This window comes from Hesperophylax consimilis, chromosome 17 (assembly GCF_061612785.1).
Source record: "Hesperophylax consimilis isolate HC1 chromosome 17, BYU_Hcon_1.0, whole genome shotgun sequence".
Lineage (NCBI taxonomy): Eukaryota > Metazoa > Arthropoda > Insecta > Trichoptera > Limnephilidae > Hesperophylax > Hesperophylax consimilis.
The window spans coordinates 34,808,564-34,880,652 of record NC_142852.1 but is presented as its reverse complement, the minus strand read 5'-3'; the positions used below and the strand labels follow the sequence as shown (position 1 = coordinate 34,880,652).

At 34.6% G+C, this 72,089-nt stretch overlaps 1 protein-coding gene across 1 annotated transcript; it reads left to right on the top strand.

Moving 5' to 3' along the window:
• Positions 1-25,535: 25,535 nt before the first annotated feature.
• LOC149416492 (uncharacterized) lies at positions 25,536-62,900 on the top strand. The gene is made up of 14 exons (XM_089642170.1): positions 25,536-25,725; positions 29,825-29,947; positions 35,232-35,315; positions 38,718-38,918; positions 46,434-46,721; positions 48,085-48,300; positions 49,506-49,628; positions 54,162-54,329; positions 56,932-57,060; positions 58,622-58,738; positions 59,600-59,722; positions 61,758-61,904; positions 62,017-62,145; positions 62,775-62,900. Exons 1-14 carry the CDS (start codon positions 25,659-25,661, stop codon positions 62,855-62,857), a joined length of 1,998 nt encoding a protein of 665 aa, XP_089498296.1. The 5' UTR covers positions 25,536-25,658; the 3' UTR covers positions 62,858-62,900.
• Positions 62,901-72,089: the final 9,189 nt, after the last annotated feature.

The window sequence follows — 72,089 nt, the reverse complement described above, 5'->3', positions numbered from 1 at the left end:
CGCCGTGGTTAAAGAGTGGTTATCTACCCAAAGACATGACAAAGACAATCATAATACCGATAGTAAAATCTAAACTGACAGACATAACTTTACAGGAAAATTACAGACCGATATCCATCGCCACAGCGACCGCCAGAATATTTGAACGAGTTCTCTTAGACCAAGTCGGACCCCAATTGAAAACGAAAGACAATCAGATGGGTTTCAAAACAGAATGCTCCACGGACTCAGCCATATTCTGCGTAAAACGGACGCTGGAATACTACAGGAAAAGAAAAACAACAACTTACGCATGCTTTTTGGATCTTAGTAAGGCATTCGACAGAGTTTCCCACCCCCTACTATGGAAAAAACTAAAGGAAAGAGGGATAACATGGAAAGTGGTAAAAATTCTCGAATCATGGCATCGTCAACAGGAAAACCTTGTAAAATGGAAAGATGGATTCTCAGAACCCTATTTCTTGAAAAGCGGGGTCAGACAGGGTGGATGTATGTCCCCAGTACTGTTCAACTTATACATGGACGAATTAACCCACAGGTTAAACAATGCTGGAGTGGGCTGCCACATCGGAGGTCTATGTGTTAACAATATGAGCTACGCAGATGATATGGTTCTGATGGCACCGTCAATACGGGGATTAAGAATTCTCCTGAAAATCTGTGAGGAATTTGCTCACGAAACCAACATGATCTATAATGCGAAAAAAACAGCACTGTTGGTCATAAAACACGAGGAAGGCCCAAAAAACATTCCCCCAGTCTTTTTGAATGGTGAGATTCTGAAAACAGTAGAAACCACAAAATATCTAGGACATATCATCAACAACAAGTTAACGGATGATGAAGATATTGACAGGCAGAGGCGTGTACTGAGTATAAAATGTAACATGCTCAGTAGAAGATTCCGGCTCTGTAGTCCACGAGTGAAAAGGACGCTCTTCTTAGCCTTTTGCACCACCCTGTACACATGCGAGCTCTGGGCTAATTTCAAGAAAAGAACAATGGAAAGGCTTCGGGTTCAATATAATAACGCTTACCGATTGATGTTCGGACTCCCCAGGCACTGCAGTGCCTCCTCGATGTTAACAGAAGGGCGAGTTCCAGGATTCACAGCTCTGTTAAGAACCAGGATTGCAGGACTGAGGGAAAGGATAAACCATTCCAGAAACACTATTATCATAGAATCCCGTCTGACTTCAGGATCGAGCATTGAAGACCATTGGAGAAAGATACTTGCTCCCACAATCTTGATCCGTTGGATTCCCGTGCTTCTCTGCTTTAACTTAATTTCATTTTTAATTTTTTAATCTCTTTTTATTTAGTTTATTTATGTTACTCTATGTAAATATTATTTGTACTTATCTCATCTATGGGATGTGTGGGATTGCACTAACCTCCCCACATCCTGCAATAAAGAATTTATTTATTTATTTATTTATTTATTATTATATGAAAATCTGATATATTTATGAGTGACACAATCTAATATTGTCATTTCTGAATATTCGAAAAAAATGACGTATAATAAACAATTAGGTCAGAGATCCCGTAAATAAGTTTTCAGAAATTTATTCCAGTTTATCAAAAAAAAATACGTTCAATTTGAAATAACAATCTCTCGGAATGTATGACGTTGTGGTATGCTTTTAGCCAAAACGAAATTGAAGAACGCAATGCCAAATTTATTTTGGTTAATTCCAATATGTCAGTAATGCCATGTTGTACGTCATTAAAGTGACTGCGTCACTACCATTGGTATGCGATGTACTAGAGAGTCCCTCAACAGTATGATAAATATATATTTTTCTAATTAATCAATGTATGCGCCCTACTGTCGATTTTGGCAGCCATCTCTTGTCCGGAGCCCCAAAATACCTGAAAAAGACTCTGTGCAAAAACGGGCGGTCCGTTTGACAGATTCCCCAATCTTAACAGACGGACTGCAATCTTTAGAGCACAGGCGTCAGATAGGTATGCTGTCCTTGTTCTATCGGTATTACAATGGAAGATGCTCTGAGGAACTAGCGTCATTGATCCCTTCGGCACCGGTGCGTAGTCGGGATACACGCCAAACGCGCGCCCAACATTTGTACATGGTTGATATTTGTCACATGAGAACGGGTCGCTTCTACGATTCGTGATTCTTAAGTTCAACAGCTCGGCTGTGGAACGAACTGGCGGCCTCTGTGTTTCCTCCCTCCTACAACATGGGACTCTTCAAGACCCATGTTCACTCCTTACTCTCCACAAAAAGACCCTCCACACAGCATCCCCAAAGATGACATAGGCCCTGGTGGAAATTATTTTCTTCAGGGCCTCCTGTGTGGAGTTAATATAAAAAAAAATGAGAGATTATCAGGAGAGATAGAAGAAGATGGCGATAGTGTAGTCGGCGGTCATTACATGACATGAAAGCTATGCGATACAGTTTAAAAGATATTGTTTTAATGAATTATTATTTAATGAGCGAGCTGAATTCTGTATACAACAAGTTTAGCAGTAATTAAGCTGTTGACTACGATTGTAAGTTAAAATAAAAATTAAAATATTATAAAAAGTTTTTGACTATAAAATTTGCGACAAGCATCAGATTTTATATTGCACTTTTCTAAACGATGAATTATTAACTTCCCGAAATACTCCTCTAGAAACATTTGAGATTTTAGTAATACGTTCATCAGAAATAATTAAAATAAAACCCACGGAAATAAAGATTTTCAAGGCCTGCTAGAACAAAGTCCACCTAAGGTTCGTTACGCCGGGACGCGCACCGAATATTATTTTTACACGAGTTTATCATTAATGTCGTTAAGAGGAAGCTAAAAGCCAAAAATGTTTATATTCTTGGTATACCTTATATTCTAGGTAATATGCATTCAAATCGCTTGACAAACGGAGTCTAGAAATGTTCGATTTCAAGCCAAAAACTGTTTTTTATTTATTTTGTAAGAAATCGTCTGAAACTGTCACAGATAATCTTAGCTATAATACTGTATTTTTAAAAAGTTGTTTCCTTAACGCGTTCATACATTTCTATTGAAAAAAATATTTTTTACTAGTTTACATTTATATTTTTATTGAGTAATTTCTTATATTATTTGTATTCTACTCTAGCGAAACGATAGGAAAACCTTCAATTTATCTAAAGCATATTTTTTTGTATTCATAATATACACCAGTTCGTTATAAAGATTAATCGAAATAGTGATTTAGCACTAAGCTTCGCCTGAATTATTATTATAGTATTGTAGAATTTGCATTTTTGACAATCTCAACGACATACGAATTTACGTTTGATGATGTAGTAACTCCTAGGTCTTGGTGTAACGTTTCTGCATTTAGAGGTATTTAAATATTGTAGTTTTAAAATCTATAATATTTTGGTAGGAGTGGCAAACAGTTATTTAAAAAAACTAGCCCTACCCCGCCACGCATAGCTGTGGCTCAGCCTGTGTGCGCTGATAGAGAAACAATTGCGCGTTTTGTTTTACGTCCAAAAAAAGCATGTTTGTCCAACGGTTAGCGCTATTTTTCAAAAAAATTCATGCTTTTATCTGTCTCAGGTGACTTACATATAACCTAAAAACACACGAGTATTCGAATGCAACGTTTGTGTCAAAATTTCAAAGCAATCGGTGAAGAACTTTTAAGGAGATTTAACATTTTGAACGTTGCATTCAAATACGGGTGTGTTTTTAAATTTTATAGATGTCACCTACGACAGGTAAAAACATGCTTTTTTTGAAAAGCAGCTCCATATGTTGGACGCATAGACATATGAATATTAGTAGACCTGCCCTAAGTGATTAAAAGCGTATTATCCCCACTCCCCATACCGGTTCCATTGGAACCGGCTGGGCTGGCGTATGGCCTCAAGTGAAATTTGAAAACGTGACGTCATCATTCTTGTGCGAACTATGGTCGAGGCATCATCGGTTCATTTTACGAAATAACACGGCAAAATGTTGACTTGTACTATGAAAACTTGTAAAAATAGATGTGAAAAAGAGAATAAACCCAATTGTCGTATTACATTCCATATATAAGCATTATTTTACTTTATTTTAAGCATATTCACATCGTATAATATAGATCAGTTTTAGAAACATATTATACTATCATATCGAGAAACGTCTGGACGCGAAACACAAAGCAGGTTGGTTGCTGGGAAGTAAATTATGAACATTTATAAAAGTGTCTTAACTAAATACTTAAACGAAATATTCGACTCTGAAAATACAACCGAATTTTTTTGCCGAATTTGGACTTCGCAAATTTGTTCATAACGTGGCGAGTAATTTGCGCTCCCATGTAAAAATGTCTATTCATTCCAAAGCAGATTTTACTTTTAAGAAGTAAATGGTGATATTATAATGCGAGATGCCTATTTACTGTCAGATTGATTTATTGACGAATCACAGTCAGCCTTACGCCCTTCGTTCTTCAACAGTTGATTTTACTCCTCGCCATTATCTTCTCGTCTATTAATTCCTATGTCTGTGGTTGGACGTAAAAACAACACGCTCTAACGTTTGTCTATCTGCACCGACAGCTAGTACACCTAGTTTACCTAAACTAACTGGGATCTCACATGCTGAGGATATCATTTACATGGTGATATTTATTAGTTTGCAAAATATATAGAAATTAAAAATATAATTTTCTTTAATTCAAAGCAATGCCGAGCTTGTCTCGTCATTGTGGCTGTGTGTGTCGTGGACTGGCTGGATGTGCGCCACAGTACCTACACAGTCGACTCGATATTTCGTAATCTATGGTTTAAGACATAGTAAAAATAATCTATGGGTTGTGATAAGGCAGATTGATGGGAATAATTTAAATAATTTGTAATTGCTATCGTGATTGTGATTAAGGAATTGACATAACAATTTATAACATTAAATGTCGTTTTTTTCATTACAGAGAAACTCAATTGTGTTTTAATTGACTGTCGTTCAAATCACAAGGAAAATATCATTATATATAATGAAATGTTTTTTGGTGCAATATAATGGTTTTGGTTCCAGTTTGTATTTGGTGTCAGATTATTTTCTATTTCTGATTTGATTTTTAAATATTATGTGATGCTGTTGTGATTTTTGAATGAGAGTGGGATTTTGCAGATTAGTACAGTTTAGTATCACAGTATAAGAAGCTGTTTTGTCAAAATTTTAAATAAATAGTTGCTTCTTGTAAATGTTTCTCTCCCTGAGATCTTATTTGTCTAATGTAGCTTGAGAGACGATGAATGTTCGGGACGTCCAAAAACTGCAACTTCTGACGATAACATTGCTAAACTTCACCAAATTGTGTTAGACGAGCGCCGAATTAAAATGAGAGAGATAGCAGACGTTATGAAAATGTCCAAAGAACGTGTCTGTCACATATTAAATCAAAGCTGTCCTCGCGTTGGGTGCCGAAAAACGTGTTCGAATGAACATTTCCAACGCTCTGTTGGCGCAGTTTAGGCGCAATAAATTCGAGTTTTGGGGCCGATTAATTACTGTAGATGAAACTTGGATAAACAATTATACGCCCAAAACAAAAATACAGTAAAAACAGTAGACTGCAAAGGGGGAACCGGCTCCAAAAAAAGCAAAAACTATTTTCTCGGCTGGGAAAGTGATGGTGCAGTCACCATAGTTTTTGGCATAGTCATGGAGTTATCTTAATTGGTTATCTTCAAAAGGGTAAAACTATTACAGGAGCATACTACGCATCATTACTTGACAAGCTGAAGGCAGAAAATGCGGAAAAACGGCCACATTTGCAGAAAAAGAAAATCCTGTTTCACCAAGACATCGCGCCGTCTCTCACCTCCAAAAATCCACGAATTACGGTTTGAACTACTTGACCATCCGCCTTACTCACCAGATCTAGTCCCAAGCGACTTATTTTTGTTTCGTAATCTAAAAACTGCGCTCGGAGGACAGAGATTTTCGTCAAATGAGGAGGCAATCACCTTTGTGAACAATTATTTTGCAGAGAAAAATAAATAAAAAACTTAAGAAAAAAACCTTGTTTCATTGTTAGGTCGGAAACATTTCAAACCACCCTCGTATGTGTAAGTTGATATTATTTATATTTGTATTCATCTCTCTCTGGTTTCAATCCTGGGATTAGTTTGCAGCAATTTCATCTAATCTCCTCTTCCATTCTTCCCTGTCTTGTGCGGCTCTTTTGACTTGTGCATATGATGAGCAGCGCACGTCCACCAGCAGGTCCTCCAGGTACTCTCGGCGTGGGCGTCCCCTAGAGTTGGTCCCCTCGGTCATACCCTCTATTATGACATGCAAGAGGCCTTCTTGTCGTATAACATGACCGATCCACCTTGCACGCCTTTCGGACAAGGTCCTGAGCAGGTGCCTTCCTCCTTCGATTCTTTGGAGAACCTCCTCATTTGTAACATGGTCTCTCCAGGAAATTCCTAACAGTCTTCTATAGGACCACATCTCAAAAGCCTCTAGTCTCCGTTTATCTCTTTCGGATAGGCACCATGTTTCGCAGCCGTACATCAAGATACTCCATACATAGGTCTTGATGAGGAGTATTCTCAGTTTTAGGTCTATATTATTCGATTCTATTATTTTCGACCTTTTATTGAATGCAAGCTTTTATTGTATTCATATTGCTATTGAAATATCGTTTTACTTGGTTCTTTTGGTTACCAGAATGAAACATGTAATAAAACAATATTAGCGATAATCAGTAAAAGATTCGGACCCATCTAGGTATTGAACCCAAGACCTCAGCCCTGCCGCTATTTGCTGTACCATTGAGCTAAAGATGAAAATGAAGATGACGTTGGTAGTTCTTAGTCGAAGTATGGTACAGTTTAATATGACATAAAGATATAAGGTCTGATTGGCTCAGTAGTAGATTAAATCCCCGGCAATTGGTTCAATTCCTACACGGAGTAAAATTGTAAGAAAATATTGTTGGGGGGCTCCAGGCCAGAGGTGGCTGCCAATTTCAAAATTGTACAGGGTTCAGCAATTGTGCACTACATGTAGAAAACTTACTTTTTTATATTAACTCCACACAGGAGGCCCTGAAGAAAATAATCCCTCAGGGCCTATGTCATCTTTGGGAATGCTGTGTGGAGGGTCTTTTTGTGGAGAGGATGGAGTGAACATGGGTCTTGGAAGAGTCCCAAGTTGTAGGAGGGAGGAAACACAGAGGCCGGCAGTTCGTTCCACAGCCGAGCTGTAGAACCTAAGAACGAATCGTAGAAGCGACCCGTTCTCATGTGACAAATGTCAACCGTGTACAAATGTTGGGCGCGCGTTTGGCGTGTATCCCGACTACGCACCGGTGCCGAAGGGATCAATGACGCTAGTTCCTCAGAGCATCTTCCATTGTAATACCGATAGAACAAGGACAGCATACCTACCTGACGCATGTGCTCTAAAGATTGCAGTCCGCTTGTTAAAATTGGGGAATCTATCAAACGGACCGCCCGTTTTTGCACAGAGTCAAGGGTTTTTTTCAGGTATTTTGGGGCTCCGGACCAGAGATGGCTGCCAAATTCGACAGTTTATTCGACTGATATGAAACACTGTGAATTTATTTAAATTCTGGTCAAATTATTCGTTTCCCTGTTGAAAAAGGGACTGCAGGTCTTTACGAATGAATTAATAGAGTTCATAAAAAGTATCAGTTAAAACAAATGTTTTATGAGTAAACAAATAATGATATTATCGCTTTACGTAATGATATTTATTTGGAAAAGAACGTGTTCACGTGTTCTAGATATATTCTGAATGACTAAAATTTAATGAGAAAATATTTTTTTTTGCAATTGAGATTCGCTAATATTGTTTTAGCAATTAAATATTACAATTAAAAAAATCTTCATATAAAAAAAAACAGCCTGCGTGTGTTTGCGCTCGCAAAACTCGAAAAGTAGTCAACCGATATCGCTGAAAATTTCAAAGTTTGTACTTATTAGTGCTAGGAATGTTTAGAGAGTAGTTTCAATGGTACAAGAAGTCGGGGACGCTCGAGGAACACTTAACGCATTATATCTGCACTGGAATAATAATAAAATAATAATAATACTTGGATGACTTGTATAGCGCCGTTTTTGTGCAAAAACACCTCAAGGGCGCTGTAATGAGATACACAGTCGAATTTAAGTCGATGAAATGCAGTTTCTATGTTGTAATCATCCAAATTATCTATTCGCTTTATATCAGGGGGAAGGATTATTGTTGAGTTTCGTCGCAAAATAAACGTGATTTCTTTGTTATTTTAGTAAATATTGAAATAGGTGTAAGTGACGCAATATATGTTGGGCCAAGGCAGCGCATTATTTATCTTCGTACCCCTTCTACCAACACACCGGGGAAACACCCTTAGTTTATCGCTAAATCGCAAGGGGGGTGAATTAGGGCTATTTATAAATTCCCAAGGAATTCGCCGGCACGGCATTGCGAACCGATTGCCGCGTGACGTCATATGAACTGACCGGACGTTAAAGCCAAGGGAGGTTCGTGAATAAACAAAAAAGCAAGAAAAATACGTGGATTAAATTATTATTTTTTAAAGAAAGACAAAAATTTCACACAGATAACCTGACAGTATTTGAAAATCTCCTACTAAAACCACACTGTATTATCCTTATCGCAGTAATTGATTTGATTATATATACAATTAGTGCCACCTGTGAAGTTTAGATCATATCAATTATGAAAGGTTCTCGCCTCTGCTAGTTACTTGCTTTCGCGTCAATCGCGTCGGTAAGAACAGTGTCCTGTATTGCTGCCGGTTGAATTTGACAAAATTTTTATGCGAAATCATCTCAAGGGCGTTGTACAAGTATATAATACACTTCTACAATGATGTATTATGTTATTACTAACTATTTATGGAGATAATATACAGTACAATACTTACCTGGTAGGTCACTTGAGATTAACACTTAATCAACATTAACTCATTGTTTATTAGCGAAATTTAGATACAGGATTTAGGACATAATTGGATATAACTGGACTTTCTCTCAGAAATGGTATATTTAATTTAAGGGTATATGGCAGCGTGAACGTCGGGATCACCAGTATGGCAGTGTAAAGTCGGGATCACCAGTATGGCAGGATAAATGTAATTTACGATGGCTGCCGGTATCGTAAATCTGTGTTCAAGGAATTCTGATGATTGAAAGATAAAGGTCTGCGATCTTTGTTGAATTTATTTGCGAGAATGAATTTACAAGTTGAGTGAACGCAGAGACGGTGGTAGTAGAGAGTGGTGGTTTGGTCGAAAGTTGAAACTAGAATGGCAGAGAGTTGCGTTCCCGTCCGCGCTTGGCTCTCCCGGGGCTTCAGACGGCGGAGTAATTATTTAGTGTTATCATATGTGGGACGAGTTAAAGTAGTCCCCATAGGTATGACAGCTTAAAAAGGTAAGTTTTTAGTTTATACCTGAATTTGGTTGGACTTGTTATGGATCTTAGTTTCTGAGGGAGTTTATTCCAAGCCTTTGGTCCAGATGCTCTGAAAGCGCGATCACCAAACTTAGTATTTGACTTGCACTTAGGTTCTATCAGTCTGCCTACAGCTGATGATGTTGCTGATCTAAGAGTTGACTGCCTCAGACCAGTGTTTTCCGGGACGCATAGTTCAGAGATGTAGGGTGGGGCCATTTCATTGATGGATTTAAACACCATCCAGCACAGTTTGTACTGGATTCTTTCAGGGCACTTGAGCCAGTGAAGGTTACGAAGGTGTTCTGAAATGTGTGAATATTTAGAAACCCCGGTTATGAGCCGTGCTGCTGCATTGAACACTGATTGAAGTTTGTCAATTTGATATTTTGTAAGGCTGGCATAAATGCCGTTGCAGTAATCGAGACGTGATACTACGTAAGAGTTAATAAGTAGTTTTGTTGCTTCGTAATGTATTAGTAAACACTTTTTCGTATAAAAGGATAGGTTTCCCTAAAAACTCTCTCTGGCTCCAAAACAATCAAATGTTTTACCTTTCCTAAGAAAGAACAGGAACCGGCCTGCATCTAGTGTTTTAAAACCCTGTAAAAAGTGTTTAAGTATCTTTTTCACGTTTGTACTGCAAAGGTGAAAACGCCTTGACAGTATACCTGCTCTAACGGATATCGCTCTTCTTTGCCTTTCCATATCCTCGATGTCTTTCAGGTCGTCTGTGATAATGTCCCAGGTATTTGACGCTACGAATAACATCCACTTTCCTTCCATCTAGCCATACTGAAGGTGTTGCATGTTTTCGTTTTTGCATTTGAAAACCACAACTTTTGATTTGGACACACACACACTAAGCGGAAAATGTTGCTTGTGTTGTGATTGAACACACTACACCGACCGGTGTTAATTATTACACTTCTATAAATTTGGGAGTTGGTTTTGATGCCACCGCCATTATTGGAGAACGAACACCCCAAGTGGTTCGCTACGTTTCATGATTTAGCAGGGGTGTCAAGGTTCATAAGATCAGGTGTGGTCAGGATGCGGCTGCCCACCACCTGCGTGGTCTGGAAGATGCTGGTTTGTGGAGACTCTTTGACATACCCATCCCTCATACCTTTTTCCTTCCTTGAAATTGCTCTCCTTAAAAATACCCTCCACACAGCATCCCCAAAGATGACATGAGAGAAATTATTTTCATCATGGCTTCCTGTGTGGGCTTCATAAAAAAATTAAAAATCGAAGATTAATAATCCTGTTAAAAAGTGAAAGCATGCTAACTTCCTGATAAAATATTAGTCATTCGGGATATATCAAGATCACGTGTTCTTTCCGAATATATATCGTGACGGAATGTTACGATATACGTATGTCAGTATCAATATCAGTATTTGTATGAACACGTGTTCCACCGTCTGCATAAAGCATATGCTTTTGACTGATACCTTGTTACGAACTATTTTAATTCATTGGTTACAGGCCTGCAGTCCCATTTTTAACAGAAAAACGTTTTAAGTTTTCTCCATGTAGTCCACAACAGCTGACCCTGTACAAATCGCATCTGCGCTCCACTGTTAAGTTTGGCAGCCACCTCAGGCCTAGAGCCCCACAAATATCTAAAAAAAATTAATCTATGCGGAAACGGGCGGTCCGTCTGATACATATCCCTATCCTAACAAGTGAATTGAAATCTTTAGAGTGTAGGCGTTAGGTAGGTATGATGTCCGCGTTCTACCGGTATTACAATAGAAGATGCTCCAAGAAACTAACATCATTGATCCCTTTAACCCTGGTGCATAGTAAGGAAACACGCCAAACGCGCTCGCATATATACGGTGACACAGAATCCTACAGCATACCCAAAGATGACATAGGTCCTGGTGGAAATAATTTTCCTCAGGGTCATTTGTGTGGAGTTAATGTTATTTTGTAACAAAACTATAAATCTAATATGTTTAACAAAGGGACTTTTTGATAAATTAAATATATAAAGTTGATGTTCTCTCTCCCTCTTCTGTTACCTGCAAATACATTGTAACTCTGTAATTAATTTTACCCCTCACGCTTCTGGCATATATTTTTTCAATATTATTATATGCGTATTTCCAATATTTGTAATAAATGTAATATTTATGAACGTCTCCGAAAACTCAAATATGTTATTGAAAATCAAATACGTTTTCAAATATTATTATTAGAAATAAACATAATTTTCGAAATATTAAATTTTTTTAAATCAAAATTAAAAAAGTTTTAAAATGATTCACTTTAAGAGGAAGCTGGTATACCTTATATTGTAGGTAATAGGCATTAAAATAGCTTGACAAACGGAGTCTCGAAACGTTCGATTACAAGCACAAAACTGGTTTTTATTTATATTGTAAATAATTTTATAAGAAAGCAAAAAAAAGTTAATCAAGTGAAACTGTCACAGATAATCTTAGCTATAATACTGTATTTTTTAAAAGTTGTTTCCTCTATGCGTTCATACATTTCTATTGAAAAAAAAATATTTTTTAGTAGTTTGCATTTATATTTTTTAATGAGTAATTTATTATTTTATTTGTATTCTACTCAAACAAAGTGATAGGAAAACTTTCAATTTATCTTAAGCATATATTTTGGTACTCATAATGTACACCAATTCGTTATAAAGATTAATCAAAATAGTGATTTGGCATTAAGTTTCGCCTTACGTTTTTTCGTCTAAACGCTTTACTAATATTACTGATAAAATTATTACATGCATTAATAGCTACGTCACATATTTTTTTCTAAAATTGCAGTCAAAATTATTGGTTTATTTAGATGTTTTTTTAAAAATTTTTTGGTAATCAGTGGGTACAGTGATGTTATATAAGTACATATCATTACAAAACATATTTATAATCGTAATCTCACCAATGAAGAAACTGGTTCTTGTGCTTGGTGAGCGAGTTACACTAATTATAAAGAAAATAGAATACCATTATGCTATAGGTAAGTATATATATAATATGAACAATTGAAACTTCTGGATTATCTATATGTGTAGTTGTACATATAGTATTCTGTTACATACTAATTATTGAGTAATTAGAAACATCTAAATACAGTGGAGATGATTATAGACTGATAATAAATATAAATAAATGGAAAAACAGGCAATTATTTACTTAAATATTTCTGAAAGTATAACTTCAGTTAAGTTTGTTTTTGTCAATAGAAAATCTATTTAGAAGGACTGAAAATATCTCTTGGGGAACTTGAAGAATTAGCCAGTCATATATCTATCTATCAGTCATATATAAGAATTAGCCAGTCATATAGTCATATATCGGTGTTAGACATCGCTAGTAATTTTGTAAAGTCGGAGATTAAAATGATTAATAAAGATTCCAATTAGCAAGCTTCTAGTTAGGTCGACTATCGAGTCACCATTATAATACGTGGAGTATTAATAAATGGCTTATTAATCTAAAAGAACCATTTAATTATAAACTCCTTCCAAGACGAGTTGGAGACCTGTTTGTACGAACACAACAATATCCTTTAATTTCTTTATTTCAATCGAAAGGCTGTTGAAATACTTTATTCCTAAATGTAGATACATTTTCATTCCGCTGTGGTCAACTTATAGATTTGAGTATAAAGCGTGGTGTTTTCTCTTTCTAACACCATTTAGAGTTTAGATCAACCATTACAGTAAGGGAGAAACAACGATTTTTTTTGATCAAATGAACTTTTACTGACCTAATACCTCTGATCATCCTAGACACGAGAGTCTGTAGATAGATCCAATTAATATTATTTATTTAAAAAATCAATAAATATTGATTTTTTTTTCATGCGTCGCCACTGGTAAACGAACACACGCACTGTGACGCAAGGCAATCTATGCCCGTTATTCAAATCAAGTCCAGGGCGCACTGTGGTAGAAAAAACGACACAAACGTGCCAAAAAAAATCTGATAATAAGTACACGGAGAAGACTTGCTGATGATACTACTATTTTTTTTAAAGCTATATGTATCTACCCGGCGTTGCTGCAAGTTATCCGTAGGAGACATATTACACAATCCCAGATATGTTCGGTTTTAAATGTGTTTTTGATATGAGTATTATATCGATGTTTGTGTTGTTTGCCAAAACGGGCAGTTCTTACCACACGATCTTACCACCTCAGAATTATCCATCAAGAGTGGTCGTGATAAGATCCATCAAGATGATGAGTTTCTATGTTTTTGATGTGCAGCGGGCAAGCTGGGATCTACGTCGTCCTCGGCAGGTGTCGGTTCAAGGACTCCAGCTGGACTGGAGTGACTGGAGGTCGGCCTGCTGGTGGCCGGGGCGACTTCTTGTCCAGCGTAGGTGATTCCAGCGTTTGCTTCTTCTCTTCGATAGCTACTAGCTTTTTAAAATAAAGGGTTTTCCAATAAGAGGTGTTATTTTGAATAGCCCGCTATTTCTGTAGATGTTACTTTTAAAGCTATCATTTTTTGACATTTGACAAATATAAACTACGCCATTAATAAAAACGGAACGATACACGCTTCAACAACGCATTGAAATTATTTAAATTCACTTGAGTGAATCAAATGCAAATCATCTTGAGTGATGAGGCCCATTTTCACCTCGGCGGCTTCGTCAACAAGCAAAATTGTCGCATCTGGGTCTCGGAAAACCCATGGGTTATTGTTGAAAAGCCTCTCTATCCTCATCATGTGACTGTTTGATGCGGTTTATTGTCCGGCAGAGTCATTGGACCTTACTTTTTCGAAAATGAGGCTGAAGCAACAGTTACGGTGAATGAATTGCGCTATCGAGAGATGATTAATGACTTTTCATGGCCAAAATTGGATGATATTGATCTGGACAACGTTGACTTTCAACAAGATGGCGCTACGTGCTACACAAGCAACGAAACTATTGATCTTTTACAATTGAATATCAAAATAACACCTCTTATTGGAAAACCCTGTATTTGTTGTTTAAAATATTTCCGTTCAATAAAACACTAAAGAGATTTTGGTTAAATACGTTGAGATGCAGAATTTCCGAAAAATATAAATAAGAAGCATTTATTGATTTTCCATTCGAACTAAAAATATCTTCATTCTGCTGTAAATATTTTGCTCCCCTCACCCACACCACATGCCTACCCCAATTGGGGATTGGGCCTCCGGCGCATTTTGATTGTTGTAACTAATCCCTTCGCTTTCATTATTTAATCTAACTGGGACGCCATAGTTCCACAGGCTCTGATGTTATTGAGGAGTTGAAACTAAATTTTAGTATTTGCATTACTATCGAAGTATTTTATATGTAGTCACTTTAAAAAAATATATATATATGTACATTAAATTTTTATTTGACCTATCCAAATTCATAAGAATGTTTTCGTTTGCTTTCTAAAGTGGTCCCCAAACTTATGCACTAATTATGGAGGTATTTGACCGGTCGGTGGCTGAGTTGACATCGCGTTTGGGTCCCACCAAGGCGTAGTGTGTTCAATTCCTCGGCTGGCTAAGTCCTCCACCACATCACAAGTAACATTTTCCGCTAAGCGTGGTGGTAGTAAGAGATTTTCAAATATTGTCAGGTTATCCTTAATCGGGGAAAGTTTGTCTTTCTTTAAAAAAAAATTGTAAACCACAACTCCATTAATAAATACAGATAACTGTGTTGAGCTTAATAGTTTTCGGCATCTGATATTTGATAATTACATCAAAACTAAACGCCGAAACGACCCGTTCTCAAATAATGTCAACTATTGATAAATGTTGATTGCGTACGTTTTCCGACTGTGTCTCGCAGGAGGGATAAATAACACTAGTTCTTCGGAGCAACTTCAATTGAAATACCGTAGATTTGACATCCTCTGTGATTCACTCCTACGACATGGTCTTTTCAAAACCCATGTTCATTCTTTCGTCTCTCAAAAAGACTCTCCACAAAGCATCCTCAAAGGTTATGCGGTATAATTAAAATCACCCGAAAATCTTTATCTTTCTTGTTTAAAAGTAAGAAAGATAAACAAAACATAAAAGCAAGAAAGAAAAGGATAAAAACTAAAACACTTTTTTTATTTTGTCCCAACTATTTATCATTTGAACCACAGTGCAGCGCGGCGGTGGCTTGACCACTCACCTACCAAGGTTATTCTGGTTGGTAGGTATGTTGATGTTACGTGTAACCCCCCCTTTAAAAGCCCTGGCGCAAAATTAGGCAAACCGATCGATAGGTACACGGTTCAAACCCCTGACGCCGTCACAGGTGAAACACAAATACCAAACCAAGTCATATTGCTTGACCGCTAGGACATTGTCCCCAACTGACTTGGCGTAAGCTATGATTTTGTACATACGAGGAGATCTCACGTTATTTTTGTGCTCCAACACTGAGAACTGAGTGTCTAAACGAACCATTTATTTGTCTCTAATTCAATCTGTATTGCAATATGGAATTGTTGGCTGGGGTGGTGAATATCAAAAAAAGGACTCCATTGAAGCAAGAGTCAAGTTCTCAAGCATCTCAGAAGTTGAGCATACTGTACATGTACAGAACCCACATATACTGCAGATCGTATACTACTGTTGACAATGTACAAATGACAAGTGCGCCCCACTTTTGATTTTGGCAGTCACCTCTGGTGTGGAGCCCCAAAATACTCACGACGTGCAGAAACGGGCGAACCGTTTGATAGATTATTTTATCTTAACAGGCGGATAATATTTAGAACACAGGCGTCAGGTAGGTATGTTGTCCTTGATCTATCGGTATTAAAATGAGAGATGCTTCGATGAACTATGCTATGATGCTTCTACAACTCTTTCAAAAAATATTTAAAAGAAATCTTTAATAAAAAAAATTGCTTCACGTATTCCCACACGAAAATCGTACAAACAACCTTATAATATTTAAAAAAAATCTAAATACGTTAACAAGTAGACTGAATGCTGTAGAAATGAGATCCCTGAGGCGTATGTGTGGTAAAACCATGTATGATCGTGTGAGAAATGTGGAGATCCGCAAAGAGTGCAAAGCTGATTTAAGCGTAATTATTAACATCAAGAAAGGGACGCTTAGATGGTTTGGGCATGCGGGAGTGTAAGGAGAATATATGATGCAAATTTAAATGGTAGGAGAAGTCGGGGACGCCCGAGGAAGACATGGCACGACCAAGTGAATCAGATACTCGAGTCGGGCCATGTCAAGAGTCAGAATAATAGAAGATTATGTATAATAATGATGCAAGAAGTTGTTTGGAAGGTCCGTCCTCTCTGCCTACCCCTGTGGGGAAACGGCGTGATGGTTAGTTAGTAAAATGTTTGTCTTTTAATTTCATAATCATGATTACAATGTAACTTGTAAATTAAAAATCAAAATTTTGTTAAATTCTTCATTTACAAGCACCCGATAAACTACCAAAGCAATTTGTTATGGTCAATTTCACAATATAAATTATAACACTAAAGCACACGTCCAACGAGAAGCCATAATATAGAAAATAGATAAAGAAGAATAACATTTTAAGTTACTACAATACAAAGACACAAAATACATAGACAGACAGATATACACAATCAACATACTTAAACACAATCACAGGAATATTTAAACAATTACATGCATACAATAAACAGTCAATTTTTCATCAATTTTAAAAAAATCTTCATCCATTGGTATCTCTGATGTCCGGTCAGATGCTCTGAAACCACTGAGCCACGTCGGCTTATTTACAACACGCAAAATAATTAAATATGTACTAGTACTTTCAATCAACAATTACTGCTTATTATATTTTTTCCACATGCAAACAACCAAATTTATTATTGCAGGAAAGGCATTGTTAGTGCTAAATTTTCCCACTAGATGGGGTCGAGACATATTATATCTACATTTGTTGGTGAAATATTTTGACTTGTCAAATATTATGATGTTTATAAGATGGTTTTTTATGGAAAGCAAGAAAGAAAATAAATTTTTATAATCAGTAATTGTTGATTGAAAGAACTAGTACATTTTGAATTATTTTGCGTGTTGGAAATTAGCCGGCGTGGCTCAGTGGTCCAGAGCGTCTGACCGGACATCAGAAGGCGCGGGTTCAATTCCCGTCGGCAGCATTTATTTTTACTGGGGAGATATTTTTAATTTGTTTTGATATTACAGGCGACTAATTAATTAATTAAAATAACACTAAGGAATATATAGGTGCTATTTCACAAAATTATGCTTGCACCATATTATACAGTGTGTCTAGGGGTAAACTGCGCTTACTTCGGGGGGTGATTCTACATGATAGTACAAGAAACAAAATTTAAAAATACCAAAATTCCAACATTTTTTTTAGATACGAAAATTGAACTTTTTTACCAAAAAACTTCAAAAATAGTTAATTATCTTTTTTACTTGTACTATCGTGTAGAATCAGTTAGCGCACTTTACCCCCGGACTCCCAGTATTGTTAAATAGGTTTGTTTCCAAATGTACACTCCTCTTCCATACCATATATCTTCTCCGTATGTCAAATTAAAAGGTCTAATTCATGGGTGGCCAACCTTGTCAGCAATCGGCCCAGATTTTAGAAATGATATTTATTTTTAACGCCCAGAGGACTTTTACATGTAGGTGGTACAATTTTAATGACAGTTTTGAAACATAAGAAAGATATATTAAAAATAAAATTACATTAAAAAATAATATATGCAAGAAATAAAATTAATAATAACAAGAACATAAATTAAAAAATACAGCGATTTGACTGGCTTACAAAAATATAACTTCCATTTCGGGATAGTGTTGAAATAAGTCTTTTACGTAATCCACAAAATTCTCAAATTTAATATTAAATATATCGACATCACCTAAGTATTAGTTTCCCATAGTATGAAACCGTTGTATTGTGGAGTTCGCAATGTAATTGCGCTTATGTGTGTTGCAGTGGAATAGTGTATTTTGATATATATGTATGTATTCTTGATACTTGAAACAACTGGTAAAAGTATGAATAAATACCTAGTTCAAATACGTGTTCTCTAGTATTTCGCACTTGTACTTATTTTTACAAGTAATGCCGAATGTGTAAAAAACGAAAATGTAATTCACCACAAAAATTTCTTAGTGCATTTCCGATGTATTATTCCCACAATCGCGAGACCCGCAATACCTACTCTTATAGTTGAATCAATGTTCTCAATCAATACCATATATTCTTTTTTTATTATTTATTGAGTTAGTTTATACAACATTTGAATATAAACTAATACAAACAATATAATATTTCATTTTTTAACTTTAAATTTTTTACAATAAACATAACATTTTTTTTTAAATACATTCATTTTTCAGACTTTCAGGCATTTCATCATACATCCTTAGTCCTTAGTACATTAGGCAGTTCTGTGATTTTGATTTCTTCATATGTGGCAATCTAATTCTATTTACATTTCTGGTTTCGTAATTATGAACATCTCTATTAAAAACAATTTCATCATTAGAATATTTTGGCATTTGGTTGTTCATGACTTTATGCACAAAAATGAACACAAATAACAGTATCTTTTTTATTGGAATCCAATTTAGCTGCTCTCTCATTTCATTAATGCTTGCTTATTTGCCTTTTCCCAGTAAACATCTCATAGCTCTATTCTGTATAACATCTAGTTTGTTCAAATTTTGCTTCATTGGCCAAATATAACATAGTATGTATTAGGTTAATATACATAGGTTTTGTATATACATAGGTTTTATAAATTAGATCTGTAGTGTTTCCATTTAGTTTATTTCTTAATCTTCTAAGAAAATACACTTTTTTTATACCTTTTTTTGCACATATTCAAAATTTGCTGTGAATCGAGTGTTACATCCAGGTACTTAATTTTATTTACTTCCACACACTTTTCCACAAATGATCATCAAGTCAATCAACATTATGCAAGTGCATTATATAAGCAAAATAAATACAAAACAATACAAGAACAACACGTCAACTCACCAGAGATCAAATGGGAAAATAATTCACCGACTCCAGATATTTTCATATCAGAGGGTTCGGCTCGGTAGAACTTCTAACAGGGCCTATAAATTCTACTGATCCCTCAACATAAATATTTAAAAAATCTTTTGTAATTCTACATGTATTTAAAATGACCGACTTTTGGATCTTTATATATAATTTTTTTGATAGATCTAATACGCCTAAATTTTGAATGAGAGAGCTAGATATAATGCCAGTAGCTGAAATAACAAATGGTAATATTTTTACAGTCTGAAAATGAATAAATTTATTAGTATTAATTTGTTTAATTTCAGCCATTTCGCTATATTTTGTAGGTCTTCATTTAATTTATTGATTGCATCTATGTACTCTTCACATGAAATATAGATTAATGTATCGTCTGCAAATAATCTAATTTTGCAATGTTTTATGGTTTTAATTATATCATTTATGTAATTTATGCACATCACTATGATAATGCCATCACTATTATTATTGTCTATAGTAAATCTCTGTGTGTATTATCAGCTAGCAAGCTCACATCTCTAAAATTTCTCCTGTACAATAAGTCTAAATAAAACAAATAAGGCGAAGCTTAAAGCTAAATCACATTTTTTTATTAACTTTATAACGAAATGGTGTATATTATGAAAACCAAAATATGCTTTAGATAAATTGAAGGTTTTTCTATCATTTCGCTTGAGTAGAATACAAATTAAAAAATAATTTACTCAATAAAAAATATAAATGTAAACTACTAAAAATAATATTTTTTCAATAGAAATGTATGAACGAGTAAAGGAAACATTTTTTTTAATATAGTATTATAGCCGAGATTATCTGTGACAGTTTCACTTGATTAACTTTTTTGTTTTCTTATAAAATTATTTACAAAATAAATAAAAACCAGTTTTGTGCTTGAAATCGAACGTTTCTAGATTCCTTTTGTCAAGCGATTTTAATGCCTATTACCTACAGTATACCAAAAATATACATATTTTTGGCTTGTAGCTTACTCTTAAACAGTGCCAAGTGTTTAATATAAATACCAAAGATCACATGAAACACCTTATACGAGATATGATACGAACTACAAACGTTGGAATGATATTTTGGTGGTTTTATGTACACAAAATTGTCCATATTATGCTCCGCGGGCCACAAGTAGACACGGGGCCACGGGTTGGCCATCCATGGTCTAAATGATTGATTACAGAAGATCACCACAAACCTGACAAATTGGTTCAATTCAATAATCAATATTTTGCATTGTACAGATTTTTTTCTTATCTCCAAATATTATTATTTAATACGGCAATGTGTGGATTGTGTCTAATCTTTTTAATATAATAAAAATCATCCACCTGTCTTGACTCATCAAAAAAATGATGTCTATACATTGTTACCACCTGTCGCTTATCTGTTCTTCAGCAATCAACAATTATTTTTTTAATTCCATGTTAACCATGTCATTTTGATTTGATTTGTGAATTGAATATCTTCACACAAAAATTGCTTGTGTCTAAAAATCAATCAAAAATTTTTTTTTTCGAAAACTTCTAATTGCAATATTTAATCATTAAAAACAATCAGAAAGAGATTCTGTCGTATCTAGAAATTGAAGCAATGAACTCTGTCTTGGCGGGGATTTATTCTACCACTGAGCTAATTCTACCTTATCCGCTTCAGTCATATTTAACTGTATACTTCGACTAACGATATCTTCATTTTTATAAACGCATATTTTTATTGGCTACTATATTAAAATATGATTTTCCTTCCCCTACCCATTATATTCAGCCTTACAACACAACCCAATTGTGTATGCCATAGTCTCACTGGCTCAAGACGGTTGGGATCAGTTGGGACTCTTGAGCTGTATTCACATAAATAAAATTCAGACTTAGAAGAGATGGGATGTTGAACGGAGGGGAATATATTTTAGATAAGGCTTGATATAAGAGATAATTTCGGTTTAGAGAGAAATAATCAAAAAATAATGATCGCAAATTCCTACTTAACAACCAATACCTCTGCCATAAGTCACCCCAAGTAGTTTGCAAAGTTTGGTGATTTAGCAGGAATGCCTGGGTTCATCGGGGATGTGTGTTCAGGACACGCATGCCAGATCGGGAGAAACTGTTTTTGAATCCTTGACCTCTCCAAGTAGTCTCTAGATCAGAGGTTCCCAAAGTGGTCTATATAGACCCCCAGGGGTCGATATCGGCTAGCTGGGGGTCTATATTAGCGAAAAAAAAATTGGGGGTCCACGAGGTTCAAAAGGGGGTACATACGAGAGGACCCCCATTTACCTTAAGTCAACATTTAGGAGTTCCGTAAATGACACAATACACCTAACAGAAATAATACAGTTTATGTAATACTAATAATAGACTGAGAAATTACTTATTTGATATTTGTATTTTTATATTTCGTAAAGATGTTAATGAGATGTATAAATAAAATTTTACGTTCCTTTTCTCGTCAGTATTAATATATTGAACCAAAACATTGCACATCTGAAGCCGCGAATTTTTCTAGATTCCCAACTTGTTTTTGAAAAACGTCCAGGGTAATAATGACGTTTTGACTGTGGAAATGGAATGTTGAAGAATCGGATATCATATGACAAGAAGAACTGATCGGAATAATCGCTAACAAAGAACTTAAGGGGCAGTTCTGTAGGGCCAGCTACAGAAAGAAATTCCCGTTGCTTATCCTGCTTCATTTTCATTTGGTGTAATACCTCACAAGGGTGCCCCTGTCTGCACAATGTAAAGACAGAGGAACTATACCGCCACCCGGTTGTTGGACAGGCAAGGGAAGGGAACCTTTTTACGAAAAAAATAAATGATTATCACATGGGACGTTAATAGTTTTAGGAAAATTCAAAATTCGGCAGGCAGGGGGTCTACGGAAAAAAATATATTGGGCAAGTTGTCTACGGGGCAAAAAAGTTTGGGAACCTCTGCTCTAGACCCATCGTTTTGCGCCAGAGCGGGAGGGATATCACTGATCCCTAGATTCCTACTCTCTCCTCATACATGTTTCCTTTCCAGAACTTCCTATCGTTAAAAAGACCATCCACGAAGCTTCCCCAAAGATAACAGGCCACGAGTAAAATTATTTTCCTCAAGGACTCCTGTGTGGGGTTAATATAAAAAAAAACAAACATTTTCAGTTTTTGAAACAATATCTTCAAATTAAATCATCTCTAGATATAAAATGACGTTTTGTTTCTCAATAACACCTGTCCATTGTATTGTAACGTATAAATATTTTTATAATCTTATCTCTAAAAATCATTCATTTTTATCGAACTGATAACACATTGAAGTCCGACGCACTAACCTAATATATATAAATTGAACGAATTGAAAATACTAGTAGAACTTAAAGGTTATTCATATTATCAAATGGAAAGTGTAATTTATAATTTGTGTGCTTAAAAAAATATATTGTATTCTTTCATTATTATTTGAATTAACCATACTAATTTTACTCTCAAATTTATCAAACATTAATTACACATTCCATTTGATAATATGAATAAAAAAGGTACGTTTGATAGATTCTTTTATATTAACAAATTTATTGCATCTTTTAAGAGTTTACTCGATAGATGTGAAGAAGACCTTATTCTACCGGTATTTTAATGGAAGATGCTCCGAGGAACTAGCATCATTGATCCATTAGGTATAGGTTGACATTTATCACGTTTATTACGTCTCGTTTTTGAGTTCAACATTCGGCTGTGTTCTCTCACTCACTCCAGCATCCCCGAAAATGACAGGCTTTAAGGGAAATTATTTTCGTCGTGTTTCATCTGTCTTAGCACACATTTTCGCTTCATTCACATTCGTACATCTTCTCATACATAGCTTTCTGTTATGCTGACTCTTGACATGACCCGAGTATTTGGCTCGCTTTATCGTGCCATTTCTTCCTCGTGCGTCGTCGGCTTTTTTTACATTTCAGATTTTAAATATATTCTCCTTGTGTCAGGGTGTTTGTAAGAAAATAGTCTTTCAGCGTTGGTCAGTTTATTTCTCTTACATACAGGGTTCACAGCTTATAGTAAAAAACAGAGTACAGGAAAGTTGTAGCAGAAATGATCAGTAACGTTCTCACTAAACACTTATCGTAATAACCTCAACAAAGGACCCGTGGTCTCTTAGTTGGGTGGAGGTTTTTCCCGACAAGTAATGTCCCCGAGGGAGCTGTTACTTGAATTCCCAAGGAGGACCTGGAGGGTTCTCTCGACTTGGTACTGGGAAGGGTTTAACTGGGCAATGACCACTAGGATTCTGTTGCTTAGTTTAACCAGGAGACTGGATATTCTGACTCCATTTAGGAGTGTTATATACCCTTTGGGGCAGGGTAGTGCCGGCCGATGACGGAGGGGTGGGGGAGCTCGGCCAATGGGGTATCTTCCTGTACGGGTGGTGAGCTGAAAGTTACCAAGCGAGACGGCGCTATGCGTGTGAGGGAGAAAGTATTCGGATCCGTGCATCGGACCAAATACCGCGCGCTACATCCTTAAAATCCTTCCACCGTTCTTTCGCTTTGCATGACCAAACCACCCGAGCGTCCATTTCTTTATCTTACACCTTACAGTTTACATCAGCATCTTTGTATGTGAAGAACGAACAATACTCCCAACAGCTCTTCACCGTCTGGAGTCAGTAAGACTATGGCATCCCAAATTGGGGTTGTTGAGGGGCTGAAGGTAGCGAAGACACAAGGCTTCGAAAATAGGAAGGTTGGGAAGAATCTGACTATTCAGATGTTGTCACAAAACACGGCAAATTTCGATTCCAAATGGTGGTATTTAACCAGGGTAATACTGGAAGTTTCCACCACTCTGGAATGTGCCGTAAAAAATCTATTTTTTATTTATTAACATTTTGAAATAATACAAATTAATCAAACTAAATTTACATGGAAAAAAATGAATTATATTATATCTTATTATATTATATATGGCTTCAATTAATCATAATACGGTTAAAAACAGGATTGCCAGCTCTAACGAATAAATTGAAAGATATTTCGCTAAAAAACAATCCAGTACAAACTGTGCTGGATGGTGTTTAAATCCATCAATGAAATGGCCCCACCCTACATCACTGAACTATGCGTCCCGGAAAACACTGGTCTGAGGCAGTCAACTCTTAGATCAGCAACATCATCAGCTGTAGGCAGACTGATGGAACCTAAGCGCAAGCCAAATACTAAGTTTGGTGATCGCGTTTTCTGAGTATCTGTGCCGAAGGCTTGGAATAAACTCCCTCCAGAACTAAGATCCATAACAAGTCCAACAGAATTCAGGTCTAAACTAAAAACTTACCTTTTTAAGCTGTCATACCCTTAAATTAAATATACCATTCCTGAGAGAAAGTCCAGTTATATCCAATTATGTCCTAAATCCTGTATCTAAATTTCGCTAATAAACAATTAGTTGATGTTAATTAAGTGTTAATATCTAGTGACCTACCAGGTAAGTATTGTACTGTATATTATCTCCATATACAGTTAGTAATAACATAAATCATTGTAGAAGTGTATTATATATTTGTACAGCGCCCTTAAGTTGATTTTGCACGAAAACGGCGCTATACAAATCATCAAAATATTTTTATTATTATTATTATATCCCAATAAACTTTTAGTAAAACACGATGTCGGAAGACATGTTTATAATGATCCTAATATTTTCACATTTCGTCATTGTATATTATCAAGACAAATGCAGGGGGATGAACACGTGTTCCGATATATTTGGAATTGACTAAAAATTTATCAGGAAACGCCACTCAATTCCGTTACTAACCGAATTACCAATTATTTGAAGAGAATTTTAATAAATTAGCAATACTCATTTTTATCCGCGTACTTGCGCAATTTAAAGCAGCGGCCTCCGGATTCATAGCTAAGAATCGTAACCACTCAACAACATGAATTATGTGCAAAAAATAATTATATTTATTATTTTTTTCTGTGGACTAATCGTGTTGAATTCCTTATCTTAACACCTGCAAATTGTGATAACGGATTGCCTGGAAAAATGCCAAGATATATTTTTTAACAATACCCAATTGTGTTATATTGCTCGTACTCAAAGGCCGTGATTTATAAAAAATTACTAGTAATTAATTAATTTAAAAATAGTTTTGTTATAAGTTAACATTGTGTTTCAAAAATAAAAATATATTTATTTTGCATTTTTTTTTTCTAAAAATGGATTTGAAACAAGTGATAATTTTTACAGCGTTGGTTTTTGTGACAAATGCACAGCTGAAGAATGGTAAGTAACTTTTATCTTCAAAGATAAATGAACTAATTTCGCTTGTCTGTGCGTCCCCGTGAAATCTGGGCCAATGAACTCTGAATGTGTGTCATTTTCAAAATCGGAACTGATCGTGTAAATAATTATTCAAAAAGCGATAAAGTACCTACCTATAACACGGTCTTGACAAAAACTCCTTGCCTTATTTACATTCATACACCTCTTCTGTTATTTAAGTATTTGGTTCATTTGATCGTGTCATCTCTTACTTCTTATAATCTTAGTTCATTCACTCTACATGCCCAAACCATCTAAGCGTCCCTTTCTTAATCTTGCATATTATGCTTACATCAGTTTTGCATTGTTTTCTCCGGTGACCGGATAAATCATCAAAATGATAATTCATCTCATCTTTAAAAAGTTATATAAAGTCATGGAAAGTGATGAAACAAAAACTTTATTAACTGGGTTAAGTAGGTTAGGTTAGGTTTAAATATTTTTTATCATCGTTACTAATGACTTTATATCACTTTGTTAAAAGTGTGTTGAATTGTTACTGTGTTGAGTTTTCATGGAACCGTTTTCTCCATTCATCTCAGCATTTTTAACAAGATCATGCATGATTTTACCACACATACGACTCAAGGATCTCATTTCCACATCATTGAGTCTACTTTTATCCTTCCTCTTCCAATTGTATGCCTCACTTACATACATCAGGGTAGGTACCAGCACTCCATTGTGGACTGCTGCATATTATGCTGATACCAACTGCATTCAGTCCTCCATGAATGGAGTTACCTGCATTTCCCCTTGTTTCAATATCTCTGTCAGCCTTCCCATCTCTCTAGAACATACTTCCTAAAAACACAAAAAAATATTAGTAATTCTGCATTATTGTTCTGATACGCTGTTTATGAAATTTTTCAGCTTCAAAATAATACAATAATTACAATATCCCGTGATTTTTCTATCTGGTTTAATAAACTCAAATTTCCTTTCAATTTATGTGAAATTTTCAAAATTAGAACTACAAGAGAAAATCAAATTAATCGCACTTTAAAAAACTGGTACTGGCTGTCGAGATATAAGACTATCCCGTAATTTTTCACGGGTTTGCGTAAGTAACTTACAAGCATTTATAAATTCTGTTTAAATTTCCTGTTGGTGCAGGTAAATCATTTTAACTCTTGTAAGCTGGGTGATATTTTGTAAATATCTCAAAGCCAAATATAATACATATTATCAAAATTATGCATAATCGCAAAAGAACATTTCCAACAGATGAGTTATACAAAGAATCTAAGCTATTCTGTCTCCGTAAACTATTTATTTTGCAAACTATGAAATACATCTTTAAAAACAAAAATAAATTCAATATAAACGAAAACAGAATCAACTTTAGAAATACTAAATCATTATATAAATCAATTGTGCGAAGTATTCTCGAATACGCATCAACAATTTGGTCTCCCAATTACGAGATTCATAATTATAGGATTGAATCCATACAAAGGAAACTAACCCGTGTAATTGCTTATCGTGAAGGTTTATCTGGTCAATTTGGAACATATAATGACCGAATTTTACACTACAAACTACACTCACTGACGGTCAGACGTAAACTTTCTGACGTACTGCTCCTACACAAAATTATACATGCATCAGTTGATACACCAAACATTTTATCCCAAATTAACATCAATATACCATCAAGAAAATCAACAAGGAGGATGAAAGACATTTTCTATATTAAAGCCTACCACACAAATACAGGATATTTTTCCCCTGTACCGCGAACATTAAGAAATTATAACATTATACATGGCTTTAATAATGAAATAGACATTTTTAATGACCAATTTAAACACTTCAAAAAATGTATTACCTTTAATCATATTAAGCTGATATTGTAATGAAGCCCTTTATTTAAAGAGAAGCAACATTGTACCTACCTAATCAGTGTCTCACCAGTACAGGTGTGACAATAACAAATCGTTTATGAACATATTTGTATTTACCTTTTACCCATTCTTATTTGTTATTTACTTGCATATTTAGCTTACATATTAATATTACTTACATTTTCCTTTTGTTACTTATTTTTTATGCTTCCGATTTTGTTGTCCGGGTTAAGTCTTCCCCATAGGAAAAACTAAACCCTTCCACACACTTTTCCACAAATGATCATCTAGTCAATCAACACTATGTAAGTGCATTATATAAGCAAAATAAATACAAAACAATACAAGAACAACACGTCAACTCACCAGAGATCAAATGGGAAAATAATTCACCGACTCCAGATATTTTCATATCAGAAGGTTCGGCTCGGTAGAACTTCTAACAGGGCCTATAAATCCTACTGATCCATCAACATAAATATTTAAAAAATCTTTTGTTATCCTACATGTATTCAAAATGACCGACTTTTGCATCTTTATACACGGTGTCCGGAAACTCGTAGTACAAGCGGGAAACTGGAGAATCTACACCACATGGGGAACCCAAAAAAACATAAAGTTTTTTGATTTGAGCATTTTCAAAAAAAAAAAAAAAAAAACCAAAAAAATATATTTTTCGGCTATTTTAGGGTTAAATTTTTTTCTGGTGTTTAGGGTTGAATAACAGATGTTTTAACCCTGCAGAGCAGAAATATTTTATGATTACACCGGGTTAAATGAAGGGTGATTTCAAAATAATGCTTCAAATCCGAGTTTCTTCATTTGTTTTACTTTCAAATAGTTTTAATTAGTTGGGTACTTTGATCTTCAGTAATAATTTATAAGAATTTGATTAAAAAAAAAAAAAAAAAAAAAAAAAAAAATCAACTTCAAACTCAATTTACTCGATAACGAAAGCTCAAATAAAAAAAAAATATACTACAAAATCGACTCCAAATGTGATGTAGATTCACCAGTTTCCCGCTTGTACTACGAGTTTCCGGACACCCTGTATATAATTTTTTGAAAGATCTAATACGCCTAAATTTTGAATGAGAGAGCTAGGTATAATGCCAGTAGCCGAAATAACGAATGGTAATATTTTTATAGTCTGAGAATGCCAAATTCTTTTTATTTCATTTCCTAAATCTGTGTATTTTCTTATTTTTTCGCTAACAGATTTTTGAATATTACAGGAATTTGGTATAGCGACATTTTTGTTATTATCATTTTGTTATTATTATGTATTCAAACATCCATGTATTTAAATTTTTGGGCACCATGCCTGTTTTATGTACTTAAATAAAAATAAATAAAAAATAAAATAAATAATGTATTTTATACTCCCCAAACGAACACAAAACAAATGCAAACACACTGCAGTTTCATTGGACCTCGTACTTTCAATCTTTTACCCAAAAATATTCAAGTGATTACTAAACTTCCTCAATATTTAAAACAATTAAAATTATGGCTTTTCGATACAGCAGTTGAAAATTTATATATAATAAAATATATAACATATATTACACTAAACACTTATAACTTCACTATACACTATTGTAAACACTTTTTATAAAAGCTGCTTAGACAAAATGTAATCTTGTTTTTATTTTATATGCCCGTAGTTTGTTTATTTCTAGGTACAATAATATAATAACTTAAATATATTACCCACGCACAGGCTGCGCCTTAGTGGGTTCCCATTATTCGTATTGATTTATATAATATTGGATGTAATTAATGTCAAAATTGGGAAAAATAAAGGAATTAAAAAAATATATATTTAAAATTATATTTTAAATAATTGACAGGAATCAACAAATTCAACGTTTTACTTAGAAATTTTCATAGACAGTATTAAAATGCGAAATGAAACCTAGTTCTACGCACTGTACATTGCAGTGCATCTGAAGGTAGTCATGAATGTCATTGAACTGCTATTGTAGTTCGTCAGATCCTAAGGGTTAAAAAGATTGTTGTCTCAAATATTATTGTCTAGATATTGTGGTAATCACTTCCCAAATTTCCGTAGTGAATTCGGTATTATACATACTGAGGGAGTATTCGTGTTCACTGCACGGGCTTTCTCAACAGACTGTTTTGTACTATTGTTGTACCACACTGTTTGGCATGATTTGAACTTTATAATAATTGTGTTGTGTTGTTTGCAGCGGTATGGTGGTGCGAGACGAACAATGACTGTGTCGGTCTGGAAGGCGGGACCTGTGAACAGGAGGATTGCGTGTGCCCACCGGGTATGCAGATAAATAACCAGAGAAATGGCTGCATCGAGGGTAAGCTAAATCACTTGTCTTTTTATATACATCTATTTGAAATAATTTAAATATTGTAAACGGAAATTAACCCATTTAACGACATCGGATTGAGCTGAAACAGATAGACTCGTAGTCGACGACAATGTATTGTTTCAACATTTGGTTCTCAATTACGCTGACATAAATATAAGCAAATTAAGGGTTGATTTTTTTATCTCAATATTTTTGATTTTTCAAAAGAAGCAAACACATTGTGACTTGACATTTTAAATAATAAAAAAGGAAACACTTTGTTTATAGTCACTTTATTGTACACAGAAGATGTTCTTAGCCACTCGGGCGTAAATAAAATTAGTTGTAATGATTGCCCAGCATTCTACATAGGACAAACATCACGCAATGTAGAAACTAGAATAAAAGAACACCTAAGATGTCTGACCAGTTCATTTGCAGAACAATTAATTAATAAAGATCACACTTTTAACCGTGACACGGGTATTAAAGTCCTACACAAAAATGAGATAGGTTTACGACTTAACAATTTGGAAGCGTTGGAAATAAAAAAAATCAGTCAATTCAAAGGCTGAAATCATCAATAATCAAATTAAATTTAAAATTCAGCCCTATAATAAGTATGTTTCCCGTTATCCCAAACTCCCCACCCCCACTTCCCTCCAGCAACTGGCACTGTCTCTCTCTGTTTTTCTATCTCTTTCTCCCTTAACTATTGGTTTATATATAAGTGTATTATTCTGTATTAAAATTTCATATCTGGGTCATGTACTTCGAGGGGAGAAGTATCACTTGCTCCAGTTAATATTGAAAGGCAAGATAGAGGGTCGCAGAGGTCCTGGTAGGAGACAAATGTCTTGGCTGCGAAATATACGAGAGTGGACCGGCATTAGAAGTGTGGAGGAGCTATTCCGGGCAGCGCAAGACAAAGAGACATTTTCATTCAACGTCGGGGGGACCTGATACGGCACATAAAGAAGAAGAAGATTCTGTATTTGTTAGTATTTTACAGTCCTGATGATGGTACGGAGGTACCGAAACCGATAGACTTTAAAATATCAATAAAGTGACTTTAAACAAAATGTTTCCTTTTTCAATATTTTTGTCTTCTTTTTTCCATTTCTTGTCAATGTTTTTGTTTTTTCTTTCTCTTTCTTCTTAATTTTTCTCCTTCTTCTAGTATTTTTGTTATAATCGACTAAATATTTTACTAATTCTTAGATATAATAGAAAAATTAAGACAATATGCTGATTTAATAGGCTTATGCATGAAATTATTCATGATCTGATAGAAACAACTTCTTGTTTCTGGTCAATCTTCACACTAAAGTACCATTTATAAACATTATTTAAGAACAAACTCTCAATTCTTATTTAATTAAACAATTATTTAATTAATAACCTTTGTGCTATGCATAAAAAAATCTTGTTTAAACATTAGTTTACCAAAAAAATTATAATTAATATTTGACAAGTTCTAGTATTTACACCAAAAAATGTAGACAATTTGTCTCGACGCCATCTAGTGAGAGAGTTAGCACTTACAATGCCTTTCTCATATAAAATAAAGTTGGTTGTTTTCAGGTGAAAAAATGTTACAAGCAGTAATTGTTGAATGAAACACTAGTATATATTGAATTATTTCGCGGATAAGAGATAAGCCGCCATAACTCAGTGGTCAGAGCTGTCGACCGGAAATCGAAAGGACACGGGTTCAAGTCCCGTTGGCGTCATGTATCTTTTATCAGGAGATTTTTCAATGTGGATGAGTGTTTCAGGCTAAAAATTATTGCTTATAAAAATAATTGTTATCAATTCTTATTTTTTAAATGATAAAATAATGTTTATAAGAAAAGGTTTTATGCATAGCACAAAGGATAACACATTATTATAAGCAATAATTGGTCGCCTGAAATATCAGTGCAAATTGAAGATATCTCCCGAATAAAAATAAATGCCGTCAACGGGAATTAAACCCGCACCTTCTGATGTCCGGTTAGGTGCTCTGAACCACTGAGCTACGTCGTCTTATTTCCAACAATATGTACTAGTACTTCAATCAACAATTACTGCTTATTATATTTATACTGCTGTACGACAGGACATCAGAAGGTACGGGTTCATTTCCCGTCGGCGGAATTAATTTTTCCCCGGGAGATATTTTCAATTTGTACTGATATTTCTTATAATAATTTAACTAACAGTTCGGTCTTGGCACACACTCCTTGCCTCATTCACATTCATACATATTCTTCTGTTATTATAACTCTTGAAGAGCTCGACTCAAGTATCTGATTCACTAGGTCGTGCCTTTTGTTGACATTCAGATTTGGTTCATATATTCTCCTTGCACTCCTTTTTACACTCAGAATATATTCAATTTTATGTAATATTGAATTCTGTTTAATTCAATTCACTGTCTTGAATGTGTCGTTTGTGTGTACAATACAAGAAGTCTCGCATATGTCTTCTTCTTCTTTATGTGCCGTATCAGGTCCCCCCGACGTTGGCGATCACTCTAGAGAATGTCTCTTTGTCTTGCGCTGCCCGGAATAGCTCCTCCACACTTCTAATGCCGGTCCACTCTCGTATATTTCGCAGCCAAGACATTTGTCTCCTACCAGGCCCTCTGCGACCCTCTATCTTGCCTTTCAATATTAACTGATTCAGAGTGATCTAGTCATCCAAATGTAATCCATTTTGTTTTATTGACGTTGATTGTTAGGCCCAGTTGCTCACCAGCATTATTAACAAGATTTAATAGGTCTTGGAGGTCATCGATACAGTCAGCTAGTAATACAGTATCATCTGCGTATCTTATGTTATTAATGACAACTCCGTTGATCTTAAGACCCTTCTCAGTATTACTTAGGGCTCTTTTAAAGACATAGTTGGAATAGAGATTAAACAATAGTGGCGACAGGATACAGCCTTGTCGTACTCCACGCTGAATGGTAATTGCATTAGATCTCTCATTCCCATGTCTTATTTCTGCTGTTTGGAACCAATACAGGTTTTTTATGAAATTCTGTACTTTGGTGTCAACGTTACAATCGCATATTTAAAAAAGTAAATTAACCTTTTAATCACCTCCAACGGAGAATAAGAGTGGAGTCATCAAATAATTTTAGCCGTCTGACCCAAATGTGTCCACTGTATAATAATATAGAGTGTGATGAAGTAGACATTTTTGTCGATAATTTATAAGCATTTAGAAAAAAATGGGGTCTAGGACGTTTCTACGCCGGGACGGTTCTGCACTGGCCGTTTCTACGCCAGCCGATTCTACGCCGCATTCAAATTAAATTAACAATTACAATTAAACTTTATTGTTAAAACCTAACCTAACCTAACCATAACATCATTAAGATAACCCGGATTAAAACTTCTGATTACCTGCTTTGTCATGCTTACCTGCTTTGTCAATGGGTCATTACGATAATCCCGGCGATTGTAACATGCATGTACAAAATTTCCATTCGGAAATTCTTTTATTCTTTTAAATTAAAATAAATGTTAATGCTACTTTTTAAATGATTCGATAATTTTTGTATTGTCTACTTTATTTTCTATGACTGTATGTAGGTATGTGTTTAAACAATAAAGTTTAATTTTTTTTTTATTCTTTATATTGGCTTTCGCCCATTAAGAGTGATCTTGGCCATATATTACAACATTTTTCTTATTAATAAATACAACAAATTACAGGATAAAATTGACATGATTGACAAAACAACATTGATAAAACATCATAACATAACATAACGTAACATAAATAAACCAAACATAACATAACATAAATATAACATAACATAAACATAACATAACATAAGCATAACATAACATAAACATAACATAACATAAACATAACATACTTAACATAAACGGTACAGAGCTGGTAACAGTAGATTATCACAAAATTATAAAAATAGGAACCTGATAAATTTTGTGTATATGTTAAAAAAAAAAATCGCACCTTGCGCCACAATATGAAGTATGCCAAAAAAATACAAATAAATAGTAGTATTATCTGTGTGTAAAGATAGAACGGCCAACCTTATGATTCCAGAGATAGCCTCATTTTTAATGTCAGCGCCATACAAATTTTTCTTAAAAAAATTATAACTCCTTCATTTGTACACGCAATTGCTTTGTACGACATTTTATAACATAGTAATGATCAGCAGAATCCATTTCTAGCAAAAAAAATTACCCTTGAAAATTCAAGTCTCTATGTCTATGAAAGGCGATTTTCAGCCCACTGTGCGGCGTAGAAACGGCGGCGATGAACTGGCGGCGAAGAACCAGCGGCGTAGAAACGTCCCATTCCCAAAAAAATGCTATTCTAAAAAATTTGTTTCGTTGATTATATCATGTATTACTTGCGTTTCTATTTGTGTCTCTTTTGTTCTACTATTTGTAATCAAATTATGTATTTTCATTTGTTTTATATTTTAATCTTTATTTAGATTTATGAAAATAAATGTATCTTTGTCGGAGTAGATTTGTGGTACCTATTTGTAGTACCTACCTATTTGTTTATTAACTGTGTATAAAATTAACTAGATTGTTCTCACATATGTGAAATCGTGTGTAAAATTATCCATGGATTATGTTTGTGCGTATAACCAAAAAATAGTGTAATGAACATTACTGTTGTATCTTATTTATGTATAGAGCAGAGATGATTTACATGTAGTTCCCGTGAGCACTTAGGCCATAGGTCCATTGTGCTGTCTCCCATTTTACCTCATTCCTTTAACAACAACCCAGTCCCTTTAATAAAGTTCACCAGGGTTGTTATTGGGTATGTGGCTATGTCTTCTGGTTCTCCTGTATGTCTCCCCAGGTATCATCTCTCCTCTCCAATCACCCTTGGTTCCCTGAAGGCCCCACAAGGGAAGAGTTCACGGAGGTGGCCTAATCTCTCCTCTCCTCTCCACTCCTCTTTGATTCCATAAAGGTCCCATGAGGGAAGAAATTCTGTATCGTCAGACAAAAATAATTAATAAAAAGTTTCATAAATTTATCTCAAATTATGGTCGCAACTTTTGGTTTCACAGAAGTGTACATTTTTAATCTTCTATGGTTGATTTCCATATTTGAATTTGAAGCGTAATTTTTATTTTTTCTATCACCGTTTAGTTAATGTTTTTAACTATAACCTCACACAGATCGTGTGAGGTTATCCCAAAAGCGAACAAATTACCTCGAGTAGTTAACACAATTGTCTTACTTTGAAAATGTTCCAATAATAATATATTTAATTTGCATTTATTATTTTTTTCAGGAGCACCTTATTTCGGTTCTAAGTGTCAAGACGATTTCCAGTGTGAACATCTAGTGACGGGGTACGCGTGCCACAACGAAACCAGTTAGTATACATTATCTAGCGAGAACATTTACTAATGGAATTATAAAGCCCCTGTTCGCAGTTTCTTAGAATATGCTCCATTATTGGACCCTTTTTAACAACACCATATTCCTTGAAATAGAAAAAGTACAATAGAGTTTTATGCGTTGCCTGGTGTCAATTAAAAACATCTGTAAAAAGTGTTATAAATTTATGAAAAGTGATGAAACAAAAACTAGGTTACATTATATAATGTTTGTTTCATCACTTTTAATGACTTAATATCACCTTTTAAAGGTGTGTTGAATTGTCATTTTGAGGAGTTTTCATGGAACCATTTTATTGCTAAATAAAATTTTACATTTTATATCTAGTATATTTCTATTTTAAAATTACTGTATTAATTTTCTAGTAGCTACGTACTCTTAGTCGGAGTTTACAACATTGAGACTGCAAGACTGCTTTTGGCTTCCTTAACATTTGAGTGGGGTTCTTTGAACATTTTAAAACATTTGTAATAAATATTTATTTATTTATTTATTAACGCCCTAATGGGCTTTTTCAAAAATTGGTAACAAGTAATTTTTATTTATTTATTTATTAATTACACGCCCTACTGGGCTTTTCTTTAAAAAAAAACAAGCATTTTGTATCAGAGTAAACACTTAAAAGTTAATACAATAAAGAAGAATGTAAACATAATGGCAAAAATGAATCCTCACGCATATAATTGAATTTAAAAGCTTTAACAAAATAAAATAGTAGAAGCGGAGAAGTTATATGGGTACATAGGTCTATTTGTGTCTAGAAGAATAAAAGTGATAGAATATACAACATTTATACTGATTAGTTTTCAAATGAAATATATCACCCAGATCAGAATATTTGTTTCCGAGATTGTGAAGTCTCGGAATCGGAGAATTTTGGTAAGCTAGTGTTCTGGTGTTATTGAAGTAAAAAGGTAAGAAATGTCGGCATGATTTTTTGGGAACATGGATATTGATACATTGAAGTAATTCGGGACAGTCAATTTTAAAATGTAGTATTCTTTGTAACATTATTAAATCTGTGCTTATTCTTCTTTCTGAAAGTTTCGATAGAGACATTTTATCCAAGAGGTAATTGTAATTTATGTTTTGTATAGGAATAATCAATTTATAATTTATAAACCTTAGAAACTTCCGTTGAATCTTTTCAATGTTATCTGAATGAATATTGAAAAATGGAGACCATAACGTAGAGTTATACTCAAGTTAATAATAATAATACAGTTGTGTTAGGTACATAGTTTACAATAAATAATGATTTATGATTAAATTAAGGTAAATTCAAATGAATTGTGTGGATTACGGAAAGCTAAATATGTATTAAGGAACATATACATATAAAAACAAAAGTGTATTCACTAGAGAGTTGTGAATTCATACATCTCAGTAAAGTGATTAAAAAGATTTCGTTTTATAACTAATACGGTATTTTTATTAACTTTTAATTTTAGTTTATTTAGGAAACAGACAATTGTACATGTGAATAAATTTTACATTTTAGTTGAATATAAGATAAATCAGTTAAGTTTCATTTACAATATTTTTTATAGTTACAGGTTAGGAAAAAAATAGATATTTAAAGACAATGGTAAAAAAAATAATTGAAAGAATTGGCGAACAATGAAAAATAATCGTTTTAATTTGTTTTTAAAAGTTTTTAGGGTACAGTGGAAAATATCTTAAATAAGCCATATTGTAAAATAAGATATCACCAAAATTTCATAAAAATAAAGGTATGGTAAAGTACTAATGCGTGTTCGATTAATGTAGACAAAAAGTGTGCGATGTAAATTTAAGCTCTTACGAGACGTATAATATGCCATGACTTGATTAAAAGTAATTTGTTTAATGGAATTGAAAAGATTAAAGAATACTTTTAAATTGTGTATGCTACATAAAAATGCTAAATGCGAATAGAAATGAAAAGAAAAATCATTGGAGTATTTGAAAGGAGTCATGCTATTTTGTTTATATCTGCCTCAAAGGAAATTCGAATAACCGGAGAACAGTCATTTTTTCTCATAAATATATAACAGTTTTTTGTCCAAAGGTATTTATAATTTTTTTCACTTTTAAATTCCCTGGCTTTCTTCGTTAGTAAATAGTTAGAAGGCGTGAGATGAGCATTGAGGAATATACGGCTTGCTACTCCTGGAAGGCCGATATCTGCTGAAGTCAAAGTCTGGTGGCGACGTGCAGCTACAAACAAAGCTTCCTTGCAATCTTGCCGAAGAAGACGGATGATTATATTTGATGTAGATGTGGGTGTGGATGTCATTTTAGAAGATGCCGTTTGCCATAACATGGTCGCACTCTATGAATAAAGTCAATGTCCTCTTTTTGTAGTTGGTACCCAACTTTCTGGGATATATTCATTATAATATCCTGGATATTTTCACTTCTTGCCATCGGAACTCCGTAAATTTCAACATTACGTAGTCTATCGTATTGTTCTCGTTGGTTAATTTTCATATTAACGTCCTTTATAACTTCCTTCAAATGAATAAATTCGCATTCCAGACAATCAATGTTAGCGGTTTTACTGCTCAGAGCTAACATTTTGGTGTTTAATGTTTCAATTTGTGAAGATAAAAATTCCACTGATTTTATAATAGGTTCTAATTGATCTTTAAAGTCCTTGAATCTTGCGTCTGGCTTACAAACATGATGCATAGCAAGCTTCCTTGGATTGAACAAAGATACATACTAGTTGGCCTCTCAGAAGCTGGGCGTACTGTACAGGGCCCGCAGATACTTTAATAGTACACAACTGCTGACCCTGTACAAATCGCAAGTGCGCCCTACTGTCGAATTTGGCAGCCATCTCTGGTCCGGAGCCCCTAAATACCTGAAAAAAACCCTAGACTCTGTGCAAAAACGGGCGGTCCGTTTGATAGATTCCCCAATCTTAACAAACGGACTGCAATATTTAGAGCACAGGCGTCAGGTAGGTATGCTGTCCTTGTTCTATCGGTATTACAATTGAAGATGCTCTGAGGAACTAGCGTCATTGATCCCTTCGGCACCGGTGCGTAGTCGGGATACACGCCAAACGCGCACCCAACATTTGTACACGGTTGACATTTGTCACATGAGAACGGGTCGCTTCTACGATTCGTTCTGTTCAACAGCTCGGCTGTAGAACGAGCTGCCGGCCTCTGTTTTTCCTCCCTCCTACAACATGGGACTCTTCAAGACCCATGTTCACTCCTTCCTCTCCACAAAAAGACCCTCCACACAGCATCCCCAAAGATGACATAGGCCCTGAGGGAAATTATTTTCTTCAGGGCCTCCTGTGTGGAGTTAATATAAAAAAAAAATAAAAAAAATACGAAAACTGAATATTTTTATTGTATTATCATTTGTTATTTGGCAGAAACCTGCGATTGCAAAGAGGATTTTCGCTACTTCCATGGAAGATGTTGGCCAGCTGCAGGATTCGGAGAGCCTTGCGTGTCCTCGGGGCAGTGCCACGACCCGCTGATGCCGCTGGCTATGGAGTGCCGCAATGCAGTATGCACCTGTAAGGACAACCACTACACCAGGGAGAAAGGACTCTGCAGGAAGATCGCTTTCAGTAAGTCCAAAAGATGTTTTCGCTATTTTGACTTCAGCAACTTTTCCATAATAGGGATCGGCAATTATTAATTGCACTGAAATCACACTACCCGAAGAATATTATGAACCCTTCAGGTTTTTAAATATTATTGCGCCACAGTGAAATTTATCTAAGTTCTCGTAAAAAGAAATATCATTTTAGAAACTATATAAAATTACTATGAAATTTTTGTATTTGAAAATTTGATGTTTCTAAAAAAAATTATTTTATTATTAAACATGAATATGTTAACGAAAAAATTGACCGGAACATTTTGACTCAAAACGTCAATAATTTTGAAAGAATTCGATATTTTGAAAAATAATTTGGTTAGAGGATTAGTAAGAAGATAGCGACTTCATTTTTTTATCCCATTTATATAATAAAAAATGTAAATATTTTTTTAACTTTCAACTGTTATTGAATGTCACTTTGATAATGTTTTAGATTTTATCCATGTATTTTTGAAACAAACTAAGAGGAATATTTTTTTTCTTTTCAACGACAAACAAATCACATATCTGCGTATTATAAAAAAAGAAAAAAAATATACGTGTCGGTCAGATCTGACGTTCAGAGTATCTAATGGAATATGATGTTTGTGGCTAGTAATTTCCTTCAGAGGCTCTGACGGAATATGATGTTTGTGGCTAGTAGTGTCCTTCAGAGCCTCTAATGGAATATGATGTTTGTGGCTAGTAATGTCCTTCAGAGCCTCTAATGGAATATAATGTTTGTGGCTAGTAGTGTCCTTCAGAGCCTCTAATGGAATATGATGTTTGTGGCTAGTAATGTCCTTCAGAGCCTCTAATGGAATATGACGTTTGTGGCTAGTAATGTCCTTCAGAGCCTCTAATCGAATATGACGTTTGTGGCTAGTAATGTCCTTCAGAGCCTCTAATGGAATATGATGTTTGTGGCTAGTAATGTCCTTCAGAGCCTCTAATCGAATATGACGTTTGTGGCTAGTAATGTCCTTCAGAGCCTCTAATGGAATATGATGTTTGTGGCTAGTAATGTCCTTCAGAGCCTCTAATGGAATATAATGTTTGTGGCTAGAAGTGTCCTTCAGAGCCTCGAATGGAATATGATGTTTTTGGTTAGTAATGTCCTTCAGAGCCTCTAATCGAATATGACGTTTGTGGCTAGTAATGTCCTTCAGAGCCTCTAATGGAATATGATGTTTGTGGCTAGTAATGTCCTTCAGAGCCTCGAATGGAATATGATGTTTTTGGTTATTAATGTCCTTCAGAGCCACTAATGGAATATGACGTTTGTGGCTAGTAATGTCCTTCAGAGCCTCTAATGGAATATGATGTTTTTGGTTAGTAATGTCCTTCAGAGCCTCTAATCGAATATGACGTTTGTGGCTAGTAATGTCCTTCAGAGCCTCTAATGGAATATGATGTTTGTGGCTAGTAATGTCCTTCAGAGCCTCGAATGGAATATGATGTTTTTGGTTATTAATGTCCTTCAGAGCCACTAATGGAATATGACGTTTGTGGCTAGTAATGTCCTTCAGAGCCTCTAATGGAATATGATGTTTGTGGCTAGTAATGTCCTTCAGAGCCTCTAATGGAATATAATGTTTGTGGCTAGTAGTGTCCTTCAGAGCCTCTAATGGAATATGATGTTTGTGGCTAGTAATTTCCTTCAGAGGCTCTGACGGAATATGACGTTTGTGGCTAGTAATGTCCTTCAGAGCCTCTAATGGAATATGATGTTTGTGGCTAGTAATGTCCTTCAGAGCCTCGAATGGAATATGATGTTTTTGGCTAGTAATGTCCTTCAGAGCCTCGAATGGAATATGATGTTTTTGGCTAGTAATGTCCTTCAGAGCCTCTAATGGAAAATGATGTTTTTGGCTAGTAATATCCTTCACAACCTCTAATGGAATATGATGTTTGTGGCTAGTAATTTCCTTCAGAGGCTCTGACGGAATATGATGTTTGTGGCTAGTAGTGTCCTTCAGAGCCTCTAATGGAATATGATGTTTGTGGCTAGTAATGTCCTTCAGAGCCTCTAATGGAATATAATGTTTGTGGCTAGTAGTGTCCTTCAGAGCCTCTAATGGAATATGATGTTTGTGGTTAGTAATGTCCCTCAGAGCCTCTAATGGAATATTTATTTATTTATTTATTTTTCATGTTCTCCGTAAAACGGTTATTCACCAATACATTATGGAGAAGATTACAAATTAGACAAAAAGTATAGCAAAACACATAAAAAGGTCAGTTTCACTACTTTGTGACATACGTCAAAAGATAATTGTTAAACTGCCTGTAGGTTACGTTAAAAATGTCGATGGTCAATGCAGACTCGTTGAGCAGTTCAGTCGCTCTGTTGACTGGGGCGTTCTGATAGGCAGAAGTCCTCGCTTTTGGAGCATAAAAAAGGGTATGGGACCTTCCACGAGTATACTTGTCTGGGACATATAAGTTAATCTCTTTCAAAATAGATGGATTATGTATAGTTCCAGAGATTATCTTAAAAAAATGTTTTCCTAAAAATATTTTTCGGCGGGCTTCTAATGTATTAAGATCGAGCATTCCTGCTAAGAATAAGGATGGATACAGGAAAGGGTAGTACATATATTCCCTCATATATAGGTAACGCATGAATCTCTTTTGTACTTTTTCTATTTCGAGAATATGGTTTTGCTCAGAAGGGGCCCAAATAATGGAGCTATATTCCAAGATACTGCGAACAAGTGCTTCATACGTTCTTCGGATTGCGATTCCGTTGGTAAATGATCTTGAATTACGAAGAACAAATCCAAGCATTTTGTTGGAACGGGAGACAATATCAGATATATGGGATTTGAAAGAGAGATTTGCTTCAAAAATTACGCCAAGGTCTCGAATCTCATTTTTACGTGTTAATTCATGTTTATTAATGTGGTAGGGGAACAGGAATGTATCTTTGGACCTTGTAAATGTAACGACACTGCATTTCTGAATACTGAAGGGTAAGTTGTTCAGTTCCGACCATTTGACAAGAGAATCAAGATCGTTCTGCAGAAGAATGGAATCGATGTAACTTTTGATTGCTTTGAAAAGTTTTATATCGTCAGCAAAAAGGAGATATTTTGAGTGGTTTATAGTGTTGCCAATGTCATTGATGAATAAGAGAAATAGAAGGGGTCCTAGATTCGATCCCTGGGGAATCCCGGAGTTAGTTTTGTATTCGTGAGAGATATGGTGTCCGTAACTGACATACTGACGACGATTGCGTAAGTAGCTAGCCATAAAAGCGAGGAAATTCTGAGAGAATCCGATGTCACTTAATTTTTTTAATAAAATATCATGGTCGACTTTATCAAATGCTTTCTCGAAGTCTGTATAAATCACATCAACAGGTACAAAATTTTCAAATGAATTATTAATATAGGTAATGAGATTCATAAGATTCGTTGAAGGTGACAGTGTGGGACGAAATCCGTGCTGATTTTCGGTGAGTGCGTGTTTTGTTTGGTTATATATCTGTGAATAAATTATGGTTTCTAAAAGTTTTGCGGGTGCTGACAACACAGCTACAGGTCTGTAATTATCTATTTCTGACTTTTTTCCTTTTTTATGTATAGGCGTTACTTTCGTTAGTTTCCACATTTCCGGAAAGATATTTTTGCGAAGTGATAGGTTAAAAATATGTTTTAGAGGTTGAACAAAATAACTTGCATATCTTTTGAGGATTATAGGTGGAATACAGTCTGGGCCGACGGAGTATTTAGGTTTTAGTTTATGGAAAGCTGTAATAATATCGTCATCGTTAATTTCATGAATTTGTACAGGTAAAGAGTTAAATGACGATGAAGCTATAGAGGATATGTCAAGTTTGGGTATATTGTCGCTAAATACTGATTGAAAATAGTGTGCGAAACCTGCGGCGATCTCAGACGATCCATCATATTTATTGTCTTTGTAGTCCATGTGGTTAAGTTTGTCACAGCCGCGGCGTTTATCGTTAGTGTAAGACCAAAATCGAGTTGGGTCTGTTATTATACTGTTCTCGGCCTCACGTGTAAAGTCAGTGTAGGCCTGACCAATTAACCGTTTGATTGATTTTCGCAAAGTTTTAAAGTTAGCTAAGGCATGTTCGGATTTTTTTTTTTTCCAAAGATAGTGCATTTTAGTTTTTCTCGTATGAGGTGAATGATTTCCCCATTAAACCATTTCGGATATTGTCTAACATCTTTGAGCATACGTGTAGATCTTTTCTTAAAACAAATGTTGAAAATATTATTGAGCTGTTCATAAAACATTTCGACAGCTAGATTTACGTCAAGGCAATCGTAATGATTCCAGTGATGTTGTTCTAAGGCATTCTTAAGTGTGTTATCTGAGCTTTCGTGGAAAATCCAACCCATGTTTATGTCTGGAGGCAATGTGTCTGTTTGTATATGTGATTGAGTTGTGTAATCGAATGTGAATGAAAGTGAAGGGTGATGAATATCCTCTCTGACTAATGGGGAGTTATGGCGGCAGATAACAGCATTTTTAGAATTTACATTACTTAATACTAGGTCTAACATGTGTGCATTTATGTTATAAACAGTGTTGAATTGTGTTAAATTATAAAAAGAACAAAAGTAATCGAAAACGTCAATTGGGTTTTTCCCTGAGGGAAAGTTAAAATCACCGAAAATAATAATATTTTTTGATTGTAACTTTACACTTTCACTTATAGTTTTGTCGTAAAATAATTGATACTGTTCAGATGTTGTATTTGGAGGAAAATATACAACACATATATAAATGATGACATTTCTATACGATACTTTCACCCACAAGTCTTCACCTTGGGTTTCTATGCAGTCCATTCTTTCCGCGTGTGAGTGGCTGTCAGCTCGGAGGGCTAGGAGAGTCCCTCCTCCGCGACTGCCTCTATCCTTCCTGTAGACGTGGTATAGGTTTTTAAATAGCTCCGACGAAAAGGTGCTTGAAGTTAGCCAAGTTTCAGTAAGAGCAATCAGAAGTGGTTTCTGGCACATTACGTTTGTCATGAAGTCGATAATTTTATTATTCAGACTTCGAACGTTCTGGTATACTCCACTATACCATATGACGTTTGTGGCTAGTAATGTCCTTCAGAGCCTCTAATCGAATATGACGTTTGTGGCTAGTAATGTCCTTCAGAGCCTCTAATGGAATATGATGTTTGTGGCTAGTAATGTCCTTCAGAGCCTCGAATGGAATATGATGTTTTTGGCTAGTAATGTCCTTCAGAGCCTCTAATGGAATATGACGTTTGTGGCTAGTAATGTCCTTCAGAGCCTCTAATGGAATATGACGTTTGTGGCTAGTAATGTCCTTCAGAGCCTCTAATCGAATATGACGTTTGTGGCTAGTAATGTCCTTCAGAGCCTCTAATGGAATATGACGTTTGTGGCTAGTAATGTCCTTCAGAGCCTCGAATGGAATATGATGTTTTTGGTTAGTAATGTCCTTCAGAGCCTCGAATGGAATATGTTGTTTTTGGTTAGTAATGTCCTTCAGAGCCTCGAATGGAATATGATGTTTTTGGTTAGTAATGTCCTTCAGAGCCTCGAATGGAATATGATGTTTTTGGTTAGTAATGTCCTTCAGAGCCTCGAATGGAATATGATGTTTTTGGTTAGTAATGTCCTTCAGAGCCTCTAATGGAATATGATGTTTTTGGTTAGTAATGTCCTTCAGAGCCTCGAATGGAATATGATGTTTTTGGTTAGTAATGTCCTTCAGAGCCTCTAATGTAATATGATGTTTTTGGTTAGTAATGTCCTTCAGAGCCTCGAATGGAATATGATGTTTTTGGTTAGTAATGTCCTTCAGAGCCTCGAATGGAATATGATGTTTTTGGTTAGTAATGTCCTTCAGAGCCTCGAATGGAATATGATGTTTTTGGTTAGTAATGTCCTTCAGAGCCTCTAATGGAATATGATGTTTTTGGTTAGTAATGTCCTTCAGAGCCTCTAATGGAATATGATGTTTTTGGTTAGTAATGTCCTTCAGAGCCTCGAATGGAATATGATGTTTTTGGTTAGTAATGTCCTTCAGAGCCTCTAATGGAATATGATGTTTTTGGTTAGTAATGTCCTTCAGAGCCTCGAATGGAATATGATGTTTTTGGTTAGTAATGTCCTTCAGAGCCTCTAATGGAATATGATGTTTTTGGTTAGTAATGTCCTTCAGAGCCTCGAATGGAATATGATGTATTTGGTTAGTAATGTCCTTCAGAGCCTCGAATGGAATATGATGTTTTTGGTTAGTAATGTCCTTCAGAGCCTCGAATGGAATATGATGTTTTTGGTTAGTAATGTCCTTCAGAGCCTCGAATGGAATATGATGTTTGTGGCTAGTAATGTCCTTCAGAGCCTCTAATGGAATATGATGTTTGTGGCTAGTAATGTCCTTCAGAGCCTCGAATGGAATATGATGTTTGTGGCTAGTAATTTCCTTCAGAGCCTCGAATGGAATATGATGTTTTTGGTTAGTAATGTCCTTCAGAGCCTCGAATGGAATATGATGTTTGTGGCTAGTAATGTCCTTCAGAGCCTCTAATGGAATATGATGTTTGTGGCTAGTAATGTCCTTCAGAGCCTCGAATGGAATATGATGTTTGTGGCTAGTAATGTCCTTCAGAGCCTCGAATGGAATATGATGTTTGTGGCTAGTAATGTCCTTCAGAGCCTCTAATGGAATATGATGTTTGTGGCTAGTAATGTCCTTCAGAGCCTCGAATGGAATATGATGTTTGTGGCTAGTAATGTCCTTCTGAGGCTTGCTTTATCTTTACGTAATTACACCTAAAAAACCAATGATTACAAAGATATAATATCTTTCGTTGATACGAATCTACACAAGAATTTGATAATGAATCAGAAATAATGTTTATTTTAATATAATTATATAATATTATATTTAACGTATGACCTATTTAGATGTTTTGAAACAATATAATTATGGGTCTTTTAAATTTTACATATTCCTAGATATTTCCTTGTAATAATAAAGCACGTTTATGAAGGAACAGACTGCTCACGCTGAAGGGCAAAATCATACTGGCCTAGGCCCGGTTGACTTTGTTTTATGTGATGTGCCCATTTGCCCTAGTGCCATCTCCTATCCCTTTTTACATTAAAAATAAAAATTAAATTATTTAATTATTTTACTACATTTGTTTTATAAACTACTTGCTTCAAACGATTTAAAATTGAATATTTTTAAATGATAACTTGAATTGAATAAAGATTCCGAGTTGAAGACCTGGAGTCTCTGAGACTTGGAGGTCAAGAAGAAAATATCTTTCGTCAGGGTCTATTTCATCTTTGAAGATGCTATGTCAAGGGGATTTTTAAGGAAAGGGAGGTGGGAAAGGAAAAGGGCATGATGGGTGGGTAGGAATCTGTACCCCCGCTAAGTCACCATCTTGGTACAGGTATTGGTTATCCAATAAATGGTTCCAGGTCGGCGGTACTCCCAAATTTCAACCTTTTGTTGGCATGTTTTCTTCCAGACTTGAAGGACGCTTGTATAATAGATCAGGACTGTCAGATCCCCTCTATAGACAACGCTGTGTGTGACCTACGCCACCAAGTGTGTCGGGATGGGGATATTACCACCACTGCAGTTCCAACAACTGAAGTTCCAACGACTGAAGTTCCAACAACTGAAGTTCCAACGACTGAAGTTCCAACGACTGAAGTTACAACGACTGAAGTTACAACGACTGAAGTTACAACGACTGAAGCCCCCGTAGAAATTCCCGAAACTAAAGAGTCCAAGAGAGAAAAACGTTTATCAAGTAAGAACAATCTTTTAAAATGGAGTGCTGCTACCTACCCTGATGTACGGAAGGGAGGCATGGAGCTGGCAAAGAAAGGATGAAAGTGGACTGAAAACCGTGTATGATCCTGTAAGAAATGTGGAGATCTGCAAAGAGTGCAAGGCTGATGAAAGCGTAATGAGTAAGAACAAGAAAGGGATGCTTCGATGGTTTGGGCATGTTGAGCGAATGAGCAAAGGAAGTAGTGTAAGGAGAATATATTATGCAAATGTGAACGGTAAAAGAAGTCTGAAACGCCCGATGAAGACATGGCACGACCAAGTGAATCAGATACTTGAGTTGGGCCATGTAAAGAGTCAGAATAATAGAAGAGTATTATGAGACGATGTGTGAATGTGAATGAGGCAAGGAGTGTGTGCAAGGTCAAGTTGTTTGGCGGTACGTCCTCTCTGCCTACCCCTGCGGGAATCGGCGTGATGGTTAGTTAGTTACAATTTTATTTTATTTTACTCTTCACAGCACGACGGTTCCATTCGTGCGGCGATCTTCTCGCGTATGTGATGCATCTCTGGGGGCGGTGGCAGAGTATCTAGCACGGTCGATCGATAAAATCCTACATTAATACGGTATTGACTAAATCCATCATCTACGATAAGTTAGCGATATATATAGCACGGTTTTGTATATCTTTGCTTTTAGCGCGGCCTCCGAGTTGCCCGAAAAACTTTTGTTAGCTGTTAATATACACAACTGTTTAAATATGTCATTTGTTATGCAAAATAACTGGCTATTAATGAGCGGAGGTGAAGCTCGTAGAATTGAAAGAAATCAAATAAGTCATTAATTGGTACCATTTTAGGTCGAAGAAAGGAAATTTATTCAAATATTACTTGGTATGGCAAAATATCTCATTAACTAACTCCTTTTTTAGTATCAAACAGTGATTGTCAATTGATAAAAAGATCCTTCAATATAGCTAATTTTTTATTTCGTGTAAACATCGGTTCGGCTATCGACAACGCAACCTTGTTTGGGATATCGATATAAAGTCGTTGGAAATTGTTCCTATCGATCCGATATTGTTAAGTTATCAATTTGATCGTGCTAGACTCACCAGATCGTCATTGTGGGAATCAAAAGTTTGCTATGTGATTGCACTGGACATTTCCAAGGCCTTTGGTACCGAGGACTTACCACATCCTTTTGTGTGTGAATTGCCAACTATTTGAGGGAGAGATCGATTCAGTTAACATTCAATTAACGCTGGCGTTCCACAGGGATCTGTCCTCGATCGCTTTTAATATTTTGGATTGTTTTATGTTGTTACTTTAATGTTTCAGTTTGTATTGTCGGAAAACTGACTTTTCCACATATGTTACAGTTAAAAGACTCATCCGATCCGTTCCCAAAATGTCCGTGTTTGGCGGCAAGATTGCGGCAGCAGGAAGCAAGATGGCCGCCTCCCGCGTGTTGGAGGGAGAGAGCTGTATGCATGACGAGGATTGCTCAGACCTAGGACAGGCGCAGTGTACCAATAGGCAGTGCGTGTGTCTGCCTGGCTATTTCCCAAATGGAAAGAAATCTATCTGCGGTGCAGGTAAGGAAAACCCATTTATTTATTTATTAATGCCCTTTTTCAAGGCTTTTATATAAGAATATTAAGAAATATACATTATTTATTTCATAACTGAAATGCTTCATTAACCTTCTCTTATCTGTGGTTTGTATTTACTACACATACAACTCTATAAATATAATAAATTTTGGGTTCAGATTTTAGATATTTCTCCGTTATACATTTATGCACTGAATTAAAAAATAATATTTTACGTAGTTTTCAAATTCAATTAAAAATCAGAGATTTTTGTTAAAAATCGGGAACAAATACACCAATACAATCAACCATGTGACACGCTATTGATGTCCCGCTTTATTTCGCTATGCGGGAACATGAGAAATCCACACGTCCGTAGTTGTATTTTGATATAGAATTTTTTTAGCACAGTAAGGGAAAGGTTAATAACATTTTATATTTGTTTAAAGATAAATTGAAGATGTCCACTGACTTGATATAATTGTTTCCCTCCATTAGTATTCTGTGCAAAGAGGAATTAATATGGTAGTTAGTTCTAGAATTTCTGCACTGAAATAAGTTCACAAATTCAAATTATTTTCCTCTGCCATTATTCTATCCATATATTTCTAATCCTCGTCAAATAATTACGAACACAAAAAGGTTGTGTTGTTTCACAGAAATTTGTGTTATTTTTTTATGTATATGATCCTTGGCTTAGAATACGGAGCTCCTTGGAGCAGGCTCCATTAAAATACCTGTAGAACAGACACAGCATGCCTAGATTGCGTCTATGCATTAGAGAAGGCAATCGGTCTGTTAACAACGGATTGTCAATCAGACGGATCGCTCTCCTTTGCACAGATTCAAGCAGGTTTATTAAGTATTTTGGGGCACCAGCCCAAAGGTGGCTCCCAAATTCAATAGTTGGGCGGACTTGAGACTTGTACAGGGTCAGCAGCTGGTTACTGTTGAAAAATCTCCTAGCCCTGTACAAGACGCCCAACTTTTTGGAGGCCTGATTTACTCGGGCTTCTATGGATCCCCGATACTTGAGCCGGTCTGATATAGTAACTCCAAGCATTTCAATGGAGTCTTTATTGGGGAGAGTGCTCCCATCAAATTGCACCAGACAGTCATTGATCTTCCTCTTTGCCGAAATCATAGTTACGAAATAAATACGAAACCTTAAGTTATTCCAAATATAAAGTATGTATGTTTGTTTTCAGAGCTGGGCATGAAGGTGTCTGACCAGAATCTCTGCATTGGATTTGCAGCCAAAGAAGTGAACGGAACCTGCGAATGTCCAGCGGGCTACTTCTATCAGAAATACATGAGGGATTGCAAAAAACGTAAGTCTCCATGGCCAGAATGAAACATAAGAGGAAGCTACAAGACAAAAATGTGTATATTCTTGGTATACCTTATATTGTGGGTACTATAAGGTATACCAAGAAAAGATCATTCCCAGAAAAGTTCCCACAAAAAAACTCAACACATAAAAACTCTACAAGGTTCACAGAAAACTTCTTCTTCTTTATGTGCCGTATCAGGTCCCCCCGACGTTGGCGATCACTCTAGAGAATGTATCTTTGTCTTGCGCTGCCCGGAATAGCTCCTCCACACTTCTAATGCCGGTCCACTCTCGTATATTTCGCAGCCAAGACATTTGTCTCCTACCAGGCCCTCTGCGACCCTCTATCTTGCCTTTCAATATTAACTGGAGCAAGTGATACTTCTCCCCTCGAAGTACATGACCCAGATATGAAATTTTCCTGATTTTTAAAGAAAACAGAAAACTTATTTATCCCGAAAGCAAACACAACTATATTTCAAAAAGGACCACACTACATGGCCATTAAAGTATATAAAACAACCTTCAACGTAGCATCAAACAAATAACCGACATACTTAAATTTAAATCAACACTAAAAACATTTATTTTAAACAAATGTCACTACACCTTAAATGAATACCTTTCATAAATTAAATACCTCTGTTTTTTTATTTTTTATTTACATGCATTTGTTAACATGTAATTATTGGGTTATGTAATATAATGTGTATTTGTTTGGTTAGCTGGAAGAAATAGTATGTAACCTATAACCTATACCCTTTGTACTCTTTTTGTGCAATATTTTTTTTTTTTAAATTTGAATAGGCATTAAAATCGCTTCTAGAAATGTTCGATTTCAAGCACAAATTTTTTTTATTTTTTTTATTTTGTAAATAATTTTATAAGAAAGCTAAAAAGTTGATCAAGTAAACTGTCACAGTTAATCTTAGCTTTAAAACTGTATTTTTTAAGTTGTTTCTTTTACGCGTTCAAACATTTCCATTGAAAAAATATTTTTTCTAGTAATTTACATTTATATTTGTTATTGAGTAATTTATTATTTTATTTGTATTCTACTCAAGCAAAGCGATAGGAAAACCTTCAATTTATTTAAAGCATATTTTTTGGTATTCATAATGTGCACCAATTCGTTATAAAGATTAATCAAATCAGTGATTTAGCACTAAGCTTCGCCTTAAATGCTGTGATTTCATTCTATTTCAGATAAATGCATATAGGTCAGCGTGTGTATACGTGATTGCCACTAAAATTTGAGAGAATGTTTTGTTATTAACAACGAGTCTCTCTGGCGAGTTTCAGCCCAATCGAAAACCTAAAAGCGGGTTAATATCCGCTTCCAAGATTTGCATTCATTAAAGAAAATAAAGTTTTTTATGATACATCTATTTTCGACCTATTTTGTTCGCTTGTGGATTGAATCTCCCTCAGGGACTAGCTGTGATTTTTTTAATGTCTTTTATAACTAACTAATTAACCAACCATTACGCCGTTTACCCACAGGGGTGGGCAGAGAGAACGGACCGCCAAACAACTTGGTTTTGGGACACAATCTTTGACTCATTCACATTCGTGAAGAATTCGTGCCAAGCTTGATGATAAATCACTATTTTGAATAATCTTTATAACGAATTGGTGTATATTATGAATACCAAAAAATATGGTTTCGATAAATTGAAGGTTTTCCTATCGTTTCGCTAGAGTAGAGTACAAATAAAAAAAATAAATTACTCAATAAAAAATATAAATGTAAACTACTAAAAAAAATATTTTTTCAATAGAAATGTATGAACGCGTAAAGGAAACAAACTTTAAAAAATACAGTATTATAGCTAAGATTATCTGTGACAGTTTCACTTGATTAACTTTTTTGCTTTCTTATAAAATTATTTACAAAATAAATAAAAAAAACAGTTTTGTGCTTGAAATCGAACGTTTCTAGACTCCGTTTGTTTGATTTTAATGCCTAATACCTACAATATAAGGTATACCAAGAATATACACATTTTTGGCTTGTAGTTTCCTCTTAATTGCTGTTACCTATGTAATCATTTCGGAGAAATTCGCATAAGTCTATGTGATTGCCACCAAAAGTTGATTGAATATATCACCATTTACAACGAGTTTATCTGCCAATTTTCAGCTCGTTTGTTTTGATTAGTGCCAAGAGTATTTATAAAGTGGTTTAAATGGTATAAGAAGTCAGGGACACCCATGCAAGACTTAAAGCAATATTTTTAATAATAACCTCCAAACCACATCCACAAAGACGATAAAATCTTGTAACATTTTTTTTTCGATATTTTTGGCATCTACCTTTTTGAATGATCACAACGTTCTGTTACATTGTTTTCTAACCTAGATATTTTTGGCATCTACCTTTTTGAATGATCACAACGTTCTGTTACATTGTTTTCTAACCTAGATATTTTTGGCATCTACCTTTTTGAATGATCACAACGTTCTGTTACATTGTTTTCTAACCTAGATATTTTTGGCATCTACCTTTTTGAATGATCACAACGTTCTGTTACATTGTTTTCTAACCTAGATATTTTTGGCATCTACCTTTTTGAATGATCACAACGTTCTGTTGTCTCCAATAAACATATCCCATTTTTATTTATATGGGATATGTCGATATGAGTCGTCCCGGTAAGACGAAAGATCCTGGGTACAATTCCTAATTTATTTATTTATTTATTTAACGCCCAGAGGACTTTTACATGGTTGGTAGTATAATTTTAATTTGACAGATACTTTGAAACATAAAAAATAAGAATAAAATTACATTTGATAAAAAGCTATGCAACAAGTCATACAAACACAAGAAACAAAAACAGAAAATTACAGCTATTTGTAGGTTTACATGATGTGTTTTTTTATTTTTTATTTAGTTACTTTTTTAAATAATTAGGTACATTTTTGTATGGCACATGAAATAAAATATATATATATAAAATTAAAACAGATCATTGAAGTCCTCCTCACTAGGAGATCTTGTGCTGAGGGGGACTATATATGTTAGTATACGTTTTCAGCAAATAAGATGATGTTTTAAATATATTAGCTAGTTCTTCTTCCGATATTTCCTTAAGCCAAGATTTGATGTCCTTAATGTAGTTATTTTTCGTTTTCCTTTGTTTGATGTTGAGAGGGAGTTTATTATATAATTTAATTGCTAAAAATTCAGAGTTTCTTCGTCCAAAGGTAGAATTACATTTAGGAATATTTAGCATGTCTGTTTGCTTGGCTCTGGTTTTATGATCGTGAGAGGGGTTTGCCTCTGGTTTATTTTTTAAGTGATGAACTAGAATATTTTTAGCATAGATTTTTTGTAAACTTGGAACATCAAACAGATTAAAAATATCAGTAGTTGGCGTCCTTACGGGGAGCTTTAATATGGTCTTTATGATCCAATTTTGAGTTTTCTTTAGTAGTTTAATATGGTTTGATGATGCTGAGCCCCATCCTATTATTCCATATTCCAGTAGAGAGTGGCATAGAGCATAATATACTCTCTTTAGATCTGTAGTTGACAAGATATTTCGTAATTTTTTTGAAGAAATAGATGAGTTTTGTTAGCTTTTTTGAGGTTCCTTCGATGTGTGCATCCCAATGAAGTTTGTCGTCAATTACGATCCCAAGATATTTAATTGTTTTAGTTTGGACTATATGCGGGCAAGAACATTGCGGATATTTGTTTAGACATTCATGTAATTTGAGTGTATGCTCATTCGTTGGTTGACCTCTTTTGGTTTTAGAGAAAGTTAGATATTTAGTTTTACTCACATTTAATGTAAGGGAGTTTGCTTTTAACCAGTTTTGGAGTACAGTCAGACCTTGCTCTTATGTGCGCTTTTTTATGTGTGCTTGTCCAATTTCGTTCATAGAATATAATGACAGTGTCATCTGCAAAGCTCATTATGTCTCTTTCAATGGGAAGACTCATAAGATCATTAATATAAATGAGAAATAGTATTGGACCCAATACGCTTCCTTGAGGGACACCGTACTTGATTGATAGAGTTTTGTTACTTTTATTACCAATTTGTACATACTGCTCTCTTCCAGTTAAGTAACTTTTAATAAGATTGTTAATTTTTTTAATTTTGTTTAGGAGTATTGTTGAAATAAATGTTTTAAATGATCCACAAAACTTGCCAAGATGGTATTGAATATGTCAACATCACCCAAGTAATGATTTCCCATGGTGTGAAGTCGTTGTATCGGAGAGTGGGCAATGTAGTTACGCTAGTTGTGAACTTTATCTTTTTATTTCATCTGTCTTGTTCTGTTTCACGTTTCGTTTAGTTTTATTGGTATTATCTGCTTCTTCAATGTATTTTTATATTTCATTTTAATATATTTCTACACTTTATTGACAGACTGTACAAAATAATATGATTTACATTCATACGATTTTTTTTTCTTTTTGTAAAATCTGTAATTTAAAGTTATCCTCATTTTTTGTAGATGGCACATAATCTTATTTTTGATAAATTAACAAAAATAAATATCCAATTTTCAGCCGCACGAAGAATAGGGGATTCTTGTACTGATGACTATTCCTGCTTCACATTCGGAAGTTCCGGTAGATGTTCCGAACCGGACAAGTTGGGAATTCGGAAGTGTTTTTGCGACCCTAAGATATCCATACAGAACGAGGAGAAGCAGATCTGCGAGCTCATCAATAAGGGTAAGAAAGGGATACATACTTTGCATCACTGCTTCGTAACCGCCTAAGGCTCCGTAGAAAGCAAAAAGCGATGTTTTACGGATTCGATATGATTAATGTGAACATCATAGAATGAAAACTAAATAACCAGATCAACAAGTATGAGTAGACTTATGTTATATTAGTAATGATTTATAGCCTTCTTTACCTAGCTTCTGTGCAGTTAAACAGATCCGCTACATCTGCGTACCTATTACTAATTTCATGTAATCTAGGTACAAGCGAGTGTTTGAAATGCTCAATCTTGGTATTGTTACAATTAAACAGGGTTTTACAACGAGTAGCTCTAATGGGTACATGAAATTAAATGAGGTTAATTAAATCAAGGCTGTCTACACTACCATTTACAATTTTGAACATAAATATTAAATATTAATTAGTATATGAGGTAATTCTATTGATGAAGCCAAGTAGCTTAAGAGATTTATTAACAACGTTATTAATGTGTCATCAATCAACCTCACCAATTCCGCCGGGGAACGAATACAGCGGTTATTCATTGATTACATGTTTGGCGGTCTCTTTAAGAGGAAACTACAACCTAAAAATGTGTATATTCTTAGTATACCTTATATTGTAGGTAATAGGCTTTAAAATCGCTTGACAAACGGAGTCTAGAAACGTTCGATTTCAAGCACAAAATCGGTTTTTATTTATTTTGTAAATAATTTTATAAGAAAGCAAAAAAATTAATCAAGTGAAACTGACACAGATAATCCTAGCTATAATACTGTATTTTTTTAAGTTGTTTCCTTTACGCGTTCATAAGTTTTTATTGAAAAGATATTTTTTTTAGTAGTTTACATTTATATTTTTTATTGAGTAATTTATTTTTTTATTTGTATTCTACTCAAGCGAAAAGATAAGAAAACTTTCAATTTATCTAAAGCATATTTTTTGGTATTCATAATGTACACCAATTCGTTATAAAGATTAATCAAAATAGTGATTTAGCATTAAGCTTCGCCTTGCACCATGTGGGCACAGCGGCTGTGGAGGAGGACCTTATCCAATTGTTGGCGGACCAGAGATTACAAGGCGAGATGCGCCGGTAGCTTTTTGAGTTTGAGCTCTGGTGGCTTATTGAGTTTTGGATCGCAATAACTTATTTACAAATATTTGATACTTCTCCTGTTTTAAAAATATCAGTAAATTGTTTTGCGAACCAAGGTTTTGTCTGAGAAAGTCTGAGAGAACTCCGTCACACTCATCTACTTTCCCAGCTTTTGTTATGCATTTATTTATTTATTCATTTTCGGGAAATCGACCGCTTACATTTAATCAGTTTGTACATAAGTATTATATAGTAAAATATAACCAATTATCGATTTCCTCCTTGTGACTTTAACTGAGACAGCATAATATGCAATTGGTTATATAAATTATACAAAACAAAGATTATATAAAACGAAAAATTTAGAAAACAATACATTTATAGAGATGGGGAGAGGTTGTAGATATAAATCAAATCATAATAAAGATTTAAACAATAGAGACATAAACATTATTTGTGATACCATCAGAGAAATATTATTTTATGGACCTTTTGTATTTGGTAAGTTCGGAACTGAAAATATTGTAATTATTGCATAGTCTGTTCAGGCAAGAATTCTGCTTAGAGTTCGTTTTGCTTTGATCAACCCTGAACAGGACGCAAGAGCGTGTTGAACGCGCAGGTACATTGTATGGAATCTTGTTTAGCAACTCTGGGCATTGAATATTATTGTTAACTACTTTATCCAGGAATAATGCATCCTTATGATACCTCCGTACACTCAGTGAATCAATTTTAAAGTATCAAGCTGCCTCTGTATAATTATTAAATCTTATAAATGATTTGTAATAAAGATATTTTAGGAATTTGTTTTGAATTGCTTCGATGTTTATGTGGATTTTGTAAAATGGAGACCAAACAACTGATGCAAACTCCAAATGACTTCGTACATGGCAAAGTAGAGTTGCTTAATGATATCGATGCTATTAAATGTTTTGTGTTTCTTATGATGAAGCCTAATATTTTAAATATTGAAGACAATATTAGTGATTTCTAAACGAAAATCTGAAACAAAAATCAGAAAAGGAAACGGTCACATCTGGGACTCGAACCCAGGACCCTTGTCTTTCCGGAACAGTGCTCTACCAACTGAGCTAATGGGACCCTATTCCCCTCGATCACTTTTAATTGTATCATACTTCGAATAAGAACTACTAACATTGTCTTCATTTTTTCACCGCACATTTTTATTGGCAACTATCTTTATGTATGATCGCAAGATTCAACCCGAACTAAATGCAATCCAGACAGCGTCTTTTTAGATAAACCTATCTTATTTTTTTTATTTTTAATGTGCAACATCTGTTGACTTTTCTGCAAGTCTAGAATGAATAATATTTTAGCAGCTTTATTTGTGATTTGATGTAAATGAAGGTTATATTGTAGTTTACTATCAAGGGTTATTCCGAGATCACGAATATCTGAGACTGTTGCAATGTTGTTGTTGCATGCTTTTGTGAGGGAGATATCTACATCATTGTTATAATTTGTTAATACACATATTTGCAGGTATCGGAGATGATTGCGAGGAATCAATTGAGTGTCCAGGAACGGTAGAATGCGTGGATAACAAGTGTGCATGCGCCACAGGAGAAACACCCAATAATGCAGGAACTTTGTGCCTGGCTGCAGAACTAGGTAAGTTTGATTTAATTTCATAATCCAATCCCCATCGAATTCCGGTGTCTTTGAAAGCCTTGTAACATGAATTATTTTAAAATGTCCAACTACCACGTTGGCGCCAATTGTAACACAATCAGGTAAATTATATTCAAATCAAACCACGGTAGGGCGCCATTGTAACACTATTATTTAGGCCAATATTAACTGCTAGGCCCTGCGGGCGGCACTACGTTAAGCTTTGCCCAGTTTAAGTCATATTAACAACAGTTAACATATAATAACCCAACCTAACCTAACCTAACCTATCATTTTATTATACATATAAGTACATGTTATTATTTTTTTTAATTTAAATTTTTTGGATTTCTATAATTTAATATATAAGTACATGTCAGATTAGAGATTTGTTGGCTAATTTTACAATCAACGAAGCTTTTATAGCTTCCGATTGTATTTCATGTTTTTTATTGGGTTGGCAGTGCCTACACTTCCTACAAACAAACGCGTAAACTTCATTATCGGTTTTCTGTCAAAATGGTGCAAAATTATTATTTACGTAAATAATATTGAATATCAATATTTTGAAAAATCGTAAATGCAAAGATTTGTTCTATTGTCATTAGGTTGAATCAAATGTTTGTTTTATTTTTAAATTCGTATTAAGACGGTGGTTGTACGTAAAGAATAACCGTTGTTTGAATAAACGAAATTGTACTTATTTGTTTTGGATTGTTTCAAATGAAACACTATTATTCGCTATTATACCGCCAGAGGGGCGCTCTGTCGGCCAATAGGGAAACTACTCCAGCGGCAGAAAGATTTGAATTTTACCAATCAGAGGGCCGAAACCGTCCAGACGTTAGCGTAATAATACTATCAGATGACACTCTGGTCACCATTGTAAGATAATAGGTTTACTGACAGAAAGGGATTGCTTTGATATTGAATAAAAAGAAAGACGAAGATTAATTACATTTATTCAAATCAAATAGAAACATGAGACTTTTAATTAACATGGTTAACATATTCTCAAGGGTGTGTGATGCAATCGAAGATTGCAAGCACGGAAGGAATTTAAATGGTAGCAATTTAAGTTAAATATGTGATATTATGTACAAAGATTATTGTCTGACCTGATTCACAGAAATGGGCGCCATACAGCTCTTAGGAAAGAACTGTAAAATTTGTTAAGATTGCCATGATGACCAGCGATTACTTCAAACTAGCTAATTCCGCAATCAGAATCTCCGGTAATTTTGTCGTCTGGAGCAGTTGCTCGAACCCTTCCTGTTGACCCGACCTCGCTCCAAGGCTGTCCGTTTTGGTACTGGTTCCTCCGCAATCAACCATAGACCGCGCGTCCCATATAGGAAATTGGTCTTCGGATAGAGTTGGGTAAAGCATTCCATAACTGTAGCGGGGCAAAAGTGAACTGCTACTGCCTAATGCCTAAATTTTATGTTGGCTTTATATCTGTACATACTAATTTTAGTTGTCTATATTGCAAATTTCGTTTATGATCTCAATTTTGCTTTAAATTTAAGTCAACATTCGATAACATTGTTGTATTTTTCAGAATACGGTGAAACCTGCGAGATAGACGCCCAATGCAAGGATGCCAACGGTAAATGCGACGAGGGACATTGCTCCTGCAAAGAAGGACATTTTGAAAGTGATCTAGTCTGCGTATTGGGTGAGTTAATTAAACGTGAGCCCCAATCTTAAATTCGGCAGCCACCTCTAGTCTGGAGCTCCAAAATGCTTAATCCGTTTGATAGTTTCCTTCCCAGACCACAGGCGTCAGGTGGTAATGCTGTCAAGTGTTGTACCAGTATTTCAATTGAAATACTGGTACAACACGGAAATTGAAATTGCGTCGTTCCTTCGGCACCGGTGCATGTCGGGAAACACGCTAAACGCGCATCCAGCATTTGCGAACGTTTGACATTTTCATCACGAGAACGGGTCGTTTTTACTACTCGTTCTTGAGTTCAACAGCTCAGCGTGGAACGATTTTCCGGCCTATGTGATTCCTACTGAAAAAATACTGATGTGAATTATGCTAATTTTTTAAGATCGTAATCCTGTTAAAAATGGGATTGCAGGCCCTTAACGAATGAATTGATAGGTTTTCTTGATAAACTATTAGTGAAATTGAATGAAAAAACATACACTTAGTAAGACACCACTTTATTTTTGAATCAATAACTAAGTGTTTTTTCATTCAATATGTCACACCCCAAAGTATTTGCTTCCTTCGAAAATATTAGTAAAATATCAATGTATTATCACGTGTTCATAAAAATTAACGGACTAACATTTTTGAATTTCGTCTTTATATATTATCAATGCAAAAGCAGCTGCATGAACACGTGTTCCGATGATATTATTACGAATTTACTAAAAAACTTATTAATCCCGTTTGTAACCAATAATTTGAAGAGATTCTTAATAAATTAGCAATACTCATTTTCCTTCGTGTACAACACGGGTCTTTTAAAGAAAACCCCCCCACACAGCATCCCCAAAGATGTATATATAAAACATGTTGTAGGTCTCGGCGGAACGTGTGCTGAAACGGAAGACTGCCTGGTGGAAGACAGCATTTGCTCAGATTCTAAGAAATGTGAATGCAAAGATGACTTAGTCCCAATGCAGAACAAGCAATGCTTATATCGTAAGTAACAAACATTATTCTTTTTTATAGCCCTTTTTAAAATTTATTTACTTTTATATCTGGTTTACAACCTTTCCCTTACTGTGCTGAAAAAATCCACGCGTTCCGGTGCTGTGTGGTCAATACTCAAAATAAGCGATTTAATATCAGAAAAATATGAATATTCATAGCTAATCGCTTATGTTTATTATATTTTATATCAAAAGTGATAATAATTGTAATTTAATTGCTGAAAACATGAAAAAACGTGCGAGGGGTCCACATCTAACGACGGTCCGCGACCGAATGTCTGGCGGCTGGCGGCTGGCACACGCACAGCTATGTGGTCGTAGGTATCGATGGTCTAAATCAAAATACAACTGTGGACGTGTGGATTTCTCATGTTCCCGCATAGCACGAACTAAAGCAGGACATCAATAGCGTGTCATTTCCTCGCACACTCTTAGCGTAGCAGTGTCACACGGTTGATTGTATTTGTGTATTTGTTCCCGATTTTTAACAAAAATCTCTTATTTTTAATTGAATTTGAAAACTATGTGAAATATTATATTTTTTAATTCAGTGCATATATGTATAACGGAGGAATACCTAAAATCTGAACTCAGAATTTATTATATTTATAGAGTTATTAAAGTTATTAGAAGAAATGTGTAGTAAATACACACAACAGATAAGGAAAGGTTAAGCAGACTTCGGGTGTTCGGAACTCTTGTTGTCTGTCTAGCTACAACTGTTTGTTACCCGAGGGTTGGTAAATCTCTGGTTGCGCAGATGCTTGCCTTGCCGATAATATCTATCGCTAGTACCAGCTATACACTAGCGTCATCTGGCGGGCCCTGGCGTAGGCTTTATGTCTACCGCCATCTATCGATTAACTACTCAACATAATTACGAAAGAAGAAGATAACCGATACGATGGAGTGACTTAGGCCATTTAAACACGGAGATACTTACAAGCGACTCGAGTTTGTAAGTATCCCCCCCCCGTAGCATACGTATCCGCCATGTTTGTACAAGACGTCACACGTCGACTGCGGGTTTTGTCGTCATTTGCATGCTACTGACATTGCTGAAGATTATGTATGAATGTGAATGACGCAAGTAGTGTGGGCGAAGACCGAGTTGTTTGGCGATCCGTCCTCTCTGCCTGAACAATTTGCATGGAATCTAGGTACAGGTACAAGCGAGTATCTAAATGACTCAATGTTATCATATCCTTCTTGTAACTATATTCCGTGCAGTTGAACACATGTACAATCTAGGTACAGGTGCAAGCGAGTATCTAAATGACTCAATCCTGACATAGTTTTTAAAGTAGATTTGTTCAGTAAGGCTCTCGACTATTAATCCGGAGGTCGCGGGTTCAAATCCCGGCCTGCTCAAGTAAATTTCATTTGATTAAGTATTGTAATATCACAATTTATTATGTTTAAATATTATTTACTATCTATATTTGCGCCATTTTTCAGATAGGGTAAGGTTCTCGACTAGCAAACCAGAGGTCACGGGTTCGCATCCCAGCGTCAACATGTAAAATTTGTTTGATTAAATTGTGTTATTTCACAAAATACTCTTCTAAAATAATGTATAGTACATTTGTGGCACGTTCTAGCGTGGAGGATTCTGTCAGTATCTCTCCAGTGTAAGACCAATATTCAGGATTAAAACGTTGCTTGAAATGGCTTTGGCCGTGTTTGGTGTCCAGATCTGAATAGCCAGGTACTACTCCGACTTTCCTCTTCCCTATCTCCTTTTCCTCCTCAATATTTTCAGCCTCACAATATATTCCAATTGGGAATGCCATAGCTTCACTGGTTCTAGACAGATGGGTATTTAAATTTTAAAAAATATTGAACTGCGTTAGAATCAGCGCTTTCTCCTTCGTTTGTTTTGGATAAGTCTAACAATTTCGTGACGCACGTTGCACAACGGAATCAAAACACTGTTATAAAAGCTCTCCGTGCAACGCCGGATCACAAGGCGTCGAGGAACCTTCTTCACCAGGGATATTAAATTAGTCGCGCTTTGATTTCAGTGGTTACGAACCAGACGGCAAACTGCACGGTGGACGCACAGTGCTGGCCGGCCGTGGGGGACAACTCTACTGTCTCGTGCAATGCCGGGACCTGTCAATGCATGGCTGACAGCCACTACAGGGACTCGCGATGCTGGAAAAAAACACGTATGCAAAATTCAATTTTTTATATTTACTTAATGTTATGGTGTGTTATTCCCTTCGATACATTTTATGAACTACCTGTATTAATTTTGTAATTTTTTTTCACTGGTACCAGCACTACGTGAGGTCTGCGCCAGGACATCTCAGTGCTACGTGAAGAACGACGTCCTCAGAACTGAATGCAGGAACTCAATCTGCCAGTGTCAAATCGACTACAAAGAGGAGGTCAACCCCGATACCTGCAGTAAGTTCATTAGTTGGTTATGTTATCTCGTTATACCCATCTTCTTTTCATTTATTGTTTCTTATTCCTTTTCTTTCTTTCCTATTTCTTTTTCCATTTACATTGTATTATTGTTTTCACTTTTTCTAGTTCTCTCTCTCTTTTTTCTCTCTATCTTTACCTTCAGCTATCTTAACCCCACCTTCAAAAGTTTTAACTTTATCTTTTACAATTTTAACCTCATTTACAACAATTTTAACTTATCTTCAACAATGTTAACGTCATCTTAAACAATTTTAACTTTACCTTCAACAATGTTAACTTCTCCTGGAACAATTTTAACTTTGCTTTCAACAATGTTAACTTCATCTGCAACAATTTTAACCTCATTTACAACAATTTTAGCTTAATCTACAACAAATTTGACTTTATCTCCAACAAGTTTAACCCCATCTGCAACAATTTCAACCTTATCTTCAATACTACGTGTATGCTCGTGATATTCAATTTCCTTTTTCAAAAATTGTGTCTCCATAAATGCACTTCAGGTGGCAAGAATTCAGAAAACCAAATTATTAACTTTGACAGATTTTCTCACTATTAAGGTTTATTGAAAGTAAATTATGTTTAAAAATAATTTTTGTTCACAGGTGGCGCCTTGTCAACAATTAGTGGCAATGTTTCTGTATTGCTTTTGTCAACTGTCATCGCAAAACTGTTTTATGGGTTGTAAATAGCATAACACTAAACCAGCGCTACAATAAAATAATACGAATTTATTTGTAATTTATTATTAAACAACTCGTACAACATTATTTTGTTTGTTTTCATTTTGTTTGGAAGTAAGAGCTTCATAGATGCACGCACAGATGGCAGTGCATAGAGCTTGCGTGGAAGTCCACAAGATGGATCAAGTGGCCAGTAGTCGCCAGGGCCAGTGGTAAGGCTCTCAGAGAAACTTACTGTTTCAGATTCCAATTAGCCAGCTTCTAGTTAGGTCGACTATCTAGCCACCTTTATAATACGCGGAGTAATAACTCCTTCCAAGACGAGAATACAACACATTTACTTATTGTTGTAACTCCTCCAGCATTTGAGGATAATATATGACAGGGAGACCATATTTTATAAAAGTATTTTTATCTTTTTTATATCATGAGAAAGAACATAGTTTTTTGACGTTAGAAAGAGAAATAAGTTTGCCTCAAATATTTATAATGGAATCTATCAATAAAATCATAAAAAATAGCCAAAATGAATTATTCATAATAATATCGGAACAATAGGTTAAACTTTAAAATTAAATTAATATATTTTTTATTATATGAACGAGAAAAAAGTGAATTTACAGTTTTCTTACATATTCCCCAAACAAAACGAATATGTTTTCGAAATATCGAATTCTCTCAATTTTAAAAGTAAAAATGTGGTTATCGTTTTTGACAACATTTTTCGTGTTTGATATTAAAATTTTATTATTTACAAATAGTTATGTTTATTTTATTTTTTTTTTTTATTTCCTTTATTTTTTCCCAATTTATATATTTTACATTACAAGTTTTATAATAATAGGAAAGGGAACCCACTAAGGCGCAGCCTGTGCGTGGGTAATATAAGTTAATACATTAGATTTTTGTACCTAAAAAATATATAACAGTAAAAATTAAAAAAAAACGGTAAGCATATTAAAGAAAAACAGTAGGATTATAATTAAAGTTAGTCTAAAAGATTGTGCAAGAGGTGCATAATAAAAATAAATCAAAGTAAAAATAAAGATTGTAAGATAATATATATGAATTAAAAGAACACAAAATAAAATAAAAATAACTATACAGAAACAAAATAGAAAAAAGTAAAAATTAAATGAATAATGCTTCAACATTTGCATTGTACAGCCATAACTTTAATTCTTTTTGGTATTGCGCTAGTTTAGTTGTTACTTGAATTTTTTTTGGTAGTAGATTAAAAGTGCGAGGTCCAATAAAGCTACTGTGAGTTTGCATTAGTTTGGTATTGGTTTGTGGGGTATAAAATACATGATTTCTTCTAAAGTTGATTTTGGGTTCATATTTTTGAAATTTGTTTTGGTTTTTCATGACATATTTCAGGCTTTGAAGTAAAAATAGTTTACGGAGATTGAATAGTTGAGATTCCTTGTACAATTGTTCAGTCGAAAATGTACTCTTTTTATTATATATAACCTTGATAATATGATGTTGTACTATTTGTAGTGGTTTTATAAATGTATCTAGTGCGCCACCCCATCCTAATATACCGTACATAATTGAGGATTGCACTAGAGAAAAATAAATCATTTTCAATTTGTCAACATTGAGTACTTCCTTAAGTCTATAAAATATGTACGTCAGATATCTTAATTTAGAAACGGTGTTATTAATTTGTGGTTGCCAGTTTAAATTTGTCAATATATATACCCAAATATTTGATCTTTTCAATTTTTCCAATTTCAAAGCAAGTGGTGCATGTTACTTTATTACAGTTAGCATTATGTAGTCTAATTTTAAGGTTATTGGGAGGTTTGTTTTTAGTGTTTTTATAAAAAGTTAGGTAAAATGTTTTATTATAGTTTAAGAAAAGTCTATTACAAGTTAGCCATGATAAGACATATGAAATACATTTTGTTGCATTTAAAAAAGTTTCAGGCCAGGATTTTCCATTTACTATTATTCCTGTATCATCAGCGTAAGATACAATTTTACCAGTTTTCCAGTACAATTTTTAAATGTATACATCGGAAAGATATAATTTTATCTAGTTTCTAAAACAGTATTTGTTTTTGAAAACGGTTTTGAAATATGCAGAAAACATTGCAAACTAAACAAATGTGATAAATATACTGAAATGTAAAAGAAAGATAATCATTCCCAGTTTTGAATGGTGATTGCTTTCCCAATTTTTTTTTGTTGCTTTTCCTTTAATTCATAACTCTACTCCATTATCATTTTCTTTGCAAGATATCATACATACAGCCATGCGTGTTACGTTAGGGTAAAAGGTAATCAAATAAGGAAGAGTTTACAGAAATAATATATAGGTATATATATTTATTTTTTATTTCTGTAAACTCTTAAATAAAAAAATATATAAGATATGCGCCATTTTAATTGCTGTAAAAATGTTGCTAGTTAGAATGCGTTGTTGTCTTTTTATTAATAATTCATCAACTAGTAACCAAAAAAAAGTTTAAAATGGAACTGAACTATTTTATTTCAATTCTAAATCACTATTTTGATTATTCTTTATAACGAATTGGTGTACATTATGAATACCAAAAAATATGCTTTAGATAAGTTGAAGGTTTTCCTATCGTTTCGCTTGAGTAGAATACAAATAAAAAATAAATTAATCAATTAAAAATATAAATGTAAGCTACTAAAAATATTTATTTTTATAAAAATGTATGAACGCGTAAAGGAAACAACTTTTAAAATACATTATTATAGCTAAGATTATCTGTGACAGTTTCACTTGATTAACTTTTTTGCTTTCTTATAAAATTATTCACAAAATAAATAAAAACAAGTTTTGTGCTTGAAATCGAACGTTTCTAGACTCCGTTTGTCCTTCGATTTGAATGCCTATTACCTACAATATAAGGTATACCAAGAATATACACATTTTTGGCTTGTAGCTTCCTCTTAACGCTATATCGGGCTTTGACAGAGGAAATTGACACAATACATGGATAATATCATAATAAAATAAAAATCAAATGCTAATACTAAGATTAACATCAAATCTAAATAACATCTGATATTGTAAATAAAGCAAAGTTTCAAATACAAAGTAAGTATGTACATTGTACATACTTACTTTGTACAATGTACAAATTATATGCATACAATTATTCATGTTTGTTGCAAACCAGTAAGGCTGAAAACAGGAAAATAATTTATATAAAATATATTTATATATAATATACCGGAGACCAAAATTTCAACATTTTTTACTCCACATAATGTCAGGAATCACATGTTAAAGTAAGTCAAATACATTCCTTAACACCCTGCATATAACATAGGGTGTTAACCCTAGAAGCCTAATCTATTTTATAGGCGCATATAGCCTTAACATACGTCTAAGAGGCGCGCACATGTAAATGACAGCCTGTAGGCCAAAATATACCTAATTGTGCCCTATTCTTTGACGAAAAGTTAAGGTTGGTATATAAACTAATAATAAAACACAGTTTTATCAATGAAAACTATTATCACAGGTATTTAATACAACGAATCAAATCATTATGCGTATATTCAAACAAAAAAATCATCTTCTTAAAAATCAACTTGAACATAATGTTTTTTTTTAAATAAAATTATATTTTTTTAACATTAATTTCTTATTCATAGGGCAAACATTAAAAGTAATCATGCTTTTAATTACTAGCTTTAATTTTAGAGCTATCTACAAAGACATCAACTTTGTGCTCAGAAAATACTGACTTTTTGCACTTACAGCACACTAATTTCGACATTCTATTTTTTTAGCAGCAAAAATCTCAGTATTTATGTTTGTTTGAGCTCTGGTTCTCGTGCCTAAAGTTTATTACCTGAATTAGTAGGTTTTGCGAGAATTTGGCTTATATTTTGTCTTTTTGTCTATATAAGTCAGAGTTTCAAGTCTCATCTCCATCCAAGGCTTGACCGAATCTGTGCTGAGTTTTTTAATGAATTCTTTTTTTTAAGGGTTTATTTGATCATGTTGTGGCCATAAATTACAGCTGAATTTACAAAAGCCATGTTCAAGATGCCATAAAATACAGTCATTGACCATATATTAGTTTTGCACCATATTGAGGAGCACATTTGATTAAATTTATCTACTCCTCCTTTTGTTTGGTTCTAGAAATTAATCATGTCTGGTTTAATATGATTTAAGATTAACAAGTATTTTTGTTATTTGTTTTTGGGGTGTTATGCCGTGTTGCGCTAACCCCTTCTTTAGCCAACGTTTCGGACAACATTGCAGTGTCCATCATCAGCAAATAACACACCTGCCTTTATGATGGACACTGCAATGTTGTCCGAAACGTTGGCTAAAGAAGGAGTAAGCGCAACACGGCATAACACCCCAAAAACAAATAACAAAAAAAACATGTCTGGTTTGCTACTTGAATTTTTAATTATTGCATTTTCGTCACAAGATAAAAGGTAAACCATATTTGCAGGTTTTGGCTTGTACGATAGAAGTGTCAGAGGGCCATCAAAAGAAAACGTAGAACTGCCAACAGGTCGAGATCTCGAGTTTTTCAACTTTTCGTGCATTTCCCGCTTATTTGATCTAATAGTGCCCACTAGATTTAATTTGTAATTTGAGCTAGTCCTCGAGAGGTGCGGACTTCATTCAAAGCTGAGATGATTGACCCCTATTTGTTGACCAAACATCCCGCTTCCATTCTTACCGCAAAGAGTATTTCCAGGAACACGATAATTTCGCCCTGAGTTGGCAGATTGCAAAGCATGAGGAGCATCAAATACTAGGTCAGCTTTTGAAATTTTGAGTCGGCTTCTTCAGTGGGAGCAGATTCTTGTAAAGGGAAAGCCTCTTCAGTTACATAGTTATTCTCATCTTCGCTTTGAATGTCGTCCAAACTGGCTGTCCTCGTCGTCAGGAGCTGCTTCTTCCAGAGAAATAATAATAATAATAATACTTGGATAACTTGTATAGCGCCGTTTTTGTGCAAAAACACCTCAAGGGCGCTGTGACTATCTTCTTAGTCTAAGATTTTCAAAATATCGTATGTTTAATACAGGGTGTATCGGCACTAACCCGACAAACTTTAACCAGCTATTCCTTAGCACATTTGGAGTAAAAAATGTTATTGGCACTTTGCTGTCCGGTAGCATTTTTTTTCAATTAAAAACAAAATTTTTTTAAATTTCCACACTACATCACTGTCATTGGCATTGCGTTTCGTGTTCAACAGCTGTTATAAGCAAGTATGTCAAAAAGCGTCTTCGCTCTTTCGCACACACTAAATAATAATAGTTAAAAATGAGACGAATGGTGCCGTGCCATTTCGTTGTGATTGTAGAAGTTCGCCAATATAGGTACACACGTGCATTATTCAACGGAATTCGAATAAAATATTTGCCAGATGGGTTTTCAAACTTTGACAAAGGATAAAACAGTGGTGACATGTGGTGAAAATATGTTTAATTATTTTTTTATTAAAAAAAAACGTTACCGGACAGCAAACTGCACATAATATGCTAAGGAATAGCTGGTTAAAGTTTGTCGGGTACGTGCCGATACACCCTGTATATTAGACCATGATATATTGGTATCTGAAACAATGCCAAAATAAACATAAATTGGATGAAAAATTAACGAAAGTAAAAACATATAATCTTCGTTAAAAGTTACACAAAGCCTAAACATACGTCTTGCAGGCATACTATACCTCAAAAACTCAAAAATGGCTGGACTTACCTTAGTGATGTAGGTACTATCGGCGAGCTCCGGTCGGCCACTAGGTTGGTTGAAGAGCACGAGGCGCTAACTTCAACCGTTAGAAAAAGAAATAGAATTTAAGATTGTGTGTACGCCTAGCAGGCGTAGATAAGGCTTCTAGGGTTAAGGAATGTATTTGGAGTAAAAAATGTTGTTGAAATTTCGGTCTCCCGTGACATTTACGATGTTTTTTAAATTAAATAAATACTAGTTGAAAGTCCATTGATCCACTTTGCAAACTTTCTGCGTTGGATTAATTTGCGTGTGACAAGGATTGCTAATCTTAAGCATCTATTTTCATAGAATATAATTATTTATTTAATATCAACGGTATAAATATACCATACACCATAATTCATGTCACAGAATAACAATTAACTGTGGCATTTGACCATAAAATGACGACAGAAGGTATAAAATTAATACAAGCTCTAGAAGGAGGTACAAGTAAATACAAAATATATGATCAACAAGTATGAGTAGACTTACGTTACTTAGTAATGATTTATAGCAGAGGTTTTTTTTTGTTAAATTTTAAAATAAATCAAATTTAATAATGTTATAATAATTATTAAGTTCTGCAAGTATTTCTGTTATTTTTACAGTTTTTAATGTGACAGCTGTTTCGGCTTTTAAGGCCATTATCAAACTGTTCAATTATTAAATTTGATTTATTTTAAATTTATTTAAAAAAATTAAATGAAGTTCTACGAATAAAACACCAAAACAATACATAAAAAATATAGCAGAAGTTCCCAAAGTGGTCTATATCGACCCCCAGGGGTCAATATCGGCTTGCTGGGGGTCTATTTCAGCGAGAAAATTTGGGCGTCCACGAGATTCAAATGGGGGTACATACGAGCGGACCCCCATTTACCTCAAGTCAACAAATGACACAATATAACTAATACAAATATAATAAACTGAGAAATTACTTATTTGATACTTCGTAATGTTGTTGAGGTATATAAATAAAGTCTACGTTCCTTTTCTCGTCAGAATTAATATATTCAAGCAAAACATTGCACATTGGAAGCTGCGAATTTTACGAGTTCCCCAACTTGTTTTTGTAAAACGTCCAGTGTAATAATGACGTTCAACATTTAAATGTACTTCACACAGACTTCAAAACTAAGTTTGAAGACATTTTGATTATGGAAATGTAACTTTGAAGAATCGGATATCATGTGACAAGAAGAACTGACCAGAATAAGCACTGACAAAGAACTTAAGCGGCAGTTCTGTAGGGCCAGCTACAGAAAGAAATTCCCGTTGCTTATCCTGCTTCATTTTCATTTGGTGTAATACCTCTCAAGGGCGCCCCTGTCTGCACAATGTAAAGACAGAGGAACTATACCGCCACCCGGTTATTGGACAGGCAAGAGAAGGGAATGTTTTTACGAAACAAATAAATGATAATCACATGGGACGTTAATAGTTTTAGGAAAATTCAATATTCGGCAGGCATGGGGTCTACGGAAAAAAAAAATTTGGCAAGTGGTCTACGGGGCAAAAAAGTTTGGGAACCTCTGATTTATAGCCTTCTTTACCTAGCTTCTGTGCAGTTTAACAGATCCGCTACATCTGCGTACCTATTACTAACTTCATGTAATCTAGGTACAAGCGAGTGTTTGAAATGTTCAGTCTTAGAATTGTTAGAATTAAAGATGGTTTTAGAACGAGTAGCTCTTATGGGTACATGAAATTCAATGAGGTTAATTAAAACAAGGCTGTCTAGTGTCTACACTACCATTTACAATTTTGAACATAAGTCGGATATAATTCTTCGATTTCAGAGTTTTAATAATTTTTTTTATTAGGTAATTATAGTATGTACTCTGAATACCGAGTTTAAAATTATGTGACTTAGGAATTTGTGTTGAATAATAAATGTATGGATTTTAAGTAGTTGTCTTCTTAACCCCTAAAACTTCTGACATTTTGCAATGTATATTGTCCAGAGAAGCGAAGTTAGCAGTCCACAATGGAGTTCTGGTACCTACCCTGATGTATGGAAGTGAAGCATGGAACTGGCAAAGAAATGATGAAAGTAGATTGAATGCTGTTGAAATGAGATCCCTGAGGCGTATGTGTGGTAAAACCATGTATAATCGTGTGAGGAATGTGGAGATCCGCAAAGAGTGCAAGGCTGATGTAAGCGTAATGAGTAAGATAAAGAAAGGGACGCTTAGATGGTTTAGGCATGTAGAGCGAATGAGCGATGAAAGGAGTGTAAGGAGAATATACGATGCAAATGTGAATGGTAGCAGAAGTCGGGGACGCCCGAGGAAGACATGGCACGACCAAGTTAATCAGATGCTTGAGCCGGGCCATGTCATGAGTCAGAATAATAGAAGAGTATGTATGAGACGATGTATGAATGTGAATGAGGCAAGGAGTGTGTGCCAAGACCGAGTTGTTTGGCGGTCCGTCCTCTCTGCCTACCCCTGCGGGGAAACGGCGTGATGGTTAGTTAGTTAGTTAGTTTTTACTATCAGACTGTCAGAATAATAACTTAATTTGAATTTTTTGAACGACCACGGCTCAGCACCACTATTCGTATTTAGGTGTGAGATGGTACAATATATTATTGTCCAAAAATAAAATTAGTGTAACCGAAACTGTGAATTATGAACAATTCAAAAAGTTAATTAAGTCCCTAAAATTGGATAATGATATATTGTACCCCTAATTTTCTTACACTTACTCAATCTGTAAAAAATATATATTAATTTGATTGTCTTTAAAAAAAACTACTTTTCTAAATTTTTCTTGATATATTGTACCCTTAATTTCCTCACGCTTACTTAATCTGTAAAAAGATGAATTATTTTAATTATCTTTAAAAAAACAATTTTCTAATTTGTGTACCTATGTTAATATTATGTTTGTATTTATTTCAAAAGTTTTTGATTATTGTTAAATCATTAGAACTAAATGTAAAGACTCCTCCCATAAACACGAGCTCCTGGAGCTCAACTTATGGAGAAATAGAATAATAATGAACAAATTATTTATAAGTCTGCATATTGTTATCATTTATAATGTTAAATAATAAATAAAAAAAAATAAAAAAAAAATAAAATAATAATAATAATTTAATATTTTGGTTTGTTAATTTTGTAATAAATATTTTTTTATATTATTTAACGTAAAAAAGTGAAGTGCAAGTTTAAATATGTTTTCAGTTTCGTGTAATTTATCTTTGTTTGTATTTAAATTAATTAATTGCATTCGTCGATTTGTAATACTAAGTCTTATCTGCTTTCAAGAACGGTATTTTGTTTTGAAATAGTTCAAAAACAGCGAATTTATCTGGTATCAAATGTAATGCGAAAATATTTTCCTCTAAATCAAAAAGCACAATAAATTGTCATAGGTATTATAATACAATACACATAACCTCAAACTGTAAAATTTTAATGTTTATCTATTTATCACATAAATCAATAAAACTCCACCTGTATAATTTTCAGAGTAATTATGTACCA

Coding starts and splice junctions, on each gene's coding strand:
- LOC149416492 (XM_089642170.1), top strand. CDS start 25,659: ATGGATTTGAAACAAGTGATAATTTTTACAGCGTTGGTTTTTGTGACA. Junction 46,722..48,084: donor GAGAGAAAAACGTTTATCAA/GTAAGAACAATC, acceptor CATATGTTACAG/TTAAAAGACTCATCCGATCC. Junction 59,723..61,757: donor GAACAAGCAATGCTTATATC/GTAAGTAACAAA, acceptor CTTTGATTTCAG/TGGTTACGAACCAGACGGCA.